Source organism: Pholcus phalangioides, unplaced genomic scaffold (assembly GCF_987345545.1).
Source record: "Pholcus phalangioides strain wild (caught in Gottingen) unplaced genomic scaffold, Ppha-v1.0 ptg000007l_1, whole genome shotgun sequence".
Lineage (NCBI taxonomy): Eukaryota > Metazoa > Arthropoda > Arachnida > Araneae > Pholcidae > Pholcus > Pholcus phalangioides.
In genome coordinates, this window is record NW_028301600.1 from 39675512 (window position 1) to 39747600 (window position 72089).

Below are 72089 nucleotides of genomic sequence, written 5' to 3' on the forward strand. Positions count from 1 at the left end.
TGACATAATTTTCATCAGGATATCTAGACTTAATGGCAAGCTACAAGCAATGAGAGAGTGGTGAAGTGCAAAATTGAACTGTCGCCAAAATCTGTAACTGAAAATTTCGCACCCTTGTAGCTACAATCGATCAAATTTACTAAACAACTTGTTCATCCCACTAGCTTTTGAAAGAACCTAGAAAAACTACATCAATGTTCTGGTTCCGGAGAAATTTAGCTTTTTGTTTGCAATACATCACCAAAATCGGCATTCAATGAATATTTGGATTCTAGGAACACACACAATAGGATTTTTTCTGCTCTTTCTAAATATGTGCTTAGTTTGCATGTAGGTCTTTCCAAAACTTCACAAGTTTGGGTTTTTTCAGGCTTTACACATTTTCTTTCTATTCATCATAACTTAAAAATGGTAAGAGATAACAGAGTTGCTATGGTATTTTATGCTCCACATGGGCTTGACTATTACCATCTTTTGTTTGGCAAGTTAGATGAAATTCACCCTGTATATCATACCTCCAATCCAAAAAACTTGAAAAATAAAAAAAGACATGCAAAGTATTCAAATTTTTTGTGTTTCCAAGGGTCCTAATTTTTTTCTCTCAAAAATTTCAACAATTTAATCATGTTATTTCAAATGCGTGCACTTTGTTTTTTCTAGCATTCAGATGAAAATATATTTCAGATTAGAATAAGAAAAATGTGTAAAAAAATGCAGAGCTAGCACAAACAATTCCTATGAATTAATAATTTTTAAATTTTGAAACAATGAATTTGTAATGTAATTTTATCAACCATCTCAAAAACTACACATTGGATAAAAGGGTACTACTACACAATGAATACAGGGTTTTCGGTCTAATGGGAAAACTAAAATTACCAGCACACATAAAGTGATTAATCAGATATTTATAATGAACAGCAAATAAGTAACAGATTTATTGAACAGTTTGAATTTTTGTGATCCTCAACAAAATATTCTACTGCATTGTGGGCAACCAGACTAGCATTATAATTCATTGCATATAAAATTTTATGTATTTTTATGGCACCAGATGAATAGCTTTCAGAAATTCATTGATGCATCACATTAAATTTTGCCAAAGTAGATCAATTTTGTTTGTTTTTGCTAAGATTTTGATTCCTCAGTAATATATTACACAATATAATGTTTGAAAACTTTCTACATCTGAAAGTGAAAATTATTATTATGCTTATTGCAAAACCAAGATAAGAGCAGTCATTTGTGAATTTAAGTTTTTGTAAAAAAAAAATGCATGGGCTTAGTTTGCATGTAGGTGAGGTTCATTTTTTTTTTTTTTTAAAATATGCCATGTTCAAAAAATCATTACTTATTTATATGTTGATAAATTGTTTGCTAACATTGCTTTGAAATACTTAAAGTTCTTTCACATAAATGTTTTATTAACATCGTATTTATAAAGTAATACTTTTAATGTTCACCTCTAACATTAGTATATAATATCATTATAAAAGTCATCCATGTAGGAAACCTGTGGTTGATGGATCTTTTAAAACAGCAATATTTTCAATCTATCAATTTTGTGAGAAACTAGAAAATTTTGATTTTTATTACCATTTGACCATTTTACAGAAACATTTTTTTTCTTTTTTGTGCTGAAAACTCTCAAATTCATTAATATTTTATTTTTTCTTTTTGGAGCAAGTTAATCTCCACCTAAATTTAAAAAATAATACATAATTGATGTAGTTAATTTTATTACGTTTTTCACTGATTGAAGCAAATTGGCATGTAAAAAAAAATTAGAAAAAATAAAACATTAAACAAATTAAAATAAAAGTACTATAACCGTTTCCACCCTTCAAATCTGTTCTTAATCTGGAGTGTTAATTCCATCACATTTGTTTTTCAAATGCACATAGATTATCTTAAAAAAGTATTTTGTTATTAGAAAAAATATATATATATTGGGGGAAGGGGGAGTTGAAGGCTCTGAAAGATCTAATTTAGAAGTTAGAGAATTAAATTGAAAGCATTTAAATTGAGTATGTGTAAAAAAAATGGCACCACACTAAAAGAAGTGTTATTGTCATAAAAGCAAAAAGATAAAAATGCATAATAGAAGTTGTCTAAAATCCAAAGAAATTTCAGTTTTGAAGTGATGCATGTGTAACACATACATTCAAAATGGGCAAATTCTACAGACATTTCCAGCATGTAAATAACAACAAATATATTTTGCTATCCGAATTATGAAACAACTAAGACAACATTATATATATATTTCACTCTTTGCATTAGACTTCCATGCTTGACGTACACAGTTATTGGCAGGAGAAAGTAAAAAAATATGAATTATTCTATGTGAAACCACCAAATGTATCCTAATTGGTTGGAGCACACAATGAATACCACCGCAGTGGAAGACAAAAGTCTAGGCAGCAGGGTAATGTACAAAGTTTCAACAGACACTGAAATCCCACAGTTTAACAGTTTGGTCATATGATCCAGAAACAATAACACTGTCATTGAACTGAAGGCAAGTTACACCATCTGAATGGTTGCGTAATGTTACAAGACGTTTTCCAGTTTCTAAGCTCCAAACCTAATTGAAAAAGAAGTAAAAAATAAGTAAAGGTCAAAGAAAAAGCTATTAAAAAATTTGAACATTCATACTTGAAGTAGAATCAATTTCAAAAATGGGTTCTTTGGCTGGTAGTTGTGTTTTTTTAGTTTTTTTTTTATGCATGGGTCTATAAGGCCATACTGCATCAAACTACATCTTGGGTATTTGGACAAGAGGAAATAAATCTTCTACAATACCCAAGTTTGCATGATACTTTTAAGCTCCGATTAGTCATTAGATAAGCTTAAATTAAACTATCATATTGAATTAAATAACCTGTGTTTTCTGGGAAACTTTAAGGTATAAGGTTTTATATGAAAACGTGAATTGAATCTGCATAAAAATGAAAACTAAGAATTTACCTTTAGAGTTTTATCATCACCTGCACTTACAATACGCCAGCGATCAGCCTGCAGACATCTGAAATAAATGAAAAACATTCAATTAAATCAATGTTCTAACATATTTTGTCAATTAAACCAAACATTAAATGATACAAGATTATAATTAAATGTATGTCAGTGTGTGTGTATTTTTCAGTATATGTATATATATAAATCTTATATTATTATAACAATATAAGAATTTTTTTTATTTCACCTTACAACACCTGTATGACCTTCTGATTTCATCCAATCTAATGTACTAAGGCAGCTGCCATCTTTAAGATTCCAAAATTTAATGGTTCTATCCAGCGATCCACTGATAATTTTGGAAACATCAAATTGCAAACATGTAACTGCATCTTCGTGTCCAGTTAAGGTCAAAGTACAATCACCTTGAGATAATCTCCAAATCTAAAGCAACATTATACAAGTGTTAAACAAGTGCGATCTTGATTTGAATTAAAAACTTCAATGCATTAAAAAAAGTTTATGAATGCAATGAGACCTTTGGGTAATTTTTTTTTTGGAATAAAGTAAATAAATTTTTCTTGAAATGAATTTGGATCAATACAAAATTCTATAAAAATATTCAAAAATTCTTAAAAGGTAAACAAATAAAATTCTAAAACCACTACTACAAGAAAACTGGACTGCCCAACAAGGTGGCTGGAAAGGATAATAAAAGAAGGTAAAAAGTTAACAGAGAAAATAAAAAATATGAATATATTATATAGGGTGAACACTTGAGTCAGTTTCAGCTCAAATAACTTGTGAACCGTTGGTTATAGAAACATACTTTCAATCAGAAAAAGCATTCAAATAATGTGACAATATATCATTTACTTTACTAGAGACTGTATATGTACCAAGATACAAATTTAATTTTTTATGTGGTTCCCCCTCCTATCTTTCAACTTTAGATTAAAAAGTTATTGCCGTCTTGAGCCCAAGAAAAAAATTTTTCTAAGTGCAATATTGGCTGAGAGATATCACTGATTTAAAGTTAAAGGACATCTCAGAATGTAGGACAATTTTAATAAACTGCAACTGCAAAAGAATATTTCAAATCTTTTTTAGAGTTTATTCATTATTAAATTCTGTTCTTTCCTTCACTTTCAGGGATTTTTTAAACTAAAATATCTCGGTGAATATTTCACTAAGAAACATAGAATTTTTTTGTTTGACTGAGGAGAGACATAGAAACAATTTTCTAATTGAAAGTTAGAGAACAGGGAGACCATATAAAAAATTAAATTTTGCATCTCAGTACGTATAGGGTGGATAGTAAAACAAATGACATACTTAAAAATGGGCATGTTAGTCAGACACTTTTTTTTAATTGAAAGTTATGTTTCTATCACCATGGGTTTATGAGTTAGTTGAGCTGAAACTGACACAAGTTTTCACCCTTGTATGCATATATAACAATAAAAATAATATTGAGAAAGGAAGCCCATAAAAAGTATGGTTGGCATAGCCTAAATACAGCAACTCAAAGTTGGAAATAATTCATAGAAGGAATAGCACACTCTGCCCATAGAAATATAGCTCTCATCCATTTAAGTATAGATAGCTTCTTGATTGCTCTCACCATGGGGAATATTTCCTTTTAAACGTGTCAATTGTTATAGAATTTACAACACCAGAGGGTAAGCTATTCCATTTATTCACAACCTTGCAAGAGAAAAACTCATTCGAAGCAACAACCTGGAATTTTCCTAAATCAACCAAAACTGGTGCACCCTAATCAAAGCATTCAAATGAAAGTGTAACAATATTTCATGATAAATCATATCGATCACATTGAAAATCTTGAATGCTTCAATTATATCACCCCATCGCCAACGTTCTTTCCCAGAAAACATATTCAAAGAATCGAGGCTCTCTTCATAACTACAGTCATGCATACCACATAGTGTTCTAGTGGCACTTCTCTGAACTCCTTCAACCAAGTCTATATCCTTTTAAAGATATGGTCCACAACTGTACATAAGGGCACCGGGTAGGAATTTTCAATCATCTGTTCTCAGGAACTTTTTGAAATTTCCCGTTCCCAAAATCCTGAGAAAATTATTGTTATGACACAGTAATATTTAAAACACAATATAAACAATTTTCAAAAAAAAAAAAAAATCAATGGGGAATATTTGTTGGAAATTTATTTAATCTTCTATAGCATAACATTGCTTGGAAAAGAAATGAGAGGGGTGTGAAAGAACAGATTGAGGGAAAAAACGGGGAGAGGGGGCTTGCAGTTTGTATAAACTGTACTACCAACCCTGCGAGCTATGAAATCCTGATACTGTTTTGGGGAAGTGGAAACACGAGAGATGAACATAGCAGATAAGATCTGAAAAAAAACCATGGTTAGATTCGGGTCTGTCGTGATTTCTAATGTGCTATAGCGTCAATAGCTATCACAATGATTCTATGTGTGGGGTTTGTCCATTTAAGGAAAAGAGGGAAGCACTCTGCTATTTTGAAGTCACACATGCATAATACCTTAATATTTTACTCACTCATCAGCACCTCTTACTTTATGGCCTACTTAAGGGCTCCTTTTCCTTGGAGAATAATTGTGTAATACCTTTCAATACTTTCTGGCCTTCTTTTCTTTTTTCTTGCCAACAATAATACTTTAAAAAAAATTATACCTTGTCTTCTGAAAAAATAATTTTAGTGGATTTATGTCGCCAAATTTGTGCATGTGAATCCATAGGCGTACGCAGAATTTTCTTGAGGAGAGGGGAGGCGGGTTCAATTTTTTTTCTTCTGGGGGGGGGGGGGTTCGTCTTTCCTGTAAAATAGCACTATAATCTCGGCTTGAGGGGGGTTAGAACCCCCCACTTGCATACGCCAATGTGTGAATCCATTCCCCGGGAAAATTTGGTGTTCACAACTGACCCTAATTTTTTAAGCATGGAGGATAAAAAAGCAATTGCAGGGGTCAGGGTTCAACTTTAAGTGGGGTGACCATGATCAGTGTTTCAATTCTTTGACCACTGGGGAACAATATACATAAAGTCTAAGCTGCCTGTCAATGAGAATTCTCAAATCAGGGAGCTTAGTTGCACCCCGAATAATTTTACCATTCAACTCTTAAGTGAGATGTGGATCATTCAAACTAAAGTGAGAACCCATGCACTTGTAAACTATACATCCATTAGTTTCACATCATTTGTAAATTTAATGACAATCCTATTAACCCATCTCTGATCGAGTTTATCAATAAAAAGTGAAAAAGTATGGAACGTAGAACACTTCTTTACGGACACTTGTCACACCTGGCCAATCAGAAAATTCTCCATTCATCATAACCCACTGTGACCAGTCCTCCATAATTCAACAAATTCCCCAATCTCGTGTAAAACGTTTCAAGAGTTTACTATGTCAGACCTGATTGAATGCCTTTTGGAAATCCAGATAGACATCATCAACATTTTTGCCTTTGCCCAAAGACTTAGTCACATGATAGCAAAGGATGCCTTCCTCTTCCTGGAACCATGCTGATTTTCCACCGATACCTTATTATCCCTCATCTATTCATCATTTGCCATTTACTGACAATTTCCAGTATTTTCGAGAGGGAGCTAGTCAAACCCACTGGAAGATAGTTTGAGACAGTTTCTTTAGAACCCTTCAAAAATAGGCACCACGTTAGCTAGTTTTCAACTTTGTGGGACAATATGGGTACCCTCTAGTAGGTTTTGTTTAACACAGAAGTGGTTTAAAAAATATTTATTGTATTTTTTCTGTTTTTCTAACAGGCTTTGCTTGTTACCTTTATTGTTTTGTCTCCAGATCCAGAAATAATTTTCACTTCATCAAACTGGAGACACAAAACAGCACCTTCATGACCCCTTATAAAAATATAAAATAGAAAAAAAGTAAGTAAAAGGAGGTTTTTCATTAGTAAAAGAAAAAAGAAAATGTTTATAAAACATGTTTCTGAATTGGTAAGTGAGTTTCTTGTGGCAAAAACTTTTCACGTTACAATTCTCTTTCACTTTTACCTTCTCAGTCTTGAAGGAAACTTTGAATTTTACGATTTTTATGATTTTTAACTGTTCACTGCCTGAAATTAGTTTCTGGCAACAGATTAGTATGAATAATTTACAACAAAATGTTTACAACACCTAAAATTAATTTTGAGGTCTCTGTGAGCATTTCATTCACTTCCACGAACCTGGCATGTTTAATTTTTTTTTAATAATGTGAGCATGTATTGTACAATAATTTCAATTTGAAAGGGTCTGGGCAGCCCCAATTCGGTAATGGGTAACTACTGCAATAAAGTATTCCTCTCCCTTGAGCAAACCAACAACCATTTTACTCTTGAGGGGTGCTAGGAAAGAGGAACAAATTTGAGTTTTCTTCATAATGGCTTACATATTTATTTTATTTTAACAACACAACACAGACACTGTACCATGCAATACAAAAATAAAAATATGATCTTATATACAAATATATATAGTCATTGGAGAGGCGATTGACAGTTATCAGTGTTTCAACATTGCTCACACCATGAGAGCCCCCCCCCCCACTCTCAAAATATCTTCTTTGCCAATTGAAAAAAGAAGCAGAGTATTTAAAAAGAAAGTTGTTCCTTCACATCATAAAAATTCCTATCTCTAGTTATTCAAGAATTGCAGAACAGTAGCCTTTACTATTTTCAAGTCCTTTTTGTTTTTCGTTTTCATAGTAAAAATAACATTTCAAGCACTTTTTGTTATTTTTTGGTAATCCAAGGCAACCTCAGTTTGATTCACCTCGGATTATAACGACTACTTTATAATTTGACCTCAGAGAGTTGCCTATGTCACATCAGGATGGATGGTTCTATCCACCTGTTTTGAGTAACACAATTGTAAAGTACGTCTCTGCATGCGCAGTATCACATTCTTCATCGTCGTTTTTAGCGCTGTTTATGCAATTTTGTTTTACTTGTTCACGTTTGTAAAATGTCAGAAATCAAGCAATCCCAGTGTGAGTGATAATTTTTTTCATTGTAAAATACAATTTAGCTTGAAAATTATTTAAAGAGATTTGATTTGAAAGCTGTCATAGACCATGTGCCATGATTCAGTTTCTAACATGTGAAACCGGTCTGAGGCAGACAATTTGTGCAGAGACACCCTTACTAGCCACAGAGCCAGTTGCAAAAATAATCACAAGCAGTCTTGTTTCATAATTGCAAAAGTAACTTTTTTTTTTTGTTTATATTGCAGTGCGTGTGGAAATTGCATCAAGTGTGGGGTCCTATGCAGCAACACATTTCAAAACTGTGCTTTGAGTTTTAATTCGGTTAAAACATGACCATGGGTTAAGACAACTGCAGAATGGAGGCTATGTGATTATGGATAGATAGGAAAAATGTAAACATTTGTGTATAACTGATGACGCAAATCGCTTATGAGCTGCAATAGTGCATAACTAAAAAAAACAAGTTTTGAGATAAATGAGTTTACAGGGTGTCTACCAAATACCAAAAGCAAAATTCAGTGACTTTTCTTTGACCTTTTCTCATTGAACAAAATGAACCACGCTGGACTGTTTTCTTATATCAGTGGTTTCAAACGGTGAGTAGCGACCACCTAGGGGGTTTGGGTTAATAAAATATGGGATCTTAAAGAAAGGGGGAACATGCGAGTGAATTTACAAAATAAAAACACTTGATAAATCAATTATTTTAATGCTTCGAAACTTTCTGCAGAGCATGATGAAGATGTCAATACATATACACACATACAGACATGCCAACATTGGCATGAAGCCTCTCAGTGCTTAATGCTCAGCTTCACTACGAAGGGGGGATGGATGGACAACCCCTCCAATCACAATAAAAAAAAATATATATTTTTTAAATTTGTAAAAACTTTTAAATTTAAAACTTAAATTAAAACATCCCATAGGAACTGGACCCTAAGGGCTTGAGCCACATAAGCGCCCCCACAAAAGCATAGGTGCCTACAGCTTGTTTCTCGAACGGGGAGGGGAGGAAAAATGTGAGTGTGTGTCCACCTTCTGCTCTTTTGCCTATGCCAATAATTTTGTTAATGGTTGGGGTGGGGGGCGATCGTCCCTATGTCCTTCCTCTCTCTATTCCCACCCATGCCTTCAACCAACTGTGTGAGATCGCCTACCCTCAGTAGATGATGAATATCCAATGCAATCCATCCCAGTATACACCCTTGCAGGTTGTATATGCGGTCGTCTGGCAATCTTAGACTCCCCCCACCCATGTTTTTGTCATAGAGTGCCATCAGCACCTACGAAAAAACTTTCAAAAACAAGATACAAACTATGGAACACACTATTGATCAATATTAAGCACTGTGCACAACAGCCGAGTTGCATTGTGAAGCGCTGTGACACATAGGAGTAATGGGTTCAAAACAGAGCAAAAGAGCCAAACAACGTTGAACAGAACGAGATGTAAGTGATTGAGCACTTTGTTCGATCGGTTCAACGATCGCGCCGACTCATGGGAGGCGATACGTCCCCCCAGTGCCAAAGGTAAAGCCGACTGATCTAATGTATTTGCGTATACATGAATTGACATCACCATCATCATCATGCCTACAGACTTTCAAGTCTATTTCCGCCTATGCGCTGACTGTCTAAATCGGCAGTTTGCCGTCGGAATCGATGCACATCGCCAGACAGGGATGTGCATCAGAAGAAAATGCCATCTAAATAGAATGTGCATGAATGAGAGTCCATTTCTTTACTGATTGCATTACCACACGCAAACAAAACATATCGGCACAGGTAAAATAAATTAAATGAAATGTTTCTTATATACGAAAGCTGAAACCATCGTGTAAAGTTAGCATACATAATCCGGCCGATTTTCCAATTCTGACACTCAATGCCCCATTCACCCACACAGTGAAGTAGAGTAGGGGGCTGACAGGATTCCAGCCTGGGGACCTGAATAATTCTCAATTTTTTTTTCACACTATCAATTCACTATAGGGGACCCGTGTTTCACGGCCGAAGATCTCAGCTTAGGGCCCTACTGTAGGATGTGGTTCTCAAAACCTTTGGAATCCAGCAGCACAGCTGATTTCTTTTTGTTGATTGGAAGGCCTGGACATACACACGATTCATGGAAAATCAATGGGTAAAAATGAAATAATAAGTCACTCACGGCCCGGTGGTTGAGAAGCACTGGACTGGACTGTGGTCTTTGCAGGGTTTAAGCTACTGTCGCATTTTTCACAAAATGCAAAAGAAAATCTTATAATGCAAAGGAAGTAGTAGCCACTTTCGTAAAAAATGCATACAGGAGATACGAATTGGATAGACATCCATCCATCAATCATTAGCATTTTAGCATTTTCAGAGTTGCCAACGACTACAGATTGTCCATAGTTTCTACGGACAGCCGCAATAAATTACTAAGCTAAGGGAGACACTCAATACTACGGAAATCGATTTAAAAAACAAATTGGGTCTTTGAGTTTCTTGCGGTGTTTTACTTATTTTTATTATTTTTTGAATTGCATTGATCTTTACCATAAAGATGAATTTGTATATGCACGTGAGAGAGTTCGAGAGAAGACAAACTCGAAGCTGATCTGTTTTGTTTTGTGCACGGAAGGCAATCTGTATAAAGCTGCGTCTAACCCTGATGCCCAAACGTGCAAAAACCTGTTTCCCATCAAAACTATGTCACGCTGTGGGTTAAAAACAGGTTCTTGAGTTTTTGAGTGATTCAAAATGGTGGAGTGGACAGGTTTTTCGCGGCGCGTCCGGATCCGGCTTCATTTGCATAGTGCATGGTGGAGCTCGTGGAATTTGTGTAGGAAAGAATGTTTAATTGTAGGTGCCATAAAAGCTCTGATACAAAGATGGGAAGGGGGATCTAGGGTTGCAAGACATCCGTATATACGGCCCACAATGGCATATGCAGGTTGGGATTGCATTGAATATCCATGAATTATTAAGGGACTCTGGGACCTAGGAAAGTTGCTTCTGGGGGGGGGGGGTATGTGGTGTTAGCCTTCTAGGTTCCAGTGCCAATGAGATGCTGTATTTAATGAACTATCAATCAAAATTTAAAAAAATTAAATTTTTGAGTGTATTTTTTATTGCATTATAATTATATTGTCCCACCTTCAGAACAGGGTACCCACCTTCCCATGGCAAAGCTGAACATTCATCACTACTGACAAGCTTTAAGCCAATGTTGGCATGTCTGCATTTTTCTAAAGCTTTTTTTCAGATTTTTGTTTTTTTGGTAAAGGAATTTTTTATCCAGCTTAAACATTGGGCTTTCGTTAATTTTTCAAAAAAATCATGACGGCCCGACTAGATCAACCCAGGGCCCTTCCGAAGGACAGATTTCATATTCCTTTTCCTATTTACATTTTTCGAAGGCCGATATTAGACACTTGTTATTTGCTCTATCGTCATGCTTTGTTGTCTGTCTAAGATTGCAAGCTTGTTACCGTATTTCAATGGTTCTCTTTTGTCAGCTGCCTCACTTGCGTAATTTATGGTTCAGCCACGGCTTCTCAAAAAGTTTGGCAGATATTTTCCCATAAAAAAAGAACTACTTCAAAGCATAAATAGGTGCACAAATCAATATTTTCAGCTTGCTACGACGCTCCTAGGCATGGCCCCCACATCCAGGAGCAGGGCCCCCCAGGCTGGAATCTGTTGCATGCCCCCAGACCAAACTTTCACTGGCCCCTTTATAGTGAATTTGTAGTGTGAAAAAACAAAAAAATGATGAGAATCGTACCAGGCCCCAGGGCTGGAGCCATGTCAGCCTCACCCTTGTGGGGGGCCATGCTCCTACGAGCCGCAACGCACACTTTTAGAAACACTATGGGGGTCAATTTTCCATAAGCCTGGTCACCGCCAATGTGGTGATTTTTTTTTGCACCAAGCAATCTCCACTTTTACGGTGAGTCAATTCAAGATGGCAGACAAAGAACACATACAGCTGCACAAAAAATTCAATTTATTATCTGAAATCAATCTAATGTGCCGTAATGTGCAATAGTCAATCGAAATATGCAGGAAATGAGGAAAACTACGGAGAAACTATACACAAAAAATTTTATTTACAAAATATGCAGTGATGTGAATTTTATTTACAAAATATGCAGTGATGTGAATTTTATTTACAAAATATGCAGTGATGTGAATTTTATTTACAAAATATGCAGTGATGTGAATTTTATTTACAAAATATGCAGTGATGTGAATTTTATTTACAAATAATGTGGTTTGATAAAGTGTTGCCAAAACTAGCAAAACCTTGATTCGGTTATCATGGTTGCCAATTTTAATGCAAAAAATGTCACCGCGTTAGCGCTGACCACGCTTATGCAAAATTAACCCACTGTGGCATTCCTTTAAATTCTGCCTAAATGTTGCGTCGCAACACAATTAATGGCAAATAAGTCTGATGTTTCTCTTGAACTCTCTCGGTCTGCCACATGTGCATACTGTACAATCTCATCGTTCGCTATAGCTAGTCAGTAAAAAGATAGACGCATGCCTTTTCACCTGGCCCTGAGGGTCAGGGCAATCATCATCATTATTGTTTTTTCCATGCTATAAATTCACTACAGAGCTCCCCCACCCAGTGAAAACTCTGGCTTGTGACCCGCCAAATATATAACAGCTCTGCTCCACGAGGTGGAGGGAAGGTCATGTCCTTTCTACGAAAAACCAATATTGTTCCCAAGAGGACTCCCAACTGTCTTGCTAGTCAAATCCCACTACTCTAGGAATTATCACGCGGTCCTGAGAACACTGCTTAGGGGAATATTACAGATGTTGAAAGGTCCCCACAAGCAAAGAAAGAAAAGATATTTTTTGTTCATCCAGGCTAAATTGCTTTTTTGCCCCACCCATATAATGTCTGTCCTCATGTAGGGTGACTACACATTGACATTGTTCTTTTCTGTTGCTACTCACCCATACATCCCTCCAGGGCAAAAAAAGTAGTAAAGAAACCTGAGAGAGAGAAGAGAAAATATTGAATGCCACAGCTTCTCCAAAGCCTAGATTTTATGGAAAAAAATTGAAAAAAAAAATCTCTGGAGAATCAAAAAAAATCTGTGACCTTTACTCAAATTTTGTGACTTTTTGGGACTTCCATGACATTTTTCTCATTCCGTAACTTTTCTGGGACTTTGTGATGGTAGACACCCTGAGGGGTTTATCAAGTTTTCCTTGATAAATTCAAACTAGAGAATGCAACAGTGACATTTCTGCCATCTGATGATAAAATATTGAAACATTCAATGTGCCACTGTTGCTGTTGGGACAAAGAATATTTTGAAATGTACAATAACTAAAAATAGCAATTTTTAAGTTATTGTGAAGCTGACAAAAATTTAGCAGTTAAACATGCATAAGAATTTATTAAAAAAAATATTGACAGAATATTAAAAAAAAATATCACAAGGATTTTTTTTTATTTTAATATTTTTTCTAGAGGCATCATCATTAATTCAGACTAATTCAGACAATACATATAGTTAATTACCTTAAAGTCATTTTACACATCCCAGTTTTGATGTCCCATACTTTCAAACTATGATCATAGGAACCACTCACAACTTTTTCATCATCAACCTAAACATATACCACAAAAATAAAACAAAACTTCATAATTCTTTTATTTTATTTACACTTTGTCATCTAACTCAAAATGAGTTGTATTTATGAATCAAACTAGTAAACTTCTTTTCGTTCATGAACATTTAACTTCATGAGTGAAAAAAAATGTTTTGGAGCTTAATGGTGCCAGAACCAACTAGGCCAGGCTACAACAATTGAAAGATTGTTTCATATACACAAAAAGTCTCAAAACTAACTTTTTATTCACTCAATAGAAGTAAATTAAAGCATAATGCTTTTTCAAAAGTGCTTTTGAAGGATGCTAATTTTGTTTTCTGGAGAAACATTTAGATTTTCAACAAAAAGATAATTAATTTTAATGCAATGGTCTGTGTCCAGTTGAAATGTGGGTCTGCTTTCCAGACCCTTCAGAAAATTCTGGATCTGAGAAACAGACCCTCCACAAAATATAAAAAAAATTAACAATGCCATTTTTTAACAGTCCCAGCATTTTGAAAAAAAAATCAAAATGTTCTTTGCAAAAATATATCACACTATCCAAAAAGAAATACATCTAGTATTTCTTGTTCTTTTAGCATGTGTGTGATTATTATTCAAAGGCACACAAGATTCAACCAAAATTCAAAATAATGAGAAAAGCATTTTATTTAGATGCAGAGCAGATCAGAGCTGCTGTCATTCTTTTTACAGTGAAATCTGTCTACCACGGACACTGTATGAGATGGAAACTTGTCTTGAACAGAATCAAAATATAGTCCCATCAATGATTATTACTTTGATGAAAATCTTTATAAAACAAAAACCAAAGTAGAAAGGAATATCATTTCAGCCTCTTGGCATTCAGTTTCAGTGTACTTGCAAACCTCTACTACTCTTGTCTTGTAGTTTTCCTCTCTCCAACACAAAGATAAGGTTACCACTAGACACAGCACCACTTATGCTACAATCCACATTAAAACTATGAGACTAATATCTCATACCACATGATAATAAAACATGCAAAAAAAGATTTAACAAACATGGGCCTATTGAGGTTTTTATAAGGTCCACACTTATCTGTTTGCAATTGATGCCCCACTGAAAAATTTATTGATTCTGTATGATAAAAGGTCTTTAGTTTAACAATTACAGTGACTAACACAAATACAGTTTAAAGCTTTCTGTGTGGTATATAAACTGAAGAGCCAAAAAAACTGGTACAGGCATGCATATGCAAATAAAGAGATATGGAACCAATCAGAGTACGGCGCTGCGGTCGACAACGCCTATATAACACAACAAGTGTCTGGCATAGTTGTTAGATCAGTTGCTGCTGCTACAATGGCAAGTTATCGAGATTTAAGTGAGTTTGAACGTGGTGATATAGTCGGCGTACGAGAGATGGGACATAGCATCTCCGAGGTAGTGATGAAATTTGAATTTTCACGCACGACCATTTCACGAGTGTACCGTGAATATTGGGAATTCGGTAAAAAATTAAATCTACGACATCGCTGCGGCCGGAAAAAGATTATGCAAGAACGGGACCAAAGACTTGACTTACGAGAATCATTAAACATGAAAGACGTGCAACCCTTCCGCAAATTGCTGCAGATTTCAATGCTGGGCCATCAACAAGTGTCAGCATGCGAACCATTCAATGAAACATCATTGATATGGGCTTTCGGAGCCGAAGGCCCACTCGTGTACCCTTGATGACTGCACGACACAAAGCTTTACGCCTTGCCTGGGCCAGACAACACAGACATTGGACTGTTGAGGACTGGAAACACGTTGCCTGGTCTGACGAGTCTCGGTTCTAATTGCTTTGAGCTGATGGATGTGTACGGGTATGGAGACAACCTCATGAATCCATGGCCCCTACATATCAACAGGGGACTGTTCAAGCTGGTGGAGGCTCTGTGATGGTATGGGGCGTGTGCAGTTGGCATGATATGGGACCCCTGATACGTCTAGATACGACTCTGACAGGTGACAGGTACGTAAGCATCCCGTCTGATCACCTGCACCCATTCATGTCCATTGTGCATTCCGACAGACTTGGACAATTTCAGCAGGACAATGTGACACCCCACACGTCCAGAATTGCTACAAAGTGGCTCCAGGAACACTCTTCTGACTTTAGACACTTCCGCTGGCCACCAAAATCCCCAGACATGAACATTATTGAACATATCTGGGATGCCTTGCATCGTGCTGTTCATAAGAGATCTCCACCCCCTCTTACTCCTACGGATTTATGGACAGCCCTGCAGGATTCATGGTGTCAATTACCTCCAGCACTACTTCAGACATTAGTCGAGTCCATGCCACGTCGTGTTGCGGCACTTCTGCGTGCTCGCGGGGGCCCTACACGATATTAAGGAGGTGTACCAGTTTTTTTGGCTCTGCAGTGTATATTTCAGGAATCATATGAACACAATATATTACCTGTAAACATCGCACAGTATCTGTGTGACCAATCATTGTGACCTTGCATGCTATACTTGACCATGTATGTTGTGTGCTCAAGTCCCAGACCTATCTCATTGTAATTTTATATAATTAGAATTAAAGAAAAAGTTTAAAAAGCTAAAACACTTCATTACATTAAGCTGCAAATTACTAAATTGAACAGCATTACACATGTGCAGTACCTTTATACAAGCCTTCAAAAGATCAGCTAACATCCAAAATAATAATCAGTGTACAATTATTGCAATTAAATATCCCTCCACAAGAAACAAAACAAAAAGAAAAGAAATTTCTGCATGCAAATCAACTATTTTCACTAACAAAAATGATATTATAGTGTTGCTTTTATGAATTGCATGCTTCACCATTTTATTTTTAATGAATCACTAGTAGCCATTCAGTGACAGGAGCACAATGAAATTTGCACCATTTGCAACACATACAGTGTATATTTTTGAGTGATTTTCCTCAGAGAAAATTTCAAAAAATTTAATTTTTATGACTGTAATAAGGTACAATGAACAGTGCTGCACAGAACAGTTCTATTGAAATTACATTGATTTGGAATGTTGTGCTAATTAACCCCCACAAGGCTTAAAAAAAAGAACAATGAGATATGGAAAGATTAATGTCAGAAAATTATCAAGCTCTGATCTGGTAATGAAGCAAAAAAAGATTTTGTGGCCATCATGTAAATTAGAATTTAGCTTAAAAGTTTTCAGGTTTTTTTTTGGCAGACGTAGAGTACAGTTTTCGTCTTTCGACGTTTCGTTCGCACGAGTGGCGAACATTTTCAAGAAATCTTATGTTACATGCGGACAAAAGGCAACTACTTACGCCTTCTTCCTGCTTGAGTCCCACTGCCTCATCGGGATTGTCTGTTGAGCCAGTCTGTTTTTCCCATTGGCCGAAATTGTTCCTAAGGAATCTAGATAATGCTTGGGTTTCAATCTCATCATTTTTAAAATGGGAAACCAAGCACTGTTGATTTTCATCCTCTCTTTTTTTCTGTTGAAGCAGTTCTTGTGCTTTTGAATTTCTATTGCTCCTCTAAAAATATGTGCAAAATATCTCATGTCGTTGGATAACACTTGGGTGTTTGCGAAGAGAATTTTGTGGTCCTTGGTCAGGGCATGCTCTGCTACGGCTGACTAGTCAACCTGATCCAGTCTACAATTTCATTTTTGCTTGACAAATCTGGTCGATATTGATCTTTTTGTGTGTGTGTGTGTAGTGCTTATATACACTTCTCCACAACTGCATAGGATACGGTAAACCCCAGATGTTTTCAGTCTGTCCCGTTGATCTTTGGCTGGCCTGAGGCATTCACTTAGCTTTCTGGTTGGCTTGAAGATGGTCTTGATGCCAAATTTTCTCAGGTGTCGTCTGATTCTGTCCGTAACTTGAGAAATGTAAGGGAGAAATGCTTTTTCGGTCGCTGGTTCTTCTACTTTTCGTGAGGTGTTTTTTGGATGTATGGACCTCATTACATACCCCATAGAGTATTCATTGGCTTGGAAGGTCCGAATCAGGTGTACATTTTCCTCATCAAAATGTTTTGGCTCACAGATTCGTCTTGCCCTTTGCACCAGACATTGACGTGAAAAAGCGTTTCTCCCTTACATTCTTCGAGTTACGGACAGAATTGGATGACACCTGAGAAAATTTGGCATCAAGACCATCTTCAAGCCCACCAGAAAGCCTTAGGTTGGCCAAAGATCAACGGGACGGTCTGAAAACATCTGGGGTTTACTGTATCCCATGCAGTTGTGGAGAAGTGCACATTAGCCTTTTGCTCGCATGTAACGTAAGATTTCTTGAGAATGTACTTCACGTTGGCCAAAGAACCCGAAACCTTTTAAGCTAAATTCTAATCTGATCTGGTAATTTACATTTTCTAGTTAACACCATATCAAAGAAAAGACTTTAGGCAAAGACAGAAATAGAATTTTACTTCATATGGGAGAAAGAATAAATCAGATTAGATTGAAATAATGATATAACTTCAAAGTACAGTATTCCCTTGCATTAGCTGGTGTGGGGAGAAACATATGGGGAGACCAGCATGCCAAGAACACCTGTATTTTTGGGCATGGCAGGAAATTTGAGTCAGATTCCAGAAAATTCTTAGATATCTGGATTTTTGTATTGATTGATTTGTTTATTTGAACTTTGTTTTTTCTCTGGATAATTTCGATTTTACAAAATAAATTTAAATAGTTCAAACTTTATGTTTGCTTTTTCCAGATAGCAGCATATTATTTTGCTTAGATTAGATGAGTTGAATGCAAAGTTTAGTGCACAATGAAGTGTCAAAACTCTGTGTACAGCAAAGCATTTTTGAATTTCTTAATCCTGTGTGTAAAATTGGATTAAGCCGCACAAAAATTAAAGAATTACACTGCAAGACATGATACTGTATTTCAAAATTGACAGCATATTTCTTGCATCTCTGAACAGTGTGTGTAGGCTATAGTATCCGTATTTAATATATTAGGTGGACAATAATTAAATTAAAGCAATAAGTAAATTCTCAAATTTTATGTTTCCGGACAAAACACGTTTGCTTCAATGAAAACTATTGATTTAGATATTTCATTCTTATTTGCTTATTTATTCTGTTCTTAACACTTTCGGGTCCGAGCTATTTCGACTATGCTTGTCCCTGTGGACTGAGGGTTTTTGGCAGTTTTCATCATTTTTTAAAAATACTTAGAATATATACATCTCAAAAGTTTTTTAACTAAAAATTTCAAACTCTTTTCTTTCATAATATAGCAATTATTTAAAGGTACTAATAATTAATATTTAATGAGAAATAATTAAAAAATTATGTTTTAGAGTTTTAAAAAAAGTTCCGCATAAGAAAACATCATTTTTTAACATAAAATTTCAAACAATTCTGAATAAAAACTTATCCAAATGTTGTACAAATATCTCAAAATGTTTGTGATGAAAAAAAATCATCTTGTCATCAACAAACATGGCTACCTTATCTAGAAAGACAAATGTGTTTCAACTATACTTACTTCTACATCATTTCATAAAACTACATCCGTTGGCTGCTGCCATTTATAAGTATATATATCTATATTTATTTTTTTTTGGAACTAGAAGATTTGTAGATTATGTTTAAAAACACTGGGAACATATATATTCAGCCATTTTATAGCTACTAGAGTTAAAAGTTAAGCCCCAGTCTGACTCGGGCTTAGTTCTCTTCAACAAAAGAGTCAGGCTCGGGCTTAGACCCGAAAGTGTTAATATAAATTAATATCAGTCTTTTGAATTTATTTTGTGGACCTTATTGAACTTTGCTTTTCCTGGCATGCCGAGAATTGACCAGAGTCCAACATTAAAAAAGCTGTCGACCCTCGATTTTTACAGCATGCCGGCTAATGCAGGGATACGGATTGTAATTAAAGTTACCATACCCTCAGTAGTTTTTCTCAAAAACTACTCATTCAAATGCAACTGAATTTTAAGGATATTTTAACGAGACCACGGGAGAGAGATTTATGCAATAAAAAATTGTTCCAAATCAATAAAAAAAATTTTTACCACCAGATGAAAAAGTGGCGCTTTTAAATGTATTTTCTTTTTCCCATGGTCCATACAGTGCATCAACCACATTTCAATGGAATTCATTCACCAGAATGGGCGCTACATATAGATCTGCGCAGTTTCAGTATGCTAGTAGTTTTAGTAGTTTCAACTACTCAGACCTGTGTAGTGCCCGTTCTGGTGGATGAATTTCATTGAAACTTGGTTTATGTGCTGTATGGACCATGAGAAAAAGGAAGATACATTAAAAAGCACCACCTGGTGGTAAGAAATTGAATTATTTTTTCACTGGATAAATGTCTATCCTAGGGTGACCATACGTCCCGTATTTCCCGGGACAGTCCCGGTATTTTCTGTTTTTTTGGCCGTCCCGACTTTTCGGCAAAAGTGTCCCGGTTTTTCCCGTATTTTACACGAAGTCCAGTTGTTTACTGAAGTCAAAGATTGACATTATTTTTCAACTCATAAATTATTTTATGATAATTACGTCTATATATGAGAATACTAATCTCCCACATTTGCCTTGGTGAACGTTTTTTTTTTTCGTGGAATACATTTTAATCCACTGCAATTTGCAGTAATGCATCATTTCCCGCCATTGTGATGTATCCGTAATTTCAACAATATTTGGCAACTTTGTCTGGTTTTGGCGTCGTTTTTGGCGATAATTGGCGATGTCCCGTATTTTCCCGTATTTGGAATCCCAATGTCCCGTATTTCTCTCGAGGAAATATGGTCAGCCTAGTCTATCCTGTCATCTCAGTAAAATATCCTGAAAATTTGGTTGTATTCGAATGAGTAGCTTTTGAGAAAAAGTACTCAGAATATAGGAACTTTATTCATAATCACCCTGTCATGATTTGCCAAAAAATATATGAAAACGTAAAATTCATCTTAAATTTTGAAGGAAAAAATCTTTGAACACTAAAAAGATATTCTTATTAAATTACTTCATTATATGCAAATTTTAAAAAACATCTTGGAAAAATTTGCGAACAGAGGAAAAAAAATAGATGTATAACACTAAGAGAAAAGACTGAGGGAAACAAGATTAAGAAGTTTATTTCCTTGCCTTTATACTGCAGTCACTTGAGCCACTAACAAGCCTATTGCCTTCCAGGTGCAAACATCTAACGGTTCCAGAATGACCAACAAGGGTCATTACAGACCATGGACTATTGGTACGGATATTCCAAACCTTAAAAAATAAAGCAGAAATGAGAGTTATGACTTTTAAGACCAATGAAATAATTAAAAATAAAGAAAACAGCAGGGGAACTGCAAAGTAAGGAATAAATTGCACAAAATTTTTATACTGGGAATCAAAACTAAATGAATACGCAAAATATGCAGGAAAATGGTTGCTGACATACAAATTGAGTCAATGTTATGTCAACAACAAGGTACGTATTTTCTGTCAAGCTGTAAATTTTATTAAGTAACTTCCCCTTTTTTTTTGTGGTTATTTCCTACGAAGAGTAAGGTGAAATAGTGCCAAAAACAGGCAGCTGACCATTAAAGGCAAACTAAAAGGCATTTATCAAACTAAAGGCAATATCATACATTGATAATGGTATCAAACAATTTGATGCTGCTGATTCATGCAAGATTACTACAATTTATGACTGATTCTCATTCTGGAGAAATGTGATTTCTAATCAAAACAATTCCTACTGGAAAATAATAAAAATTGCAATGAATAAAGATGTGTGGAAGAAATGATTTTGAAAAATGAATGTGGCAGTGAATAGTCCCTGTAATGAGTATCTTAATATAGTAGACCCTTAATTACCAAGGGTAACAGTGGGAAAGAGGGTAACAAGAGTAACAAAAACCATGCTTAAACTAACAGGAATTTAAGTTGTATAATGGTAGTAATTACAAAACAGTTCAAATAAAAAATACACTGCTGGCCACCCAAATTGCAACACCAAGAAAGACAAGAGATATCGCAACAATATTTATTTTGTAGATAACATGTTGACCAAGCATCAAATGATTAAATTTATAGACTTCTGTGAAGTGTGGTTCCTGCCAAAATCAGTAGCCAGAGTAGCCGCCATTGTTGGAGATCACCATTGCCACACGCCTCGGCATTGATTCAAAGAGACTTTGGATGTGTTCTTGGGGTACAGCAGACCAAGCAGCTTCCACGCGTTGCCAAAGTTGATCTGATGTGGCAGCTGGGGATGTAATCTGGGTCAATCGTTGAGCAACCATGGACCACATGTTTTCTATCGGCGAAAGATCCGGAGAGCGAGCTGGCCAGGGAAGCAATTCAATCTGGCGATTGACGAAGAACCTTTGGACAATGCGTGCCACGTGTGGTCGCGCATTATCCTGTTGAAATATGGCTGCGGGCAAGCCCTGAAGGTAAGGAAGGACAACTGGCTCCAACACCTCGGAGATGTAGCGCTGGCTTTTTAAAGTACCGGCAATGCGTACTAGAGGAGTGCGAGAGTGATATCCAATACCGCTCCATACCATAATACCCGGTGCAGGACCAGTGTGGCGGTGCATAACGCAGCTGTTCAGCATCCTCTCTCCACGGTGTCTCCAGACTCGAATCCCACCATCGTGGTGTTGCAGACAGAAGCGTGACTCGTCAGTAAAGACAATTTCATTCCATTGTGCCGTCCACATCCTTCTTTCATCGCATCATTGGCGGCGGAGACGTCTGTGGTTCTGCGTCAAGGGTAGACGAAGCAATGGACGTCTTGCGGACAGACCACTCTGCTGTAAACGGCGTCGAATGGTACGCGCAGACACTTGATGATGCGGTACAGACTGAATGTGCTGTGCTATGGTTCGTGATGTGGCTGAGCGATCCATCACTGCCATACGCACAATACGCCTGTCATCACGTGAAGTGGTGCACTGAGGTGGATGCGATCGAACACGTCGGTCCGTCGTACCCTCCTGCATCCAACGATCACATATCCGCATTACAGTTGTTTGGTTTCGTCCAACACGACTACCGATTTCCCTGAAAGATAATCCACAATCTCGGTAGGCCACTATCCTTCCTCTGTCGAACTCGGATACTTGATCAAGAGATGATCGCTGTTTTCTACGAGGCATAATTGATCGTTTTTTTGAAAAAACCACAAGAAAAACACAATTGCCGTACTTCAAATCGTCGAAATCTCCAAGCCTTAAATAGCGCTTTGAAGTGGCGCCACAGGCGCGCGTGATGTGCGTCTGCGCTGAAATTCTAATCATTTGCATATCTCACCTCCGCTAATGCATGTTGTAAATTTCATATTATTTGCATGCTTCCTTCAGGGTGTTGCATTTACGGTGGCCAGCAGTGTATATTTAATTTTGTCACTTTAAAATTAATATTCAGTGTTCTAATGATATTCATGTCAACTGAGCACAATTTAAATTAAGAAAAGCAAAAATACACAGACAACTCATACATATTTTTACATAGTTATGTATGCAAGATATACAGAAAACTGGATGTTGCGTGAAAATGCTTATTTTTTGAGATGTTGATTACAGGAAGGAAAAAACTCATCTCTATCTGTATTATGAATCAAACCCAAGCCCCTCATTTGCCTGACGAGTGCTGTCACCACTAAGCTACAGACGAGATAGAGATTTTCCTTCCTTTGGAGCGTATATATATCAAACGGGACCCGTGCAATGGACATGATCAGCTAATAGCTCATAGACAACAGGCCACCAGATGGCTATAAGGGGTGATTCACTACCAATGCGATAAACTTGCAGGAGAGGTAGGGGGGCACAAAGACAATTCGGAATCACATAACATTGTAAGGTTGGAAATGCCTTCGACACAAGCTAGGGTGAAAACGAGCAAAGAAGACAAGAACAGAAACAGTAACACGTTGGTGTAATATAAAGCATTTTAATGACAAGTTTTGCAAAAAGCACACATGCTACAGAAGGTGTTCGAAATTTCGACCATGAGCACTCACACAGGCTTAACATCAGTGCTGCATGGAATCTTTAACATTCTAGTAGATTTCTGGCATGTCTCAGATCTCCCTGACAGTTGCAGAGATGTGAGTGTAACATTTCCTTGGGCCCTGCACGGAATAGTACTAGATCTAGTCATTTTGAAATCTTTATTTATTGTCTGACCTTTAATTCACCTCCAAGAACCGGTTCGCTGTAGATTTTCTACAGCGAACTGGCATTGTTTACTACTACTGATCTTCCGGCATTGTTTACATTTCAGTATCAGTATTGCCAGATTTCTTGTCATAATTGCATTTTTATTCTGAATAGTTATGCAAAGAGCACTTGCCTGTCATTATGTGTTAGTTTTCCACAGCAGAAGAATGCGCATCCTGACTCGATGGAGAAAACAAGGGATGCTGGGAATGCTCCCTTTAAATAGTGGCGGTATACTGGAAACGGGCGCAAATATACAGAGTCAAAAATGTACTGAACTGCTCTTCTTACTAAGACGTTTCGCCTGGTGAGGTGCACGCCGGACATAGTCTCTTGCATCATCATGGACCGTTGATTGAGTAGCAGACTTAGGCACGGCTACGCTGGTTGCCAATTGCCTGTACCGACATCATGTGCTAAAGGTTTGGTGGTTGTCAGATTTCTTCACATGGCTGCTACATTACTGATCGAATTGGATTAGATCAAGTCTGCTAACACAGAAGTTCGTCGGAGATGCTGTTGGTTACCTGCTCCCCCAATGCTGCGGAGACATCATCAAGTGATGATTGGGATGAACCTCTTAATTGAATCGTGTGACTCGTGATGGTGGTTTGACGGAATGTGATTGGTGAGAACGAAACTTTTTCTAGAACCTCTGTTGTTAAAAGAAAACTTTAACGAAAATCTAATATTGATAATCAAGTTTGAGTGGAATATTATTTGTGTGCGATCTGATCTCGGAATGTTCAAATAAATGTTTTAAAGGAAAAATGTGTTGTTAATTCATTCTTGTCATCTGTGGTGCAATATTGGAATACATAAAATAATTAATTGAACCGGGAATGCAACTTTCATACGTTGCATGAGCACTTAAGTCTTCAACTGATTCAACGAGGGTCTCATAAACTAATGACTTCATATGACCCCAGCAGAAGAAATCCAGGCACGATAGGTCTGGCGACCTAGCTGGCCAATGAACCGGACCACCGCGACCGATCCAATGATGTCGAAATGTAACGCTTAGGTGTTGCTGGACATCATTGGTGTAATGGGTGGGAGTCCCATCATGCTGGAGCCACATTAAACGGTGCAACAACTGAGAAACATGTGCTGCTTTGATAAGTTCTGGCAGGACTTGCTGCAGAAAGATCATGCATTCTTTACCGCCCAGACAAGGGGGAAAGAGGTGAGGTCCAATGAGGTGGTCTTCGACAATGCTGGGCCAAACACTTACAGAGAAACGGCTTCGAAATGCACATGTTTGTGTATCATGGGGGTTCTCCAAAGCCCACAAATGGGCATTATAAGGATTGAAGGTTTCCTCTCTTGTAAAACTTGCCTCATCCGTGAAAAAAACGGATGCAGCAAATTTGGGGTCTGCCGGACGAAGTTGAAGAAACCAAGTACCAAAATGCATCTGGTGTTGATTATCCTCAGGCGTCACTGCTTCGGCGCACTGGAAATGGTATGCACTCATTTTGTTTGCTGACAGTATCCTCCATACTGTGGTTTGGGAAATACCCAATCAATCAAATACCCTATCGCTTGAGTACTCGTACTTTGATTTCTTTCAGCAAGACGTAGGACATTCTGCACATTGACCGGCATTCTTGTCAATCGCTCTCGATTCATGGTAGCTCTCTCGAAACAATCATTCTCACATAACCTTCTGCGCAGACATGTGAAGATTGGATGATGAGGAGCACGCCTGTTTGGGAAACATTCTTGGTACAAGCGCAGAGAGGCACATCCATTACAGTCCGCAGCTCCATACATGAGGTGCATGTCCCCCAATTCAATGTTTGAGTATTCATCCATCCTACTACCTCAGCGACTGGTTCTCAAATGCTAGTTTCTAGTGGGATTGTTGTGCAGTCGAACTCCTGTACAATGCCCTCTATCGCATGAAGAAGGCATTTCCGACCCTGCAATGTTATGCGATTTGAAAATGGTCTTTGTGCCCCCCTACCCCTTCTGCAAGTTTCTCGCACTGGTAGTGAATCACCCTGTATGTATGTATATATATATATATATATATATATATGACATGATGTTGCTCTCCATTTGTTTATGCAAGATATACAAAAAACTGGATGTTGTGTGAAAAAGTTATGTAGGTACTTTAAAAGCCCATTCATAAATAGAACCTTCTCATTCTTAATAATATATTTAAAAATATTTATTCATTTAAGAATCAATCTTTGAATGCAGCCATGTTGATTCTTAAACATAATTCTTGAAGTCATGTGACTAAAAAATTGCAATTTCGAGTATGTCGTCATTGACCAATCAATACTCTGCTAAAAATAAAAAATATCATGTTACAACAAGATGAAGGAAGAACAGAAATTTTATAAAAATGCTACCACAAAAAATGGTGAGTTTTATTTAAAAAAATTTTGAATATGGTTAAAAGGAAATGATAAATAATAATTTTGAAGCCATGCTGCAGTAAAGAACCAAGGAAAAAAAATTCACATTCAATAGGATTCATCAAATAATCACTCTCTTCACATGCCAGCCTTTACACACTATATACATTATGGCAAAAAAGATAAATTTAGTTATTATGTATAATAAACTGTAATTTCATAAAATTTTATCAATTTTGTTCATATACAGTAAATATATTACATTTGCAGGTGATTATGCATAATTGTCTATCTAGGATGGTGAATTTGATAAATAAGCAATTGTCGTGTAACAGGGGTGGACGAATCTCCAAAAATTATCATGCCTGACTGAAATAATACATGGCCCACAATAACTGCCTCATATTTTTTCCATGGCCCCCACAAGGGGGAGGCTGACAAGGCTCCAGCCCTGGAGCTCGGGACTATTCTCATCATCTTTTGTTTTTCACGCAACAAAGTCACTATAAAGGGGCCCGTGAAAAGTCTGGTCTGGGGCAAGACAAAAGTCCCATCCTAGGGGCCCTTGCTCCAGGATGTGGGGCCATGATTTTCCCACCTGATAATGAGAGCTATGTAAGATTTGTGTTGGTGAGTGTGCTTGTGTGTGTATCTAGTGTTTGGCATGTTTTGTGTTCAGTAGGTGGTACCATCTATCCTCCAAATTGCTAATGTGTAGATTTGAAATTTACTGTATACATATTTGTGTTGTAGGTCTTTGTGATCGTGGCAACAGAGTTTTTTTTTTCAAAGTGATAGCCAACTCAAAGATAAAAACCTTAGAAAATTATATTTTTCTGATTATCCCTCCCCCATTGCACAAATCCAGATTTTCACCAAAGACAAAATCTGAGGAGAGCATGGGGACCCGTGCCCAACCAAAAAGATCAAAAATTAAAATATTGAAGAAAAAAAAAACCATTCTTATACTATCTGTTAATTTAAAATTCTTTGAGTGTTAGTGACTCAAATTTTCTGTGGAAGAAATCCTTGTGCCCCAGTAACATTCTTGGGTTTAGATCCGTTGTTTGGGAGTTCATTTCATGAGATATTATTGTTTCTTCAGACCCCCGGGATGTTTAGCTACTCGAAACCACCTGAGGTACTCACTGGCATTACGGCTTGGGCCAGTTAAGGTTGATTAGTTCGGCAGTCTGAGGGTGGGGTCTTCCGGTTGCCAGATGAGAATGGATTCAGAAGTCAGGCTATCGACATCCTTTATTCTCTTGATCTTATCCAATAGTAATTAGTGATCACGGAGAAATAGCATCCTTGGTCTGATCGCATCATTTATTTTGTTTATTGTATTATATGAATAATTAAATTGAATATTTGTATTCACTTGTTTTCTGGGTGGTTGGCAGCAGACTTCATTTGTACTTCAACGTAGCAAAACTATTTTTCAAGGTTGCCCGATCATGATAGACAGTAGAAAGAGAGGAAATAAAAGAGTTGGGAGGTTTTTTTCCCCTGTAATTTTTTCTTCTTGAAACACAGGACATGTGAACAAAATTTTTATGTGTCCTTTTCCAAAATTCCAGATATTTGACAGAATAAAGATGCTGCTGCATATCAAACTTTTCTTGAGATGATCAGGTTTGTCACTATTACATTATATACAGTGAAACCTTGTTGCAACTCAATATAACAATAAATCCCTCTACAACAATATTTTTTCAAGTTTTGTTTGGAAATGTGTATACTAAAATGTAAAACTACTGCCTTTCGATATATATTGATAATCTCTCTGCAATAATATTTTTTCCTTGGTCCCCAGAGTATTATTATATCGAGGCTTCACTGTATATATATATTGGGTTGTTCGGAAAGTAATTTCGTTTTTTTTTATGAAAGTGAAAGACGATTTTCTTACAGTGAATAAATATTTTATTGAATTATATATTGTCCATTCTGGTCCAATACCTTTTGCCATCTTCCTGGCAGTAGCATGATTCCACGCTCATAAAATTTTTGTTGTTTGCTGGCAAAAAACTGATCCAGGTGATTTTTGACCTCCTCATTTGAAGTAAAGGTTTTACTGTCTAAAAAAATTTTTAGAGACCGGAACAAATAATAATCAGAAGGTGCCAGATCTGGAGAATATGGTGGGTGTGGCAGTACACCCCATCCAAGCTGTAAAAGCTTTTGGCGAGTTACCAAACTTGTATGAGGTCTCGCATTATCTTGGTGGAACACACCTTTTCTATTGATCAATTCTAGCCTTTTCTGTTTAAGTGAATCATTCAATTTGTAAAGCTGATGACAGTACACTTTAGAATTGATCGTTGTGTTGTCCGGTAGAAGCTAAAAAAACCTATTCCTTTGAAATCCCACCAAACAGATAGCATCACCTTTTTTTATGAATATTGGCTTTCGAAGTGCTTTGAGCCAGTTCATCTTTTTTACTCCATGATCTCTTGCATTTAACATTGTTGTAGACAAGTAATATCTCGTCCCCAGTGATGATGCGCTTCAAGAATGGACCATGGAACCAATATGAGAGCTTTGAGATTAAACCTAGGCGTTTAAAATTATCATAAACAGTCAAATTCGATAAATTTAATCTCTCAGTGATCTTGTTGAGTTATTTGCCGGTTTGCATCAATTAATGCCTTTATTGTGTCTTCATCAGCTTCAACTGGCCTTCCAGAATGTAATGCAACTTTAACATCAAAATCGCCGGATCGAAATTTTGCAAACCAGTTTTGACACTGGTGTTCTGTCAATACATCTTCTCCATACACATCGGATAATTTTTTTCTTGCTTGAACAGCATTTTTACTTTTTTGATAGTAAAAAAGTAAAATATGCCGAAAATGCTCCTTTTCACTTTCCATATTTGAAAGGGCACCAACCAAAAACTACAGTGTAGAATCAATCAAACTTTTCACAAGCAAGCCTTGCTATATCAGCTATCAAAATATATAATGATTATGCGGCTTAAGTGTGAAGTTGGCTGTGAAAATATACAATTAAGTCCTCTGTTGGAAAAAACAAAATTACTTTCCGAACAACCTAATATATATATATATATATACAGAGAGAAGCTTCACCATTGTTTTGAACTACCCTGAACAACCTTCAGATACCCTTTTTCAATAACATAAAAAGTTAGAAGACTTCTTTGTATTACATTTAAAATGCATCTGTTCCCTATTTTTTAAAACATCATTAGGATCATAAAAAGCTACTATTTTAAAGCAAAGAATTGAGGCCATCTTGTATAAAAGAAAATAAGAAATATGAGAAGTATTTCATCTCACACACACACACACAAAAGAAGTGGGGCCAATCATTTCTTAACACGATTCTTAACAATGAAGGCAAAACATTCCTCAGTTGTGAACTTGGTTGCAAAAAAAATTTCCCCTTTTTTCTTAACTAAAGACCAACTCTGTGGTTAAGAAGCTGATTCTTGCTACAAATGAGGTGATCTGACCCTGATTTCAGTATTAACCTATGGGAAGTTTGCCCAGGCCTTTATAATTTTTCCACTTCACAGATAATCCACCCCCAAGAGGTTCTACCATATTTATCAATTATTTCAACATAAATTTGGTGATGTGATGATGATGCCTCTTGATGTAATGATAATCCATCTACAACAATATTCTTTCTTGGTCTGCAGAACTGCAGAACATTATATATCAAGATTTCACTTTTTAACAATAACCATTGAATAGAGCTAAAAAAAATCAAATCCTTTGCTAACTTTGATTGTTTTATCAGATGATCCACTAACAATACGTGTATCATCAAACTGCACACAGAAGACACCTATTTGAAAAAGAATAAGGAATTTTCAGAATTTTATTTCACAAAAATCAATCTACATTACTGAAAAAAAAGACAGAGTCATAATGATACATACTGCCTTTCAGTAGGATTTAAAAAATATTTTATATATAGATTAATTTATGGAACATTTACCTTGTGAATGTCCATGAAAAGTACGAACATGGCAATAACCTTTTAACCAGTTTCTATTCAACCGGAATCTTTCGGAAAATGCTCTCTTCCAGTCAATGGACCCATTTGCTAGTCTAAAAGTTATCATCTGCTTCTGTTCTCCAGCTCTTGAGAGCTGCCATTTTGGAAGGTGGCAAAAGTATTGCCAAAACACTGGTTCACTTGCAAGATCATTCCACGTACGACAAACCTGAGAGCACTGACATAAGCTCACTACAAAAGAAAATAATTACATAATTAGACATATCCAAGTTATATAGCGTACAAAACAATCATAATTCAAAATTTTTCCTGAAATATAAATTCACATTACTATAAACAAGTTTTACTAGAAATAAATGAAAATGCAACATTTCACGATCATTTTTCAATGCACAGCAAATTAACTACTCTCATATTAATCGCAATGTAGTGATTGATAATGAAAGACAAATGATCCACTCACAATACGTGTATCGTCAAAGATGTGTGTGTATCGTACAAAGATGTATCAATGAAAACAAAAATTAGAATTATAAATGTGTTGGTCTTTTCTGTCTTTATGTATGGATGAGAGAGCTGGACACTATGGAAAGCAGATAATAAAATAATTGATTCCTTCGAACTTTGGTGTTGGAGGAGGATGCTGAGAATTCCATGGACAGCTAAAAGGACTAAAAAATAGGTTATCGAAGAAGTCAAGGTTGACTATTCTCTAGAAGCAACAGTCGTTAAACAGAAACTCTCTTACTTAGGCCATGTAATGTGCACAGAAGGCTCACTAGAAAAAAATGGTAATGCTTGGAAGAATGGAGGGAATGAGAGGAAGAGGCAGACCAAGCACCAGATGGATAGAAGAGGTGTTGCAAAGCACTGGAATGAAGCTAGCACAACTGAGACATGCTGTTATAGAGTCACCAGGAGTCAAAATTGACTCGATGGTTCCTAACAACAGTGATTGAGAATTAGTGAGAAATTACACAGTCAAACCCAACTGTATAGTAAACTTCTAGTTATAACAAACAAGTTTTTGGTTCTTTTTTACAGGCAATGTTATTTTATACAGCTACATATTGTAAATCTCAAAAAATTATTAAAATAAAATGTAACAAACTTTACTGATGTCTTTCATTAAAGTTATTTTGCATTTTCTCATAATTTTTTCCTCTCTCTGGACAAAGATTTTTCACCCCTTAAAACTCTTGCATATTTAGAAATAAAAACAAGGACATACACATACTATGCTACTGCCAGAGCTTGAGAAGATGGAAAAAAATTAGGCACTAGAAAAATTTCTTAGGGGATCCAAACATTTTTTTCCAAAAAAAAAACAGTCTAAAATAGTATTCAATTTTTTGAATTTTATGGGACTTGGTGGTTGGGGCCCCTTTTCATGCTGGTAGACATGTTGATATAAATTTAGAAAATTTTATGTCATCCTCGGACTCCAATTTATCAATCAGAGATTAAAATTTTAGGAGCAGTAGCAATTCTTTAGTCACCATGGTGACCTGGGATTTGTCCAACCCTAGTTACTGCATGTGTTTTTACTTCTGATTTCTCAAATGAAGTCAATGAAGGGCAGGCTGCAACTTCAATGACATAATAAATTTGTCTTAGTTTTACTATACCTAAAAATGTTTTGCGAGGAGGAAGTATTAAGCTAGTAGGAAAAACTGCCAACAGTAAGTTTAATGATATAACAGTGCCTAATGCATAGGATGTTCTCACATTACAAGAAAGGACATCTTGTAATGTGTCATAAGATATCTCTCTCCTAGGCTATAGCTTTATTGAAGAGCAAAAATACATTCTCATTCTCAAGTCAGAGTTGAAAAAGAATGAAATCACATAATTCTAATTGTAATTAACCTACAATAATATTAATTTTCCAAATTATAATTAACACCATATATGACCATTTTTTGGTAGGTATCCAAATGATTTTTTTCATCTATATACAGGGTGGGCAAAAAGTCTGTAGAAACTTTAAAAATTCACATAAACGGGAAAAATAACCGACATAAAAAACGGTTTGCAGGGTTAGCATCGCTAGTGGCGCTGACATACACAAGTCAAAGAAAAGATAAGCAAATAATGAACAGAACGCCTCCAAATCGTTTATTACAGTAGTATGAATTCCACAGGGGATAACACATTGCAGGTGAATCACAAATCCAGCAACAGCAGAGTGCAGTAGGTCCACATACACGGTTTACAATGATGAACTGATTGTGGATTAAGAGTGCAAGTTCTTATAACCATCTCATTTGCATATTTTATATGTAAAAAAATTCCTGTGACCAAGCAATGCTAACCCTGTAAACTGTTTTTATTTCGGTTATTTTTCCGGTTCTTATTCATTTTTAAAGTTTCTATGGACTTTTTTGCTCCCCCCTGTATATAAAATAACATGTCCTGACTGATTCATCATCACCGAGCCAAAATTGCTGAGGCTGAAATGTGAAATTTAGTCAGTAGTTTAATTTTATGATGTAAGGACTCGCTAAAAAGGGATTATTCAAAATTCGACCCATAAGGGGGGTGGGGGGGGGTCATAAGGGAGTTCAAAGGTTATATAGAGAAATCATGTCATGTTGAAACAACTGAAGCTATAAATATGAAATTTAGTCAGTATTTTTATTTTGTAATGTAGAGACTTACTAAAAACGATTTTTCAACATTCAACGTCTTGGGAGGGGGGGGGGGGGGGGGGTTCTTAGGTTATATAGGGCAAACATCTCGGAGGCCAAACCGCTGAAGCTATAAATGTGAAATTTGATCAGTATTATATTTTATAATATAGAGACTCATTAAGACAAATTTCTGAAAATTCAACCCCAAGGGGCTCATGAGGGGTTCAGATGTTATATGGAGGAAATCATTGCTAAGCAATTTTCAGATTATAAAATCCACACAAGTGGAGCCACGGGTAACAGCTAGGATCATACAATCCATGTTTCCATGTTAGATTGGATATAACCAACAAATCTATAATCTTGTAAACTTCATTATAGCAGAATTTGGATGCTAGTTCAAAGGTGCAGTTTCAGTTATTATCAATCACTCTAAATTGGCACATATGCATGACAATGTTTTTCATGTTCGAGGGGGTACTACTCCATCCTTGTTCATTTCCATCAAGATGGTTTGAACTACCTAAAACTACTGTATAATTTAAAATAAGCGACAAAACAATTAAACCACAACCTTGACATATATTTTTCTTTACTTGAATGATATACATGTTTTTTAAATAAAAATAGTGGTCAGAAATTTTTTACTAAATGATCATTATTATTTTCAATACATGAAAAGGAACGATTTATTACTTTCAAGTTTATTTGGAATTAATATAATAATGTTTTAGGGCTACCCCCTTATGAGTTGCTGGGCTCGGTGCAAAAAATAAGCCCTGATTATACATATTTTGTGGGGGTTGGAGAATCACCATCCAAAAGCGATTCATGTATTATCACAGGATATACAGGAGTGCTGAAAAATATCTACTTATTAATGAAAACTCAGGAATTGATGAAAATTCAAAATTAATGAGAGAAAAAAAAAACCAGAATTGAAGAAAATTCAGAATTAATGAGAGGAAAAAAACTAGAATTAAAAAACATTCAAAATTAATGAGAGAAAATTGAAAATTTAGAGTTAATGAGGGAAAAATCTCAGAATTGTTGACAATTCTTAATCAATGAGAGAGAAAATTCTAGAATTGAAGAAAATCCAGAATTAATGGGAGGAAAAAAAATCAGAATTGAGAGATGAAAATTCAGAACTAATGAGAGAAATGCATATTTTTTTCACTTCTATTACCGTAACTGTGGGGCCTCACAAAGAGCAGGGCCCAGTGTGACAGCAACTGTCGCTCATCCTTAAGGGTGGCTTCGGTTAATTTTGTACCTCAGAACCACACTATTGTATGTCCATTTTTGTCAATTTTGAGATATTACTGTATTCTTGTAGTTCTCATTCTTTAGATTAGGGCTATAGTATTGTATTTTAGCTAGAGCTGGTCCGATTAATCGAGTTGGTTAATCGATCAATTGTTAATCAGTTAAAAATTTTAGTTGAGTTAATTGACTTGATCAATCTAATGAAACCGAATTAAAATTTTTAATAAAAATTCATAATTTATTTTGATTTGTTTGATGAAACCGACTACGTCTCATAAATTATACTTCTAGATATAACATTTCAGATAAGTAACTATATTAAAAAATATGTGGATCAATATATATATTTTGATCAAATATTTCAACATAGGAGAAATACAACTCGAGTCAACGAAAACTGGTGATGATTTCAGTTTTAAATTGGCTTCGATAGAAATTTCAGAAGAAAAGACCAACATATGTTGTCTCCACTGTTAACCGCAGTTTTTGTAATTGAGAAAAATTCCCCCCTACAGTAGCTTACTATTTGGGCGCATGTTATAGGGAGAAAAGTAACAGTATGAAGATCGAAAGTACTTTCAAAATCAGTGACTAATATAAATGAATGATTAAAAAAAAAACAAAAAAAACAGGATCCTATTGGAAAAATTCCTGGATCTGACAAAAATGTTCAGCGTTATTTGAGTGCAGCCTAAATTTCTCAATCTATTCCAATAATTGTTTGCATCTAGTGAATAGGTGGGTGAAAAATGAATTAAATATATTTTTGTAGCACCACTAAATAACAAAAAAGTCACCTAATAAGTTTTTAATACAGAAATACCATTTTAAAATTTAATTTAAAAAATTATATTAATCACTCAATTGATTGATTAAAAATTTTTGATTAACCAGTTAAAAATTGTAATTGATTCCCAGCCCTAATTTTAGCTAGAATAATTTTTAAAATTTAAAAATAATTTTAGCTAAAATACAATAGCATGGCCCTATACTACAGAATGAGATTTACAATATAGTAATATCTCAAAATTGACAAAAATGGACATACGATAGTATGGTTCTGAGGAACAGAATTATAGCAATTTGTCAATTTTTTAATATAATTACCTTCTTTGAAATAAAAACAAATTTACCTTCATTAGTGCCATATGCTTTAAAATTACATTTTGAAAATATGCTACAGAGAATATTCTGAGAAACATGGTATGCACAGAACATCCCCAAAATTGAGATTTTCTGTCTACTATGATTCAATTTTTCACCAGAGATAATTATAACATTTTATGAGCCTATACTTTGCTTATTACATATGAAATTCTAACCTGGATCCATGAAAGATAGGATGTAAAGAGCTATATTCTGGGGAAGCCATGAAAATGGATCCTCACAATTTTTTGGACAGTGATTATGTAGTGTTGTTGCCATCTGCAATGACAAAAGGTGTGTTTGTGCCACTCCACATTGATCCTATACAGAATAGAAAAATGTATTTTTACTAGTATAAAAAAAATGTAACTGATTTCGAATAAATACATCTCTCAAAAATGATAATATAAACAAAGCACATGTGAAGCATTAAGATTTTTTAAGTTTGAAACTATGAGATTAGCACCAAAAAGTGTTCATACTAGGTGCAAATCTTATTTTAATGTAAAATTGGCTGTTTATACATATTAAAAAAAAATTAGAACATTAGTTCAATTTTCAGAACACAGTTCATGGAATAGAAGTTAGAAAGTTAAATTTTACAGCATGCCTGAAATTTGCGGCAACAAAAGATTTCTTCTTTAAGAATCTCTTCTCCAAGATTCTTCTTGAGAATATTTGAGGTAAAAAAAACCATAATATGGATGGAATGCTTTCCAAAATGTCAAAATATTTTTTCACCTTTGTTAAAAAAATTAGAACATATGAACTTACAGAATGCTTCATTACATGAATATTTTAATGCAACTGAACATCAACTTATTCAATTAAGTGTACTTCATCCCTGGTATAATATCCCCATGGCCCTTGCTAGGATCTTTAGTGGGCTCCTGATCAGATTTTGCATGAGCACGACTATAATGGATTTATAGCGTGAAAAAAAATGATGTATCATCTTGTTCCCCTGGGCTGGAGCCCTGCCAGCTTCATCCTTGGGGGGGAGGGGACATGAACATCCTCTTTATGTAAATTTAGAATTCATCAATCGTAACATTATGGGTACACAAAGGGGACATTCTTGCAAACAAAAAATTATGTGTGATGGTGCTTTATAAGCATCGGAAATCAAATGCTAATATCCTAAGAATACATTGCATCATGGTCTTCTTTGAATGTGGATTTTATTCATGGCATCAAGTTGATAGGTTTCTGATAAATATCTTAAGATAACCTCGACCCTCATAGTATCATTCATAAATTGTCAGTAATAATTGCAATCATTAAGCTTGTGTTTGGCCAACTTCATTTTAGTACGACACCACAAAGTCTTAAAGCACCTGTGCTGCAAACCACCAATGCTTCAATGGTTTTGCAATATCTGATGATGGCGCCTGGTGCTTATTATGATAAGCATCATATATAAGCATTATCCTGCTGGAACAATGTGCAGGGGTGCAAGTGCCCTCATCCATTTTGGAGCAGAAATTTTGAAAATGGAGCAGAACTAAAAAACTAAAAACTAACTGTATCTGCAATATAAGGAGCAATTTTTCTGTGAAATGCCAAAAGTTTTGCAAAAAATGGTTGGAACAAATAATTCTAAATAAATTTCCTTTACAAATTAAAGTCTATTTAAATTTTTTTCTAAAGTATCTTATCTGTCACTACTGAAACATGAATTACTGAAATGACGAATAAATTTTTTTTTTTTTAATAACGTGATCCTCACGTATTCCCAAGGGATCAGCATGATCGGTCTAGGGAATTTGTTAGTGTTAGTATACATCCATGCCCGAACCGGGATTCGAACCCAGACCTGCACAGTGAGAAGCTAGTTCCCTAACCACTCGACTGCCAGGCGGCTAAATTATTAGACTCTTTTCAAATTAAGCACCATGCATACTGAAAACTTATGCAGCAAGAACTTGAACACCAACCACAATCTTATTTATCCTGATATGGCAAAAAAAAAGTGCGTGCAGAATATAATAAGGGTTTCCGTGAAAAAAAGTTAGCTTCTCACAGAATTTAAAGAAATGATTGAATTTAAAAGCGAAATAGAAAAAACAAGAAAAATATAAATACCTTATTTACGTAAACAATTTCTCAACACAATAGCATGTTAATAAATTAAAAATGTTTTTTCTCCTGCTGTTTTCTCAGCCTGAAGCCTGTTACAATATTTTCTATACGAATCACGAGTTGCTTTCAGAAGTTCAGCATCTTAATGACAATTTTTTTTGAATTTTTCATGCCCTTGAACATAAGATTTTGTGTGCCTTATTCCTTTAAAGCATTGGATGGACAGATTTTTCATGCGCAGGGATTCGCCGTCTTGGCGCACCATGTAGCAAGAGAACAGTTTTGGCGCAGCTCTTGCACCCCTGCATTGTGCCATGTTGCTGAATGCATGGGTCCAGCCACTACTCATCAAATACAGTAAGATATTGCTGGGATGTGTGTGTGAATGTTCCTTTGGAATTAACAAGTTCCAATCGCGATGTAAAGCTTATGGCACCCTACACTATCTATCCACTTGTTATGTCCTGTCTACTAATAACATAATAAATAGTATAAGGTGGATTTCTTTTTTTTCAGAAAGCATCTTAACACTAGAAGGACCATACTGGTCATTTTGACCATTTTTGATCTTTTCGCTCAATTTTCATGATGAACCAGATTGCTTAGAATCTTGAAAAATTTCATCATAAGTGGATACAGGATTCTCAGGGTGGCGATGGTATATATCATAATTTCCCAACCTTTTCTGTCCCATCGCCCCCAATGCAATCTAATCCATAGGATCCTATGTTATACCCATAGCTTTTACTGCCCCCCTGGAACTTTCCATTGCCCCCAAGGGGGCGGAGTGGGGGAATCACTGGTATATATATTTATATTTTTATTTATATTAATAAAACAAATCACTAATTTTAATTTAAATCAATGTAATATTTTGTGTCTGCGTATATGTGTGTGTATGTATGTCATATTCATTAGATGATTTCTCTCTGTCTTGCGTTTTTTCATTGTTTTGTTTGTTACTTATTTATTTATTTTAGTTTATTATTAATGTTTACTATTCGTGTTTGAAAATTAACTCAATAATAATCGTGTCCACCAGTATGGATCGACAACGATCCCTTGGATGGATTTTCTTCGTTTTGCCAATGTAAGTTTTATGATGTGATGAATAAAATTGAATTGAATATAGTGAATGGGAGGGCAATGTCTACCTCTGCCCTCGGCCTATGAAAATAATGTAAATTTTTTACTGAAGGGGGATAATCTCCCCCTCTGTATCTGCCTATGTTTCTCACTATGGCACATACATAGACACTGTACCAATTCTGAGAGATATGGAAATACCAATTTTATGTGTATTGTGACTGAAATCTTTTTGGTAACATTTAGATTAGAAAGGCAACTATAACATACCAAAATAGACTTCAGCATATTGTTTTTCTGTTCATCAGAAAATTCACTGAACCACCTCTTCATAGTCTGAAAAATTAATATTTTGTAAACTATAAATTAAATTTGAAATTCATTCAAAAAATATAAAAAGAAAATTTAAGTATATAATGAAACCCTTCTCAGAGAATACTAGCCAAACAGGAAAATATTTCCAAAGTGGGTGACTTTAGGAAAAGAGTTTATATTGAACCAGTTAATATATTGTTATAAATTATTTTAATCTCCATATTTCATTTTGATTGTCATGGAACCAGCAAAAATATGAAATCAAGGATGCTTAAAAATAATGCATAAGTCACTTTAGCATAATTTTTTCAAGGAAATAACTTAATGTAACACAAATTTTCATTCTTTACTGCAGAGAATCAAATTTCAGTGAAGGTTAAAAATACCTTTAATTCTTTGTATCTTTCTGAGTTTCCCAATTATATGTGATCCATTATATAATAAAGGAATGTGATTAGTGATGCCACTCTATTTCAACTGTTGTGGTTTCCTGGAGCAAAGGCAGTCGAAAGTATGTTGCTGGATTCATGAATAAAATTTTTATGCATAGTTTTAAAAACTTTTGCGCATTTGATGTGCTATAGTATGTCAGTGATAGTCATTAGAATCATTGGCAGGGCCTTAACAGATGAAAAAAAAATTAGGCGTCAAACAAATCTTATAGGAGGCACACAGGTCTTCCCCTGACAAAAACGGTACAAAAATGCGTATTCTTTGATTTCTTCTGTGGCTTAAGGACTCTTTTCTATACCAGCAGAGATGTTGACAGGGTTTCTGAAAATTTTGTGCTGTCCTTAAACCACAATTCAGTTAACATACTTTAGGAACCAATGTCAATTTCCAAGTCACCATGGCAACCTGGTGCCTAGGATGTGGCAAGCCCTGATCACTGGTGATATTATCTGTAGTGTGAGAGATTGGATTTTTAGCATGCAGAGACTAATTTTCACTATGTACTAATTGCATATACTGTCATATACTAACTATGTACAATGAGGCAAAAAGCAGAAGTCACAGTGAAAAAAAAAGGATTATTGCATTTTGCCATGACAGAAGCCCTTTCAAGAAGGAAATAATGAAACTTGCAGGTTTATCAAGAAAAATGATGGTGCATGTCTACCCAGGGCTGCAACTAGAAAGGAGCAGGTGAGTCTGGTGCCCTGGACGTTGGACCAGAAAGGATGCCAAATTCACCCTTTAACTGCTTATTCTACATGGCACAGGGCGCCAAAATGCTGGTTTGCCCCTGGGGACAAAGTATCTAGTTGCTGCCCTGTGTCTACCAGTAATGGCAAAAACTCCTGTATACAAATATCAGTAATTCCATCAAAATTGTGGCCAAAAAGCTACATTGTTGAGCCCAGTCAACCAGTGTGGTTTCACAGCTTATGGCTGAAAATCACTTCTGGAAAAAAGAAAAAATGGAAGTGTAACATCAACAACGAATAGTAGTGGATAATAAAAGGAACAAGAAAATCAATGCAAAGAACAGTGATGCAATTTTGAATATTTTTTTGCATCATGGTCATTTTATGTATATTAGGCAGATGTACAGCAGTCTATTAGGGGCACCTCACAAGTGAGTGTGCCTGGTTCGATCCCAGCAGGCAGTACAATGGTGGCCAGTTGAAGTTGGTTTTCCAACTTTAAGGTGCAAATACCAGCTGTCCTTTCTTTTGAAAACATCTCGCTACAGTAAGTAACAGACCTTATAACAAAGAGAAATGATATACATCTCTCTTTATACCATCACCACCCAGGATGACTATTGCTGTAGTTAAGGGAGGCTGCAATGTCTCCACTCAGCACATCACACTACTAATACATTGTATGGAAAGGGAAGTTGTGTCTCTGGTGTATTAGTTTGGGTGATTGCATGGTTTGCAAGAGGAATTCAATTTCTGGAGGAGACAAACAACTTTTCTTTCAAAATTTGAATTTTCTCTTCCCTAGAGACTGTATAACATTTAAATTGCACTCATAAGAATCTTCATTAGTTGCCAGTTTTGTCTTTAGGAGATAGATGGTAGAACATATACATGCATGAAATGCACATAAATGAACAGTTAGGTCCTACAATAATTAATAGTTCAACACAGTCACCTCTACAGAAGTAAAATGGTAGTAAATTGCCTCTGTGGATAATAGACTAGCTGTGCCTAGCAAGTAGTCTATTAGGCTTTGAATCTAGACCTGTCAGCAGTTATACACTAACTGCTCAATATATTTTATATATTTTTTTAAATATAAACAAAATATTTGTATAAATTCAGAAATTACAATAAACAAATTAAACCAAATGTTAATATAACAAAAACATGCATGTTTATTATATTTCAACTTACATCTAGCTTCATTTTGAACTCTGTTGGACTGTTTTTTTTCTTGCGAATGTAGTTATAGCCACACTGAGTCTCTAAAACTTTGTGAGTAAATGAAGTAAAAGCAAAATTTTCAATTACTTTATCTCTCTGGTTTTGATATTTGTAACTTTGGACATCTCTGTTATAACTAACAGTTATATTGTGTCTATAACAATGGGGTAAGCTAAAACATTTTCTAGGAAACATGTCACTTTGAAGCTCAGGCATACAAATTTCATCTTGCATATCTTTGTTACTGCTACCAAAATTTGCACCATGACTTTGTTGTATGCAGTAACATTCATGACCACATGGACAGACTTTTAATGGCATTTTGTACATCGTATACTGACAGTGATGAGCAATGACTTTTGCATATATATCAGTAGATGAAGTATTTTTTGCATTCCTAGGTTGGATTGAGCTTGGTTTGACTGGATTCAAATTACAAGACACAAATTTATCACATGATCCATCAGAACTGTTATCAACATGTTCAAAATTCCTCATAATAATAGAATTGCAAGGACAGCAGCAACATTTGTGCCACTGTTGTATCAATGGCAAAAAACTGCAATTGTAATCCTTAGAACTGTGCTGGTCATGTAGGTTGTCAAGTTCCATCCTTGCAAAAACCAATATTAACACATGTGTCTACTACGATTTCATCCACAATCACTTGTTTGACTTACTGAGTAACATGGATATAAGGAAAGTCATCTTCAAACAACCTAAGGGAATAGAATTATATCAAATTTTTAATATGAAATGGGGGGGGGAACATTTCAATAAAAATAATTAAATAACAATTACTCCAGACAGAAGGTGTTATGATCACATACAGAAATACTAGCAGCAACATGATTAAAATGCAAAAAACTAAAATTTAAAAAAAAATTAAGAAAAACAATAAAGAAAGAAATTTCTTATGGCATTGGGGGGGGGGGGAACTTTGAAGAGAACCATTTGAGGAAGTAATAAAGTACATGGTGAAAATTAAGTATTTTTGTTAGTGGAAAAAAAATATAAATTAATGTCCTTGAAGTTACTGATGATAAAATTAAGAAGCAACACATTGATCTCCACTTGCTACAGATTTGAGCAATTGCACAGGAATCAAAATATTCCATTGTATCAAGAGTAAAAATGGAGACACTTAAGATTTCATTAATGAATGACCAGCAGGAAACCTTTCAAGTTGTACCTTGATGATCTATTGGGTAAAGTTGAATTTGGTGACTGGGTGAAAGTGAAAAAAAAAGGGAGAAATAATAAGTATTGTTCAAATTGACTTTGAAGTGAATGTCATTATATCAGTTGGCAAACACCATAAAAGCCTTCAATAACCAGAAAAGGCTTCAATAGAAGATCAATTTTTTATACTGAAGGAAAGGATCTAATTTATAAAGTAACATCACAGAATGTTATTTCTTTTTTTGGTTGTATATATATATATATATATATATATACAGGATGGGCAAAAAGTCTGCAGAAACTTTAAAAATTCATAAAAACCGGAAAAATAACTGAAATAAAAATCAGTTTGCAGGGTTTGCATCGCTAGGCCACGATAATTTTTTTAAGACAGGAAAAAAAACTCAAAAACAGTCGATAGGTGACGCTGACATACATAAGTCAAAGAAAAGATACGCAAATAACAAACAGAATGCCTCCAAATCATTTATTACAGCAGTATGTGCTTCACATGACCATCACCACAGGGGATAACACATTGCAGGCGAGTCACAAAGCCAGCAACGGAAGAGTGCAGCAGGTCCGGATGTATACATGACACCTCTCAGTGGATAGCATCTTTCAGTTCTGACAGATTGGATGGACGGATCGATACACCCGGGATTTCAAATATCTCCATAACCAGACGTCTGCGGTGTCAAATTTGGAGACCAAAGAGGCCATGGGAACCTGCAACGTCTGCTAATGATTTTGTCTTCCCCGAATATCTATAGCAGGAATACCTTGACGGGAGTAGCAGTGTAACTAGTTGCTCCATCTTGCATAGATGTGACAGTAGAAAGCGCATCTCCTTCACGTAAACAAGGCACGACCTTCTTGTGCAGAAGCTTTAAAACGCTGCGCATTCGTTGTAGCTGTTTTTCCACCCATTTACTGGGCACTGCATTTCAAAGAAGAAGGGTCCTATGATGAACAAAGCTGTGGCTGTGATCTCATACCACATTGTCACTTTTGGGGAATGCAATGGTTTCTGCATGTACTCACATGGATTAGACGTCGCCCAGATGCGACAGTTATGGGTATTAACACTGCCATGAAGTGCAAAATGAGCATCAACAAGATGTTAAAGACCCAGGTGGGATTCTTTTCGATTTTGGAGAAAGCCCACCCCACCTCGCAAATGCTTCCCTCTGTACAGTATCCGCTGGTAAAAGTTCACGGGGCACGACTGCAATCTGTATGGGTACAGATCAAGAATTCCATGAAGAATATTGTGTACCGAGGACAGTGCCCAAGCATCCAGTAGCTTCACGAGCACTGCTGGTCCCTGCAGCTGATTCGGATGCTAACGCTTCCATTTCAGCTGAAACACGTGGCGAACATGCCTTCCTTAAACATGGTTGTTCGGCTCTCTCTTATGCAATCCTCCAGCATTCCAGTTTCCTCAAACAAGCTTTATGAGGTCTGTTGCTGTTAAAGGCCCTTTTTCAGTCCTCACATTCTTCTGAACTCGGAATTTATGCACAGCAATGGTCGTTGATTCCTGGTTCACGTAAAACAACTTCACCACCAAACTTTATCCTTTTCACTCGGCATCCTTGCTCACATACACAGTTTACAACGGTGAACTGATTGTGGATTAGGAGTGCAAGTTCTTGTAACCATCTCATTTGCACATTTCCACCGAAGTCGCTCGTACCAGCACCATCTATCAGCTGTTTTTTTTTTCTGTCTTAAAAAATTCTCGTGACCTAGCAATGTTAACCCTGCAAACTTTTTTTTATTTTGGTTATTTTTCTGGTTTTTATGAATTTTTTGAAAGTTTCTACGGACTTTTTGTCCACCTTGTATTACACTCTTTCACAGTGCTCAAAGAGTCAACTTTTAAGCCCCGTGATGGCATAGCCAGGAACTGGCAAAAACTTTAATTCTGGTCTGGATTATACTCTTGCATACACAGCAAATACATCGTGCTCAGATTCTTTGGATTACAATAGGCTGTTACAGATTTTGAATGAAATGGTAATTACACATATAGTATGTTAGATTGAAAGCAAAATATTCACATGTGAACATTTTGCAAATTTTTTTTTATTTCTTAATTTAATCTCTTTTGAAAAGAAATTAGGCTGTATGTATTTGGGTAACACATGATTTAAAATATTTTTAAAAATATTAAAAGTATTTTGTACCTACTGTATTTTAAATTAATAATTTCATGGTAATTGCTTTTCCAAACAGTTATAAAAGAAATCAGTTGTTATAAAATGAAAAACAATAGAGGTTATCTTTTAAATATGCATACAATGATGTTACACATTTAAACATAAAATGAAAATTAGTATTTATTCAACAATATCCAAATTCACTAATGTAATGCAAGTAACAATTATGTGTAATGCGAGAGTCATGCCTAAAACATTATTTATACTTTTAAATTACATTAAAAACTTAATTTCTTTTTACATGAAAAATATTTTAGTAATGTAAGCCTTTTACTTCAGCAGTTAATTTCCGAATATTCCTTATAGAACAGAAATATTTAAGTTTATGTAACTCTAAAAAAGTGACTTCTCTTTTTCCGTAACATGTGTCATGCTCTAAAATATGGCTACAAAAGTGATTTATTGTTCAAATGTTTGAAATTATGATATCAGTCACTCAAAAGTATGTCCCCATGTTCACAAAAAAAATTTGGTTCATTAATCTCAATGGAAATTTTATTTACATTCAATGCATTTCGAAAACAATGATTGTAATGTGAGTCATGTGGAATTACCCATATGTAAATTTGTAGGCAAGCACTCCTAGCCAGGTGGAGAGGCCCCACAAAAATCACTTTGCCTGCCGGCCAATGATGTTTTTACGATGGCCCTGTCTGAAAAATTCAGTTGAAAACCAGACTGTTAAATTCACAATTTTAAATTTTTTAGATTATTACAAAGATGCTAGAAGTAAAAAATGATTGGTGCTGCTTGAAGTGTCCAACTATATTTTATTACATTTGTAGGGATGCAACTAAGTGCTTGGTCAGCTGGGACAAGCACAAAATTTTTGATGCACCCCCCCTTGTAATGCTGAAGGAGAGATTGAAGGGTGAAATTTACACCCCCCCCCCTGGTCTGGCACACCAGACCTGCCTGCTCCTCCCAGTTGTGGCCCTGCGATATATCTTGAGTGACTACACTGTTTTGAACAGAAATGCCCCCAGTTTGGGTTTTGAATTTGTCCATTTTTCCTTGTCAAATTTTTATTTCATTGTTGTATTGTCAGATAATTCAATCCCCAGTATATATCTTATTGATGGGTCTCTACTCTCTCTCTCTCTCTCTGCTTACACTTTACTACCAAAAGAAGATAATGAGACAAAATTTATGAAGATTTTGTGTTTATTTTAAGAGCATCTTGAAATAAAAATAAACATGTATATATATAAACATGGTAAGGAGAAGATAACTTATCCAATCCTTACAGTGGCAATCCCAAGGCATCTTCTTAAAAAATCTCATTTCAGCAATCCTGAGCCCAGCTAGCTCTGTACAGAGAGCTTTGCCTGATAACATGTTTTCCTTCCCCCCTGTGCTGTCAATCAACTGCCAGTGGGTGTAGTCAGCTTTCGTTCAAAGTTGAATAACAGGATAGAGACTGTGTTTCCCCCATATCTTTTCTTTGCACACATATAGAAATATGCAAAATAAATGATAGAAACAAGATGAAGCATTTATCTTTCTTGTTTTTTTATTATTCTCGGTTTTGGGGAAAAGCATTTATCACTACACAGGATCACGAAAAAAAACTTCTTGAAAACAGGTTGCAACATCTAGAAGGTTTAGTAATTTCCACTATGGCAGTTATAATGCGGATCAGGAAAATTTTAAAAAACAGCTTAAAGGGTTTCAATATTTTCTTCCTCTTTCTGGGGTTTCATTTTTTAAATTAATTTCAAATTTTCAACATGTTCTTGAACCTTGTTAACCCTTTACGGCACACTACCCTTTAAAGTTGGAATTTCAACAAAAAAATTTGTAGGCTGTCTACTTAGGCCTAAAGGAGTACACAGGTACAATTTTGTATAATCACAAAAAAATATACAAAATTTCTTGTAAATATGAGGATTTTAAATAACGTGTCATAGCTGAAGATCATGGATTGCTTTGTTTGGTGGTGTCTTCTATGATTGAAAAAGAAAGTTCAAAGTAAATGGTAAACCTATTTTTATCCATTTATAACTCAATTTAACGGTTTGAGAAGCTAGTCGAGCAACAAAGGGTTAAGAAAAACCACATAATGAGGGAAAACTGCTTTAACACAAAATGCATGTTTGGTTTCTGTTTGTAACTGTGTTTGTGTCTGTGCAACTGAAACATGTAAATGAATTATTGAATGGAGATTTAAAATTTTTAATCAATACAGAGAGAGATTTAAAAAATATGAGCAACAAACTTTACGAGGTCCTAGTACACACCAAACATCGAACATTATTTGGATAAATCGAGAAACTATCCATACTTATAGTAAAGACAACCATAATTTTTTTTGTGTATAGCAGTGTATTATATATTATTACTTTTTTTTTGGTGATATATGCTCGCATATTGGTTATATTTGACATCCACATTTTTTATAGGCAAATTTTTCCAGCTATCTTGTTGGGCAATTTGCCTGTTGTAGTCCTTGTATTTATATTTATTGCCATAGTTTACTAGGTCAGAAATGAAACATAACGACACTATATTTTTTATGCTTGGATATGCTCAATAGTAACATGGAATCACTGCTTGGGGAGGTGCTTATCAAAAAAAATATACAAAAACTAGATAATATATGTATATAATAAAATAAGATCCTGAATAACAAACACTAAAGCAAACAATTATGTAACAGAATGTCACAAACTAATTGCAAGACAAAACTATATTTATAGAATTTCTTTTTTTTTTCAATCCGAGAACAACTCAGGTCTATCGCCATGGGCAATTTACTACCTAGTGAGTTGTTTATTTACTTATTTATTTAATACCACGCTACAGAAAACAATCCAATTACAGCAAGGTATGATCTAAACATTGTAAATATAATAAAATCAAACAGAATAGAATGCAATACACAGATATAAAATAGAAACAAACACAAGCCAATACCAAATAAGTAAAATAAAGGCCTGTATAAAACCACTCGATCAATTAAAAATGAAAATAAATAAAAACACACGAGACGATTAAAAATAAAATGAAAAATGAATGAACACAAAGAAAATCGAAATATTTAACAGTCAAATACAAGAAATCACTATTTAAATAATTAAAAGAAAAAAAAAATCGCTGATCAATCGGAGAGAAGAAGCTCTTTGAATTTACCAATAGGTGTCGCAAATATATCAAATCCATCAGGTAAACTATTATACAAAATACAGAATCTGTTTATAGCACAAGACAGACTAATCAATGTCCCAAAGTGAGCTACATAAAATAATTTATTTGACCTTGTGTTGTACCGTGTGACCAAGAATCCTATTTTTGATAACAGAAAAGAACAATCGATATTACCATTAACCAAATTCCAGAAAAATTTCAAAAGAATGAAATTTCTTCTCTTTTGGAGATTGGTAATTAAAAAAATTTGTCGGAGAAAAGTTGTTGAAATTGTAATGTCATATGCTCTAAATTTCTTAAAATACAAATATCGCATAAATGAGTTTTGTATAATTTCAATATCATCAATAGCATTATTGTAATGAGGATTCCAAACAACAGATGCATATTCAAGTTTTGATCATATTATAGAATTGAAAAGAACAATAATTCTATCCAAATTGGTGAAATCTTTAGTAATTCTTTTAAGCCATCTGAGTTTGCGATATGAATTCCTACAAATGTCGTTAATATGATCACGAAAGGTAAAATCAGAGGTGTAAATTACACCAAAGCAGAATATCTTCTCTGTAAAATATCAGTTCCAATATAGTAAGAGGATAGGATTTTTCCTACGGGTGTAAGACATAACAAAGCATTTGTTAATATTCAAGTGTAGATGATTCTCGATACACCAGTGGTAAATGTGGGTTAATTTATCTTGAACAATAGAACAAGATTCAAAATTTACAATAAAGTCAAATATTTTAAAATCATCAGCAAATAATAAGCAATTATGAACAGCAGCGGCAAGGTCATTAATAAAAATGAGAAACAATTGTTTCTCAACCGCTATTAATAGCGGTCCAAGGACAGGCCCCTGAGGGACTCCAGATGTTGCACAAAATCCATCACTAAGAGACGAGCCAAAAGATACAAAAATCAATCTGTTTTTTAGATATGAAGAAAATAATTTACAAGTATCATCGCAGAAACCATTTTTTTTAAATTTGTACATTAAAATAGAGTGGCTAACACAATCAAATGCTTTAGCGAAATCTGTGTAAATTACATCGAGCTGGATTTTATTAGCTATGGCTTCAACAATATGGGTATTGAGGGAAAGAAGATTGGTAACCGTAGATCTATTTCTAACAAAACCATGCTGATTTGGGGAGATACAGGTCTTAATTTGAGCATAGATTTTATCATATAAAATAGACTCAAATATTTTAGGGAAAGGTGACAGAATGGCCACACCTCTATAATTTTCAATTTTATGTCTATCACCTTTTTTAAGAATTGGAACGATTCTTGCTTTCTTCCATTCATTCCCCATTTTTAACAGACATATTGAAAATTAATAAAAGTGGATACAGCAAATGCTCAGCACACGCCTTGACAAAATATGGAGGTATACCATCAATACTTCTGGAGCTACTCCCCTTCAAGTTGTGCCCGAAGTGTGAGTGTGTGTACCTAACTGTCTGAGTGTGTATCTAGTGTTGTGTCTGATTTTTCAATGCTGCCATCTACATTGCAGAAGTGAAATGAGTGAAGGAAAATGATTGAATATTTGTACTGTTTGTAGGTCTGTTGCTCTCTGTGGCGAGACTTTTTAATGGGGAGATCAACTTGCAATTATGCCTTGAAGTAGGGAACCACAGAAAATCAACTTCAGCCGACCACCACTTTGCGGCCAGTGGGGTTTGAATCCGGGACCTCACGATGCGAGTCCGTCACTATGACCACTCGACCACCACAGCAGCTATATTTATAGACTAATAAAATTTTCATTCTTAAACAATAAATGGTTAGAAACGAAACAAAATAATATCTCATCTAGATTGAATAATATATATCCAAGTGCCAAAAACTAATAAAACATTATTCCAAAAGAGTTATAGATATACCGCCCCAAAAATAATGAATGAGTATATTCTCAATAAACACTAGTCTAGAATCCATACTACAAGAATAACAGATCATAAAACAACACAATTAAATAATTCATTCTAAAAACAACACAATTAAATAATTCATTCTAAAAACTTCAAAAATATAACCACTCCTGTAATCAACTTAAAAATACATGTGAATATATGATTGTACGTTAATTCCGCGAGTCAAATGACTAATTGTATATGTTTATATTTAAATATATGTATGTTTTCTTTGTTCAGTTAAAAAATATCTAAAAATATATATATGACTTATCTAAAAATATTAACCAATTAGTGCTGTAACAAGGCTGTTGCATAATCCAATTAACTCTCTAATTTAATTTATATTGACCCACTGGAAGGACTTTGTCCTTTGGGGGTCACAGAGTGTCTGTGTCATCGTAATGTAATTTTTTTGCAGGGTTTTATTTTTTTGTGTTTTTCTCAGTTGTTTTGATTGTATGTTTAATGTGTTGTGTTCAGTCTAATGAAAAAGGAAAAAAATAGTTCTTTATGATGAAATGGATAAGGGCAAGTGAAAACACAAGAATGACATAGAAGGTATATAAAATACCATTTAATAAACAAAAATGGTTCAAAAGAGTGATCATGAACTTCAATGAGCATCTCACAGAAGCAGAGGGATTAACAAACCTGCTCAAACAGACCCGGTATGTCGCACAGTTCACCAAAATTCTGGCAACATTCTCTTCATATTCAAGGGAAATTTCATAGATGAGTATCATGGGCATACATGGTTGTCTTCTTCAACCATAAAATCACAACCAGAATGGCACTTTTAAATTAGCAGAGCACCCAGTTCCCAACTACACCCAAATAAGCACCCTGTTGCAATTTCACATATTTAATTTCCGACTTGGCAGACTGTGACAATAAATGTTTGGTTTGATGTGTACTAACCACCTCCTAAAGTTTGACCTATTTTTTTTAATCACCCTGCATGTATTCCAAAGATAGCTTGCAGTCCTTGTTTCAGTTTGAATGGTGTTCCTGAGCAATTCCATCAACATGATTGGTATTGTTCTGGCATCCCTGATCATTAGTTGTCTATAGAAATATCAATGTCAATCCTTCCTAGGAACTACTGAAAGAAAAAACTTCTTGTTCCTTTAATAGTTCAGAATAAAATTATTGGAGACACAGTCAGACCAGTTAATAACAAAGCCGAAAAAAACAGCAAAACTATTTGTTATATCCGTACTGGCTTGAAAAATGATGCATTCAAGCAAAACATAACATTTTACATGCATGCACGATACAAACTTTTCTGTTATCTGAGCATTCTTCAAATGAATATATTATAAAGATATATATATATTTTAATAAAGATTAAAAATTTAAAATCTCACGTACTTGAATACATCAATAAAAATATGTGTACATTTTTTTGTCACATTTTTGTGGACTTCAAACATTTTGAGCAAAGATTATTTTTGTCAAATAAACATGCAAAATATAATGCCTTTTCTTCTAGTAGTAAGAGCACAGATGCTGGAAAATGTTTGTGTCTCATTTTTTCAAACCATTTAAAGAGGTTAACACACTTTGGATAATTCCAATTTTTTTTGACATCTCACTTTCTTTTACATTTCTGACTTTTAACCAACTGTATAGCTATAATTTGAAGCAATAAGTAGCATTTCACACTTGGACATTCTCAAAATTAATTTTTATATGAGTAAACCGCCAATGTCCAAATATAGCTGGAGAATAGTAAATGTGCATTAAAGGTGGTTTAAAGTAGTGTTTCCCAACCTTTTTTTACCCATGGTCCTTTGGATTGTTTTTTCTTCTCGTGGCCATCTTATCTGAGAGCCCCTCCCCCCAGTATCAGTGAAACACTTTAAAAATTGCTTTTCTTGAGTAAATTTGTAGTGAAAGAAAATTTTATAAATAAGGCCGGTATATCCAGATCCCTAGAGTTTGGTGAGCTTTCCTCTTTGGGGGGATTGGGCTCTATACAGGACTGTCTCAATATTATGGGTCCCTGGCAAATTGATGTCCTGGGAGCCTCATACTTAACTGGAAGTAATTAGCTTACATATTCATTACTTATTCTCAAAAAATCATTCGTACCAAATCACAAACGGATGTGAGACTTCCCCAGATATGTCCAGGTTAAGATGCCCATGCATTAAGATAGCCATTTATGGGCGGTTATTCTAGCTTCTGAAATTAGTCACACTTTTTTCCACAATATTTAAATATACAGTCGAATCCCATTATAAGAAATTTTAAAGAGACCATAAAAATCACTTTGTTATTACTAAATTTTTTTATAAAGAAATTCCCGGTTTTTGCTGTGTTCCTATTGTAAATCTGGGGGATTAGAAAAGTGTTCGGAAAAACAAGATTTTTGCTATAACGGTATTCGTTAAAATGAAATTCGACTGCATTGAAAAAAAAAATTAAAAGCTTTATTTCTTCATATCTAAATTTTTTTTCTCACCTCTCTTTGGCCCTCTTAACTACTTGCTATGGCCCCCCTTCCACTTTTTTTCCTCCTGTGGCCCCCTAAAACATCCCAGTATCACGGGCGGGGGGACTGAGAACCACTGGTTTAGAGGTTAGATTTTTGAAAATAAATAACCTGAATCCTCTCTTCCTAATGAAGTTTTCTGCAAACAAAATAAGATTTAACAAAGAAAATTAGAAAAAAAGAAGCAAAATAAGATTTTGTAGTACAAAAATGGCCATACTAGTAATACTTCCCAAGAAAAGAAAGGAGGCATTATCAGTTGCAGAAAGGTAAATTTGTAAATTTAGACAAAAAAATTGTGAAAAGATTAGAAATTTGTGACAATTCCATGTTTGAAAATCGGTAAAAAATTTGTTATATGCATACTTTGCATTGATATGTAATACAAAATTCACGGGACATGTAAAAACTTCATTACATGTAAAAATTTGCAATATTCATGTTCCTTATAATCGAGTCCAACTGTAACAGACTTATGACCCAACAAATGGTAAATGCTCTATAAAGATTTGCTGAAAAAGTAAGGTTAATTTTATTTGGATCTCACATATTCAACTCCTCGTGTTCCACAAAGTATGCGACAAAGATAAGATTAACAACTCCATTTTTAAAAAAACTTTTGATAAAGCATAGGATTGCTATTTGATAGTGTAGTAGTCCTACATGCTGTATTAGAGATGAATATACCATCCTCACTTTCAAACTACCAAGATAATAAGGCTCCCCTCAAGTATGCCTTCTTATTTATTACTTATTTGCCTTCTTAAAACAAATCCCTCAAAATTTTGGAATTTCCTCCGCCCCAAATCAGCAGGTACCTCCTCGCTCAAAACTTTTAACTCTGACCTAACCTCTTTCCTTGATCTTGCCTCCGAATTTAACCGGGCCTTCTCTTCTGTTTTTTCCTCCGATCCCACACCCCCCTCCCCAATACGTCTTTTATGATTCACTTCATAACTCCTGTCCCATTTCCTTTTCTACAGCCAGTCTCCTGAATCTTCTAAAAAAAAAAAAACCCAACCTACTGGCCCCAATGGGATCCCCAATCATATCCTAAAATTCTGTGCCGATTAAATTTGCAACTATCTCCTCATTATTTTCAACATCTCGCTGAACACTTCTAATTGACCCTCTGACTGGAAAATTAATAAGATAATTCCCATCCAAAAACTGGTTCACTGTCCCACCCTCTCAATTTCAGACCTATTGCAATCACCTCCTCTTGCTGCAAGCTCTTTGAACACATAATTGCCGAAAATATCCGCACCCACCTCGATTCGATTAACTTTTTCTTTCCTAACCAACATGGATTTAGATCATCGTTATCTGTATCTACCCAATTAACACTTTTCATACATGACTTACGACTCCATTGACAAAAACCTTCAATCATTTTCCTAGATTTTTCCAAAGCATTTGACAGGGTGCCCCATAATAAACTTCTACTATAACTCTCAAACCTTGATCTAAATGTTCAACTGCTGAAATGGGTGGAGGCCTTCCTTATTAACCGTAACCAGTTTGTCTCATACAAGGGCCAGAACTCCCCATTCCTTCATGCCAAGTCTGGCACAACCCAAGGCTCGGCCCTCTCGCCATTACTATTTCTAATTTACATAAATGATCTACCCGACTCCATAAACTGCCATATTAGACTCTTCGCTGATGATTGCGTCATCTATAAATCAGTGTCCAATCTTTCCGACCAAGAATCTCTCCAATACAACCTTAACATTATTTCCGAATGGTGCTCAACCTGGGAATTACCTCTCAACTTCTTAAAAACTGTTTTTATGAAAGTTACCTGTAAAAGAATTCCCCAAAATTTCCCTTAATCGATAAACAACTCTTTGATCTCTGAAGTTTCCCATTATAAATACCTGGGCATTATAATCTCTTCCGATCTCCGCTGGAACCTTCATGTTGATTATATCTTTAATAAATGTCTCAAAAATTTTTTTCCTTCGCCGTAACCTGAAATACTCCACCCGTCATGTCCGTCACTTGTGCTATCAGCCATACATTCTCCCTACTCTCTCCTATGCCTGTGAAGCCTGGGATCCCCACACCCAAACCAACATAGAGAAATTAGAATCTATCCGAAATAAGTCCACTCGTTTCATTTGTAACTGTTGGTCTTCATCTGTCTCCATATCGGAACTCAAGCACCAACTCAATATCCAACCGCTCTCCTCTCTTCGACTTATTCATTGTTTAACTTTTCTTTACAAAATACTCCATGGGTTTTTTAATATTGACACTTCTAGTATTCTAATTAAACCTTCATATTTCTCTGTTAGACTCAATTATTCCCAAAAATTTCAGACCATCTTTGCTTCTTCAGATTGCCACAAATTTAGCTTCTTCCCAAGAACTATTATCGACTGGAACAACCTACCATCAAATATTGTAGATTGTAAGATTTCAGAATTCTCTTGTTCCATCAATTGGCACTTTCCCAAGTAAAAGTCTGCCTCGGGGAACCAAAAAGGCACACTACAGTTCTGGTAAATAATGGTTGACATTTTCTTAATTAGATGTAAAATTGTAACAAGTGTTGAAAAAAAAAATTAATTCTGTAAGTACAGCGATACCTCAGCTTCGAAATTTTCCGGATAACAAAGATTTTTTTTGAGATTTTTCTGCTTCAGCTAACGAATACATGTGTATTCAGCTAACAAACATTTATGATGATATAAATGCATGCACTAACATGAAATAGCTACGTTGTGAGCTGAATTTTCACACCAATCATCGTCAGGATCACTGTCACTAGGATGCGATTTACTCGTGTCTACCTTGGAATTTTTTTTCAGATGTATCTCTTTCTGAAATTCTCTGAACCATTGACTCAAAATAGAAAATACATCGGAAAAAAGGTGGCCTATGTTTTCAGAACATTCATTCTTTCAGTGCAAGACTCTTAGCATCAAGCTGAACAGTCTGGGAGATTATCTTCACCATCTCCATGTATCAGACACAGAAAGAAGTTGACTAAATCAAAAATGGATGGGGACACTTATGAACTCGATTGGGCTGTGCCAACATCAGCTTTATAGTAGATTAAAACTGGTGTTGATTGTATACATAATGTGAAATAAAAAAGATCTCCAGCATCTCTCATCTTCCTGTATATTCCCATTTATACAATTTTGAAACTGTTCATTTTAGCCTTCAGTTTGTTTTTTTTATAGCATTCCTTGGTGTTTTAAAAAACTTATCTTTAAATTTTGGGCAGAAGCTGGAACGAATCAAACAATTTTCCATAGAAAACAATGGGGAATCACATTTCGGCTAATGAACGTGGTTCCAAAACAAATCATCTTCGTTAGCTGAGATATCACTATAATATTAAAATACAAAATATTATCATTAAATTTGATTGTCAGTATCATGGCAATAAAAATCTTTCAATTACCAGTTTTTTAATTTTTATTCAAGTAATTAATTGATAATTAAAATTCAATATCAATTGAAATTACCAATAATTTATTTTCAATTAAAAATGACAATTTTACATACAATTGCAATGAATTCTAAGCATTAATTGCAAAGAAATTGATATTCGGCCAAATCACTATTCATCCCATCCCTAGTGCATATGCTTTACCATGATCAAAGGCCTCTATATCAGGATTTAAGCTACGGTTGCATTTTTCACAAAATGCGAAAGAAAATCTTAGAATGCAAAAAAAGTAGTAGCCACTTTCGCAAAAATGGATACAGGAGGTACGAAACGAGAAAACATCCAACCATAAATCATTTGCATTGTAACATTTTGCTAAAACTTTTCCATTTTCGCTTTTTTGCTAAAGGAATTTTTCATTTAGCTTAAACCCTGCTCCATATGGAATAAAATTCTACTTATATTCGTATAGCAGGTTGTGCAATACCCCAGAGCTTTAACAGCTGATGCACTCCATAATAGCCTACACAAGAGGAAACTTTGGCATACAGTGGAACCCTTCTTAATGAACATCCTGCAGATGAGGTCACCCCTCTTTTGCTGTCAAATTATTAAATTTTATTTCAAAGGCTTCAATAATAACCCTATTTTTACAAATTTTTTGTCCAGCTGGTGTCTGTAAAAAAAAGGATTATTAATAAAGTAAACTTTATTATGAAACAATATTAGCATGGACTTGAAATTTTATTCAATTCAAGGATCTCGAAAATTGATGTTGCACCATAATGTCAAGAATAATTTATTAAAATTTACATTGAGAATAACAATTTCACAGTGGGAATTTTTAAGCTTTTATTTTTCTAATAAGTGTATACCATCTGTAGATAATTTTTCATCCCATTGAAAAAAAGATGGAAAACTCAATTAATAACAAAGACAATTTAATCATGTCTCATGCAATAAAAAGGGATACAAAAACAAAAGGAAATTCCTCATCATAAAAGCCATAATTAAAATTTTACAATAAATGCAATAATATTCTTAGATTCTACAAGTAGTTTGAATGAATAAGTGATTTCACTTTTGCACAACGATTTTTTGAACTTATTTTGAAATTTTTGAGAACGTGGAAGAAAGGATATTGTTTCATAATTATTGATAGAATTTTTTTCGCGTGTGTGATCACCAATGGATATACATGCTATACTAATAACATACTATAGTTCTTTCTCTCACTGGACTCCCTGAGCTTGACTAACATAACACAAACACAGTACCACGGCCATGATGGCACTGAATAAAAAAATCAACAAATTGATTTTATTTTTGAAAATTTTATAAAAAATTTTACAGTGTGAAATCTGAAAACAACTGTAAACTATGCATAAAACTTCAAACGATTTGTTTAAATTTTGAAAATAAAACTATATCTATAGTTTTGTTTCGGTTTCTCTGGATTTCCCTGACCATACACTACTTATTTTATGGGACAACAATTCCTCGGGTCTAGGTCAATTCGTCGCAGCGTCAATTCATCGTGCTACAAACTCGTTGCGGTACAAATTTGTCACAGACATAGGCGGAGAAAGACTTGGAAGTCTGGGGGGCATGGTTATCATTGCTGGGGGGACACGATGATGATGATGATGATGATGTCAATTCATATACACACATATACATTAGATCTGCCCACTCCACTTTTGATGCTGGGGGGGAGGGGCAATGCCCACCCACGCACCCCGTATCTCCGCCCATGGTCGCAGACTCATTTCGTCACGGTACAAATTTGTCGCAGGCTCATTTCGTCGCTGTACAAAGTTGTAGCGAAGTAATTTCGTCGCGATAAATTGCTTTAAAATTCATGTGTTTGTTGTGATCTTATAAATAGGGTAGTTGCTTTAGGCGTAAAAAATGGAAATAATTTTTTTTCTCATTTATTGGAAATGTTCCCCCTTCCCATTTCTGTTTTAATTTTTAACAAATAAAGGAAAGTATTCATTGAAGTCATCGAGGGACATTGGAATGTACACCAAGATAATAAATTGGGATCTAATAAATTTTTAAAATTTAATTTTCCCCATATAAGCCGCATTTCTGTCGGGATTTCCATTCCACAGTGAGGGGAGTTGGAGAGCTCACTCAAATAATAAATTGAGATCAAACAGATATTTAAATTTTAATTTCCACCGTATAAACCGCATTTCCCACTTTTTGTTGGGATTTCCATTTCTCTCAGTGAGGGGCGTTGGGGGGTGCACATCGAGATAATAAATTGCGATCAATGTGCCCCTCCCCCCGGCACAATTGCCGTAATTTTCTATTAAATGTATCCATGCATAGAATATATCTTTAAGGAATTTTTTATCGATAATGTATCTAAGTTTTATGTGTAACAGCCGCGAAAAGTCTTATTTTCAAATAATTTTTTTGCAATGCAATGTACATTTCAAATCATTTTGTATTATCACACAGAAATAATATTCAAACACTCCGACCATAGGTGCCAGAAACTGGGGGCTGATGCCATCTGAGCCCCCCCCTCCCACTCACTCCAATAACTCATGAATATACAATGCAATGCACCATTTCGCCTCCTGAGTACGGGTTTGAGTCCCTTATATACGGAATGAATGGCGATTTTCAGCACCCCCTCCTTCCTCAATGTTTCCTTCATGTCGGCACCTTTGACTGGCCAAGAGTGCCGTAAGTGTTTAGAACTTGTGGGTTCTTGTCTTGATCTTGAAGTAGGAAATTTTGATTTCTGAATCATTTCTCTGGGTGCTCATACCCATTCCATAAAGTACCCTGGGCACCCACAGCATCCGTGTCTCTGACACCACTGCAACTGTCAATCGATTGTTTATTTTTTTTCAACTCTAAAGCAACAATTCTCAAGTAAAAAGAAGGAAATCAGACTTTTAATTAGCCCATTGTATGTAACTTCATGTACATGACACTCATACGGCTCCAGTCGACGATTATTAAAAATTTATTCTTACAACACAAGTGAATTAACATTAACAGACAATATAAGATTATATTCAGACGTATATTTCTTGGGTGGAGAGGGGACATGCGGACTTTATCCCAAGATGACAAGTGAAAGGGCGTAACCAAAATTGAGTAATTGGTTATAAAGAATATGAATTAGAAAGGAAGAAGGGAGGCAAGGTTTGAATAACCCACAGGGGTGGGAAAACTATAAATCCGCCTCTGATTATAGCCTACATTTATTAGGATAATTTTAATAATAAAAACAATTCGTATCTATACATATAAATTATAAACACTCCACAATATCTAAACCTTTATTTATTTTCAGTGCCTTCGAGTAACATTTTATTTAAACACTTATCTAACGTGAATATCGCAATAAAAAGCCAGATGTTGATTAATAGAATAACAAGTGATGCTATTTTAAACTATCATAATTTTTCTTTTTTTTAATGATACGTAGGACAAGATTTCAATTTATTGCAATTTAAATTGAATTCAAACAATTTAATTTAAAAAGTACTACATTATTTTTTGTCATCCGTATAATCTGTCTCAATTTTATGATACAACAAAAACTCAAATGAAGAAAATTAATAATAGGCTAATTCATTCAATTGCATTAAAAGTTTTTCTAATTTCGGAACATGAATTATGGGGGGAAAACTTTTAAACACACAAGCAAACAACATATCATTTCCACGTTAGGTTTTGCAATATTCCATGTTTTCGCCAACAGAAATATGTAGACCAAGCACACCAACCTTGTACCAAAAGCTTAGACGCTCATGTGAAAATATTCAAACAAGCCAGCCGATGTGGCTGGCTTGTTTGAATAAGTTTCTTAAAGGTGGGTGAAACTGATTATAAACATAAGGTTAATGAAGGTTTTAACAACTGGATGTTGCGAAGATATATTTTTGGAAAGAGAGAAAATTCAACTGCCCCTGCGGGGAATCGAACCCACGTCCTTTCACTTTTCGGGTGAACGCCCTAGACCACTTCGATTCCCCGCAGGGGCAGTTGAATTTTCTCTCTTTCCAAAAATATATCTTCGCAACATCCAGTTGTTAAAACCTTCGTATGATAGCGGAGAGTGACGTCATCCTTGTATAAGGTTAATGGTTATATTATATATATAACATCTGTATGAGGTGTTGTTGTTTTAGCACGGGGATACATTGTATTTGAGGTATCTGTTCTGAGCTAGATTGATATCCGGTCTAGGTTCTCATTTGTCGCGGCAACAATCACAACACAAATTCATCGAAATCTTTTGGATATAAAGGCCAGTGAGATTAAAAGCTAAATATTTTATTGTGACTTGTGGGTTTAACATTGAAAAAAAAAAATTCACATCACAGTTTTCATTGAAAACATTTCATAAGTTTCTTGTTACAAAATGAGCCATAATATTTCATACTGTCGACACGGCCATCCTTCCTGATAAAACAGTAGTAAATGAACTCAATGGTGAGACTAGGTTCGATAGTGACAGAATGCTAATATTTAGGCTTTTGTCAAGCAAAACAAATATAGAGTATAAAGATCTGTAATCAGAGGATGTCTGTAATCATTAGTCAGAGAATTTCGTGATGCGGAGCTAATCATGCCGTATTCATTCCGTTTTATCAATATAAAAAAAAAACTATATAAAAAGTTAATTTATATACAACCTACATTCCTGTTTTAAAAGCAAAATTATACCTTGAAACGCGATAATTCAGACCCCAAAATTTGATTACAGTCGTATGCGTGTATATAACCACAAAATCCCTCTCTTATCCATATCCCGATTACTTTACTTTTAAATGACGAAAATGTGGAACGTGGAACTTCTTTTACGAATTCATTGATGTGGCCGCCAAATGCAAGAAGTTTAAGATCCTTACGTTAGAATCACGCATATATACGCACACACACACACACATGACACTTCCCGACATACACCAATTTATTAGAAGTTTCCCAGATAAATGTTTGAGATATATGTGGACGGAGCAGTAGTTCTTTCTAGATGTTGATTCTTGTGGTCTTGAAACAGCGTTGGGTGTTGGGACAGTAGATTTCTGAATGTATTTGCACTTTGGGAAGGTTCGAAATTTCACAAGTGATGTGAACCTCAGTGCAACTGATTTTCCAGGTTCAGGTCTTCGGGGAACAATACCCGTGATTCTCCTACATTTTTCTAGAACATGCGTTTTAGTGATAATAATTCCCGTGGTCTTCCTGAAAAAAACCACACATACACACAACACCTCGCTGTCTTAAGAAATCGATTCTTATCCGAGAATGATGTCACTCTCCGTTATCCATACGAAGGTTTCTAACAGCTGGTTGATGCGAACATATATTTTGCGGGGAATCGAACCCACGTCCTTTCACTTCCACGTCTAGTGGTCTAGGGCAGCGGTTCTCAACCTTTTTTGACTCGCGGAGCCCCGTGGGCATATTTTTTATTTATTCGTCAAAGATACTGATTTATTTTTATGATTTAAAAATATTTATAATTATTTGTTTTTCAAATTTACTGTTTTTTTAATTTCCTCGAGCCCCTGGAGTGTGCACACGGGTCCCTTGGGGCTCCGCGGAGCACCGGTTGAGAACCGCTGGTCTAGGGCGTTCACACGGAAAGTGAAAGGACGTGGGTTCGATTCTCCGCAGGGGCAGTTGAATTTTCTCTCTTCCCAAAATATATCTTCGCATCAGCCAGCTATTTTTTTAAAGACCTTTGTATGGATAGCGGAGAGTGACATCATCCTCGGAAAATATTAATGTGAAGCTAGTGACGTGAAATTTAATGAAGGAATATATATAGGTTACTTTTTAAATAAATAATACAATATTGTGCAAATTTAACTTGCATTTAAACCATTAAATTTAAATGTGTCATCTCTCTGTGTTACTATTCTTCACACACACACACACACACACACACACATTCAGAATATTTTATAATTCAGTAATTTCGTTGCTTATATGCTGTATATTATAAATACTACACCTGTAACGTTTTACATTTTCTTGAGATGATGATTTTACATTTTCTTGAGATGATGATTTTACATTTTCTTGATGATCCAAGATGTTCTTGAAGAATTTTCGGAAGTGTTCAAATAGTGTCTAGGTGCCTACGCTGGTCCCGAGGTAAAATTGTCTATTGATTCCAAGTTTCTTCCTATCCGTTGTAACGCTAGGAATGTGACACTAACGGTGAGGTCGAAAATTGAGCTGGAATTGAAAGAGCTTCTTGAAATGGGTGTAATAGAGCCAGTGCCGTCTTAACGTATGGGCCCACTCAGGCACGGCCCGGGGGCCTCAAGAGAAGGTGGGCCTCACAAAAACTAGAACCGGTTGAAATTTTTGAAAATTGCCCAGGTAGGGCCTCAGAAAAATCACTTGACCCGGGAGCCCATGATGTCCTTAAGATGGCCCTGAATATAGAGCCTATTGAAAATCCCAAGTGGGCGACCCCGGTGGTACCTGTATTGAAGCCATCTGATAAGATAATTCTTTGTCGTGATTGCAAACCACCCTTACTGCATACCCTTACCCGATTCCAGCTATAAACAATTTGCTAACAAACTTAAAAGGAGGTGACTTTTACGCAAAAATATTGACCTCGTTCACGCTTGTTTATAGCTTCGAGTTGATGGAGAGTCGGCAGAAGCCCAAACAATAATCACGCACAAAGGTGCGTTTAAAGCGAATCGATAACAATTTGGAGTGAATGTCACAAAGTTTTATTGAACTCGAAGGGGGATTTAAAGGTCTCGAAGGGGTAGTATCCTATTTTGATGATTCTTGGTTTGGGCAGAAACTCTAACTGAATTGGCATGTCGGTAAAGAGTGGATCTCGAGCAACTAAAAAAGGCTGGACTCTGTAGTCAAAAGGGAAAAATGTCTCTTCGGTGTGAAAGAAGTAGAGTTCTTATGTTATCGTGTTGATAAGGGAAGGCTACACCCACTGAAATCCAAGGTGGAAGCGATTCAAGCAGTACAAATTCCAGCTTGTACAAAATCCAAATTTGTTCCAGCGAACAAGTAACAATCGCAAGCCTTTCTGGGCTTAATAAATTTTTACTATAGCTTTCTGGAAAATAAAGCCGCCATCGCTGAGCCTTTGCATAGGTTGTCGGACAATAACGCATCATGGGTGTGGACAAAAAAACACGGATTCTTTCAATCGTTTGAAAAATTTGATTTCTTCTTCAAAGGTGTTCGTGTCTTTCGATGAGTCATTTGCCAATAATTCTCACTTGCGATTCTCCCCCCTACGGGGTCGGGGGGGGGGGTGGTGTTGAGCCATCAGCTTCCGGATGGTTGTGAGGCACCCATTGCGTTCTCATCGAGGACACTTACGTCAGCTGAACGCAATTACGCTCAGATTCACAAAGAGGCAATAGCTGTGATATCGGCAGTTAAAAAACTCCATCATTTTTTATATGGACGAATATTCACTCTGGTAACTGACCACCAACCTCTATTGTTTCTCTTCACAGAATCAAAGCAACTCCCGAAATTCTTTCTCCCAGAATGTTGCGATGGTCACAAATGTTAAATGCCTATGATTTTACATTAATTCACCGTGCAGGCAAGAAGATAGGCAATGCGCTCAGTAGGCTTCCTGTTTCTGTTGGAATGGAGCCGTTCCTCCTCCCCCTGGAAGTTTTATTAATGGAAGAATTGGGGTGTCCTCCACTAAGTGCGAGGAAGTTTTCTAGGATGACAATTACATAATCCCGTACTTTCTCGTATTCTAAATTTTGTTTTAAGAGGCTGGTCGGAACGTGCACTTGATTTGAGATTTAATGCGTTCTTTTCCAAAAAGAACAAACTATCTATTCATAAGAATTGCCTACTATGGAGCAGCAGAGTAATAATACCTGAGCCGGCCCGTTCACTCGTTTTGCGAGAACTGCATATTTCTCATCCTGGAATTGAGCAAATGAAAGCGTTAGCTCGCTTTTAGGTGTGGTGACCAGGATTGGAATTGGACATTTACAAGTTTGTGTTTACTTGTTCGAAGTGCCAAGAAAGTAGACATGATCCTCCGTGTGCACCAGTGCATCCGTGGGAGGTAACAAGCGTTCCTGGTTAAGATTGCATATCGATTTCACAGGACCATTCCAAGACTGTAAATTAATCATATTGGTCGATTCCTTCTCCATATCGGTGGAGGAGAAGTTGATGACGTCAACGAATGCTTTCTCTATGATAGATGCCTTAAGAGTAGTCTTCGTGACAAACGGCATTCCTAACAGTGTGGTGTCCGATAATGGACCACCTTTCAATTTAATAGAGTATAAAACATTCCTTGACACTAATTCTATTCGTATCATTTTAGTTTCTCCTCGTAGAGCAGCGGAAAAGGGTCAAGCTGAACGTGCTGTCCAGTCGGCTAAAGGCACTCTGAAAAGAATTGCGCATGGACCGTGGCAAAAGAGGATAACTCAATATCTTCTACACCAGCACATCATGCCATCTACAACTACCGGGTTGGTCCAGCCGAGCTACTAATGGGTCGAAAACTCCGTACGTGTCTGGACAGACTCCAGCCAAATTTCCTAAAGGATCACGGGAAAAGCAAGAACTGGCCTCCAGAGGGATAACTGCACACTTCTCTCTCTCGTCGATTCTCTACTGATGATCCAGTGTATGTCAAGAATTACTTTCAAGGTAAGAGCTGGGTTCCCAGAATGGTCTGGATGGTCCTGAAAACTTCAGGTCCTGTCTTCTATCAAGTGACGGTAGAGTAATTCTAATGTGAGAAAATGCCACATAGACCAGATGAGAAAACGAGTTCTTGAAGCAGTAACGCTTCAACCAGTGCCATCTTAAGGCATGGGCCACCCGGGCACGGCTCGGGGGCTTCAAGTGAAGAAGGGCCTCACAAAAATGAGATCTGGTTGAAATTTTCGAGAATTTGTTTGGTAGGGCCTCAGAAAAATCAATTGACCCGGGGGCCCATGATACTCTTAAGACGGCCCCGACTTCAACCCCCTGGCATGATTGTTGAGAACGAAAATGTTCCAGTTGCAGAAAACTATGTCCCATAGTAATTGGACAAGTTGGCGCCAATTCAACAGAAGGTGCCAGTTCCGGTTTCCCATGCGAAACATCAACGAGTTCCAGACCTTCCGGTAGATACATCGATTTCTTCGTCCAGGCCAAGTTGAAATATCATCAAGCCAAAACGCCCAGATAGCGATGATAGTGTGATCAAGGAGGAAAAAGTGTTGTGATCTGGGACGTAAACACTACATTCCGTATGTAAATTATGCATAATGCTATCGTGCATGTCTTGATCGTTGCATAATTACGCAAGCTACTGATGTGTCGAGACATTCCATCGGCTCTGCCGATCAGCCTACAACATGTAGTTTTAACTGACATAGTGACGGACTCACATAGCAGAGACCCGGGTTCGAGCCCTACCGTCGCCACAGTGATGGTCGGCTAAAATTGGTTTTGTGTGGTTCCCAACTTTGAGGTGCAAATGCGAGCCAATCTCCCCGTTAAAAAGTCTCGCCACAGAGAGCAACAGGCCTACAAACGGTACAAATATTCAATCATTACACATCACTCACTTCACTTCTGAAATATAGATGGCAGAACTGAAAAATCAGACGCAACACTAGATACGCACTCAGACTGTTAGGTACACACACATTTCACTTCCGGCACAACCTACTAGCTAGTAAATTGCTCATGGCGATAGACCTGAGTTGTGCTCGGTTTTAAAGAAAAAGGAAAAAATATTAACTAACATTAATTTATGTTGAATTAAACCATTCGTTATTGCAATCATCATGTTCCGTTCATCATGAAACCCTAGTCATAAATTATTATATTTATGACTAGGGTTATAATGACTAATTATATTTTCATATGTAAAAGAGCGATTTCATTTTATTTTTTGGCTAAGTTTGTATGGTCTTGTTGAGCAGTACCATTCAAATGATTGTTATTGGTCGAGCAACATCAAGACATAGATTCCAGAGTCTCTGGTGAAATTCTTTGTCGATAATAAGATATTTTGGATACTCGTATTTATCGAAAAGTACGTTTCATAATTAATTGGATAAATTTGTTCGTTACAAGACATCCATAAGATTGAGGTATTGACTCATCCTTACAGAGACAGAGCACTTGGTCCGAAGTTAGGCCTGGTTTCCTTGGTAACCACAAAGCAATTCAAATTTCACAAAAGTTATATAAATCAGTTATTTCTGAATGCCGGACAACTAAACAGTCGTCCTTAGCTAAGACTACATAAAGGGTTTTTCTACAGCTGGCTGATGCGAAGATAAATCCAGGAAAGAAAATTCAACTTATCTTGCGGGGAATCGAACCCACATCCTCTCACTAGTCGGGTGAGTGCCCTAGATCACTAGACTACAAAGGCAACGAATTCTCTTTCCTCAAAGCTCGCATAAGTAGCCATCTGGTGGCAGTGTCAACAATGTGATTGGCATCAGGTCCAAAGCTGCATTAAGAGTCTTTAACTTTCAAGCGGCTTTGGTTAGGTCTGACGGTCCATGTACGGCCCCGTTCAGCGCACACGAGCTTTAAGGAAAGAGGATTTGTTGCTTTTGTAGTCTAGTGGTCTAGGGCTCTTATTCGGCAAGTGAGAGGACGTGGGTTGGATTCCTCAAAAAGGAAGTTGAATTTTCTTTCCTGGATTTATCCTCGCGTTAGTCAGCTGTCGAAACCTTCATAGTAATAACGGTGAGTGACATCATCTTTGGATACAAGAAGTGTGCTTAAGAACCAGATTCTCATTATAAACGAGGAAGTGGTATTTTCTTGGATTTGTCGCTGAAGACAATTTGGTTTTACTCCGTAGTGATAGAATTTTATTGTGAACGAGACAGTATTGGAAACTCAAGCGATGGTGGATGTCTGTCAATGGCAGCCATTGACGTATGCAAAATGGGGGAGCTGAGATTATAGTGTTAATTCCTTCTTCCCGCACGTTGAGACCGGGTGTTCTTCAGCCAAGCATCAAGTTGGTTCCCAACTTCGAGGTGAGAATGCGAGCCGATCTCCCAGTTGAAAAGTTTCGCCACAGACAGCAACAGGCCCACAATGGTACAATTATTTATTCAATCATTATACTTCACCCATATTTAGAAAAAATTGATGGCAGATGACAGCGCTATACATAACAAGCATTAAACAGAAACAAACTTCACGATAGGTTCACAACACGTACGTGCACATTCCAACATGAACCAATTCGTTAGAAGTTCTGCAGAGGAATATAGTACGTGGTGCATATGTGTTTGAGTAGTACCTAAGCATCAAGAAACGGTGCTGACAACGGAGTAGAACCTGTAACGATAATTCAGCTGTCTCTAAATGCCAGGAAACGAAGCAGTTATAAAACTGTTATTTTGTTCGTGTTCACGAGAGGACCCCCCCCCCCTTTGAATTTGAAAGGTACCGGATTATTTGGAATGGTTCTATCGATGAAATTATCCGGCTCGCTCAGGTCGATATGACTAGACCTTTTGGAATTGTTGGGATCGGTATATGAGTGTAAGTACGTACATACACACGCAAGGTTGTCAAGCTCTACAAGCCCACCTGTGAAAAGGGACAATACGGTCTTTTACGTATAAGTCGCCATCTGGTGGCAGCGTCAGCAGTTGTGAGCTTGGCCTGAGTCTGGTCCGGCCGTCCATGTACGGTCCCATTCAGTGTACACGAGTGTAAAGATTTTAGGCCGGGATTACACTATAAAAGTTTCATAACATTTCATTTATAAAACTTGAAAAATGCAACAAATAAGGGCATTGGTTGTATTTGCTCAAATGAAACCGGTAACCTTATTAGTTACATTTTTCAAGTTTTATAAATGAACTTTTGTAATGTAATTCCGGCGTGAAATACGGAGAAAGTTCCGGTGCTGAGTGAAATGTCCTACTTAGGCCGGGATTACGCTATAAAAGTCTTATAAAAGTTATTTTTTAAAACTTGACAAATGCAACCAATAATCTTATCGGTTGCATTCGAGCGAATGTAATCGATCAACTTATTGGTTGCATTTGTCAAGTTTTTATAAAAGAGTTTTTGTAAAACTTTTATTGTGTAATACCAATTTCAAAAAGATATTCGAGTAATCGAAGTTCGACTTATCGCGAATTGACTGTATATTATTTATACGGCATTTAAAAATGCGAAAATATCTCAGGTTCCACTCGAGATTCTAGTCAATCTATTTTTTAAGTCAGGATTACACTGTAAAAGATCTTTTATAACACTTGAAAAAACGACCAATAAACCTATTGCCTACACGTTTATTAGTTGCATTTTCTAAGTTTTATAAAATAACTTCCTAAAACTTTTATAGTGTAATGCCGGCCCTAGGTTTATTCTCAAATTTAATTCCTGTTGTATTTATTACACTATCAGGTGGAATAAAAATGAATTTTTTTTGTTGTTGTTGTAACATTTGGTTCTCGGACCCTCGAGGGTTCTATTTTGGTGGTGTGTGCTTTCAAAGATTTCCCACTTCTTCCGCAACAGAAAAAAAAAATTAAGTAAAAAATATAGAAGGTTCTCTCTTCCCACGGGTAGTACCGGGCCTCAAACTAAATGTTCACCGACCAGCAGTTGCGGAACAATAGACTACCTTGGTGAGTAGAAAAAGCATTTTTTCCTACTTATACACCAAGAATGATTGCCCTTTCATTCGCAGTTTCTATTTATCAGACTTATTTGGGATGAAATGAAATATATATGTTACGGTAAATGTGGATAAATGCGGTTATTATACATAACAAACTGGTTATTATGTATAATCGCCGAACATTTTCGTAAGTTTGATAAATTTACCTAAATTTATCACTTTTACCGGCGATTATGCATAGTACCCAAACATCGTTGGCAAATTTGTTAAATTTCCCTAAATTAATCACTTTTACCGGCGATTATGCATAGTACCCAAGCGTCGCATCGTTGCTAAACACGATGAATCATACTATGTGATATAGGCCTACTATACACGATAATTCATACATGTAGTGTATCATAATATCGGGGCACGATAGTAAAATTTGTTATCATTATATCGGAGTCTGACTATATATTCATCATACATATTAGATTCATTTGTAAAATTTTTTCACATTTATCAAATTCATCAATTACACCGGGGATATTATGCATAATCACAGATAAAGGCTATAAATTTTAAGTAATTATTAAATTTACCAACGACATTCGGTCATTTATTTAATTAACTAATTTATTTAAAATACAAAGCTACAGGTTTAAACTCAATTACAGCTTGCAATAAAAATAAAAATTAGCACAGTATAGAAAATGCGACTACATGATAAAGTACACAAAAAGTAACAAAAATTACGCAAAATACAAAAACTCTACACAAAAAAATATACAACGCAATCATAGCAAAAGTGTTCTAAAAGTCGGTAACAGACGAATGAAAAATATCCAGATGTCGAGAAAGTTCATTATAAAATTCGGCAAATCTGTTTACAGCACAGTAGTTACCAATATTAGTATTGAATGATTTGACGGCAAATAAGCAATTAGATCTTGTATTGTGGCACTTAATATTGAAGCAGATTTCATTAAGAAGGAGTATGCAATTCATTTGGTTGCTTGAAAAAAATAACGAGCAGCTACTCTTTGCGTTTTTGTAAACTAATAACATTGAAACTGTTTCCTAGATGAGTGGCAGATAGAATATTGTCATAAGGACCATGTTTTTTTAAATATAAATACCTTAGAAAATTGTTTTGAATAATTTCAAGACTCATAATATGGCAAGCGTGAAACGGGTTCCAGATAATTGAAGCATATTCCAGTTTAGATCTTATAAGCGTATTAAAAAGGATATCAAAGTATTACTATCGTTGAAATCTCTCGACATTCTTTTAAGCAAGCAAAGCTTTTTATATGACACAACACAGAACAAAGATTTCTAATATGATCAGCAAAGTTAAAATTGGTACTATAAATAACGCCCAAATCGGTCGCAGAGGTTCTTCTAAGCAATTGGCTATTATTAATGCTATACGTAAAAAAGATTGATTTCTTTTTGCGAGTGAATGGAAGAACAAAACATTTATCAATATTGAGATTAAGTCTATTAAGTAAACACCATTCGTGAAGTAAAGACAACTCGTTTTATAGGCAATAACATACACCAATACGTTTAAAAATCTTCAAATCATCAACAAAGAGTAGACAATTTTTGAAAAGTGCGGATAGATCACTTATGATAAAAACGATAAATAACAATGGGTCTAGGACAGATCCCTGAGGTACACCATAACTAGCAACAAAACCTTGGCTTAAATTGGATTTATAGGATACATACAACACTCTATAGGATAAGTAGGAAATGAACCAATTCACTAAGTCAGAGTTAAAACCAATTTTACTAATTTTACTAATAAGAATTCCATGATTGATATGATCAAAAGCTTTTGAAAAATCAGTATATATGACATCAAGTTGTCATTTGTTATGTATGGCGTCGATAATACAAGATTTGTCACCTTTTTTGAAGATGGGAACAACTTTTGCTCTCTTTCACTCGGGAGGAAAAATTTTGGTATTAATTGATAAATTGAAAATAATTAGCCACGGAAAAACAAAATTTATAGCACAAGCTTTAACCATATAAGAAGGAACACCATCCATACCGAGAGAAGAAAAGCCTTTAAGTTTATTTTTAAGTTTATTTAACCACGAACAATATCATCTACAGAAACATTATCAATGCTAACAACACTAGAAGCATTAGGAAAAGCCGAAGTAGTCGACAAAAAATTATTATTAAACTTCATATTTAAAGGAACATTTCGATTTTTGATAGTACAGATAGACCAAAATTTTTTAGGGTCATTTTTGAGCGATGATTCAATATGAAAAATATACTGTTTATACTCTCTCATAACTTCAGATTTAATTCTAGCTCTGTAAAGTTTATACTGCATTAAGTCAAAAATTCTATTAAATTTCAATATTGCGGAATTTTTTCTTCAGTCGAATACAATGTATAATATATTTGGAGAACCAAGGTGGATATCTATGTTTAGATGCCAATTTGATGGAGACATAATTGTTGAAGGCAGAGTAGATGCGAGAATAAAACATGTCAACAGCATCATCAACATTATTGCGCAAATTTAAAAAAATTCCAATCATAATTACTAAAAATTGAGTACCATGATCTAAAATCGCTATTTTCGAAATCATAACGACGACGAGAATTACTAACAGTTCGTCTAATGCAACAGATCAAAGCCGGGTGATGTTTATTAACAGACACAAGCGGTAAATCACCTTTCGTAACCTCAATTGATAGTTATCAAGTTATCATGCATAATTGCCGGTAACACTGATAATGGAGAGATGGTATTTTTCCGGCCTGAAATATACTGAGAAACTGAATTTTCTGGATGTTATGCCGAAACTGATATTTGGAAAGTAAAGTGATTTGCCTCCTCCGGGAATCGAACCTGGGAACCTGGGTCCCCTTGCATACCGGGCAAGTGCGCTAACCAATACACCAGGCACACTTTTCAATTCTTGATAACAAGCATTAGTAGCGTGAAGCGCTAAAATTGAAAAGTGTGTCTGGTGTATTGGTTAGCGCACTTGCCCGGTATGCAAGGGGAGCCGGGTTCGATTCCCAGAGAAGGCAAATCACTTTTCTTTCCAAATATCAGTTTCGGCATAACATCCAGAAAATTCAGTTTCTCAAAACTGAAAATGTTTTCAGTATTTATCAAATTTACCAACGACGCTTGGGTAGTAAGCATATTCGCCGGTAAAAGTCATAAATTTAACAAACTTACCAAGACGATTGGTGAGTATGCATAATAACCGGATTTATCACATTTAACATATATAAATTTACGGCAATAAAACAGCATTTCTAAAATTCCCTTCCTTGAAGATAATAATATAAAATTATATTTATATGACAAAAATATATTTATTCCGTCTATAAAATTTTGTGCTGGGAAAACTTGTACCTAATAACATAATTTTAAAAATGCACGCATGTACAAAATCGAAGTGTGAACGCTCCTATTTAGTGCGAAAATAGATTTATGAGTGAGAGAGTGAAGAGATTTATGAATGAATCCAGTAGGAAAGTCTTGTAGAATTGTTGGATGCTGACATCGTTCTAAAAATCATTTGCATGCATTATGTTGATTTTGCACCATTTGATGAACTGGAAGTTTTTTTTTGGTCATCACCGACTTTTTAGACTTTAAAAATTTTGGAAATTCAAAATATGAATGCTCTTATTTGAACAAGGAATTATTTATATCCGAGGTCGTTGCGTTTTTGTCGACGTTGTAAGCAAAGCTCATTAGTATATGGGAATCGGCAGCGACTGCCAGTTATTGACGTAATAGCCGAGGTGTCGTTACGGTTAAGGTCGGTATAACTGAGTTTGATTCGAATTGGAAAATTTTAATTATTCGGTCGGCTGAAAATTGCTTTCAGAATACGAAATTCTATGCAAAAGCGTCTAAAGTGGGATTATAATATAAAATTTTGGTAAAAGATCTTATACAAAACTAGATTAATGTAACCAATAATCTTATCGGCTGCATTTGTCAAGTTTCATAAAATAATTTTTATAAACTTTTATAATGTAATACCAGCTTAGCGACGGG

General features: G+C 35.6%; 2 protein-coding genes across 4 annotated transcripts; one reads left to right on the forward strand and one right to left on the reverse strand.

Annotated features, from left to right (window-relative positions):
- Positions 1-1322: 1322 nt before the first annotated feature.
- LOC149085268 (uncharacterized) lies at positions 1323-56703 on the reverse strand. 3 transcript variants are annotated; one of them, XM_089233180.1, is made up of 14 exons: positions 56638-56702; positions 50470-50618; positions 41008-41756; positions 38618-38683; positions 35356-35500; positions 30111-30362; positions 29893-29957; positions 20696-20821; positions 16036-16125; positions 13511-13599; positions 6776-6854; positions 3209-3405; positions 2971-3028; positions 1323-2587 (listed from the first exon to the last, which is right to left on the reverse strand). In XM_089233180.1, the coding sequence occupies exons 3-14, from the start codon at positions 41647-41649 to the stop codon at positions 2444-2446; spliced, it is 1953 nt and encodes a 650-aa protein (XP_089089306.1). In that variant the 5' UTR covers positions 41650-41756; positions 50470-50618; positions 56638-56702; the 3' UTR covers positions 1323-2443. The 3 variants fall into 3 exon arrangements, with proteins under 3 accessions (XP_089089306.1, XP_089089307.1, XP_089089308.1); XM_089233181.1 differs by lacking the exon at positions 50470-50618 and having other exon boundaries at positions 56638-56703; XM_089233182.1 differs by lacking the exons at positions 50470-50618; positions 56638-56702 and adding an exon at positions 44999-45063 and having other exon boundaries at positions 2310-2587.
- A 6900-nt stretch (positions 56704-63603) lies between these two features.
- On the forward strand, positions 63604-63933 carry LOC149085269 (uncharacterized). The gene has a single exon (XM_089233900.1). It carries the CDS (start codon positions 63604-63606, stop codon positions 63931-63933), a length of 330 nt encoding a protein of 109 aa, XP_089090026.1.
- Positions 63934-72089: the final 8156 nt, after the last annotated feature.

What these genes read in the sequence shown, in the direction of transcription:
- LOC149085269 (XM_089233900.1), top strand. Translation starts at nt 63,604, where the DNA reads ATGACGTCAACGAATGCTTTCTCTATGATAGATGCCTTAAGAGTAGTC.
- LOC149085268 (XM_089233181.1), bottom strand. Translation starts at nt 41,649, where the DNA reads ATGGAACTTGACAACCTACATGACCAGCACAGTTCTAAGGATTACAAT. An exon ending in CAAGTGACTGCAGTATAAAG is followed by an intron (nt 16,126 to 20,695) that starts GCAAGGAAATAA and finishes ACAATGAGATAG; the next exon opens with GTCTGGGACTTGAGCACACA. An exon ending in ATACTGTGCGATGTTTACAG is followed by an intron (nt 13,600 to 16,035) that starts GTAATATATTGT and finishes GTATATGTTTAG; the next exon opens with GTTGATGATGAAAAAGTTGT.